Below are 72,089 nucleotides of genomic sequence, written 5' to 3'. Positions count from 1 at the left end.
ATAGAAAGCTGTTGTATAGACATTCTTCCTGAGTTGCTCTTCTTGTTTGAACTCTAGAAGACACATCACCAATGATAAGCTCAAAGGGGTGATCTTTCATCCATTTCCTTTGCTGAGGTAGATTAGCTCTAGATGAAGAGGCCTTATAATTGTCTTGATGTGTGATTGAGTTTTGATTGCTAGAAACTCCCCCTGAGTTTATGGATCTTTGATTTGAGAAGGGAGAATTTTCTGTAGGTGATCTGTCTTGACCTCCTGCTCCTTTTGATAACCCGACGGATGGTGAATTTTGATTATCGACGGATGAGGTAGGTTGTCTTCCGATGGATAACACAGATTGCCTTCCGACGGATGAAGCATTATGCAACTCGACGGATGTTGAGTTTTGTGCTTCATTGGTGGTAGATTTGTCTGCATTATCCTTAGACATTGTTTCTTGATCACTCTCATCATCACTTTCATCACTAACCATCTCAACATTGTCGAATTTGAGGCTCTCATGGAGATCTCCATCTTCCAGTCCTTCAATCTTTTTATCATCAAACACAACATGTATAGATTCCACAACAATGTTGGTTCTTAGATTGTAGACTCTATATGCTTTACCAACAGCATATCCAACAAAAATTCCTTCATCTGCTTTAGCATCAAACTTCCCATTTTGATTAGTTTGATTTCTCAGGATATAGCATTTGCAGCCAAAGACATGAAAAAAGTTTAGAGTTGGCTTCTTGTTCTTGAAAAATTGATAGGGAGTCATGCATCTTGCTTGATTAATCAGAGAAATGTTCTGAGTGTAGCATGCAGTATTTACAGCTTCAGCCCAGAAATGTGTTGGTAATTTTGATTCTTCAAGCATTGTCCTTGCAGCTTCAATAAGTGATTTGTTCTTCCTTTCCACTACTCCATTCTGTTGTGGAGTCCTTGCTGCTGAGAACTCATGCAGAATCCCATTTTCCTCACAAATTGCTCTCATGACAGAATTCTTGAACTCAGTTCCATTGTCACTCCTGATTCTTCTAACTTTGAAATCAGGATTATTGTTGACTTGCCTTATGTGATTGATGATGGTTTCACTAGCCTCGTCTTTAGATTTTAAGAAATATGTCCAAGAGAAATTTGAGAAATCATCTACAATTACTAGGCAAAATCTTTTCCTTGATATTGACAATACATTGACTAGTCCAAACAAATCCATGTGAAGCAGTTGCAAAGGCTCTTCAATTGCTGAATCAAGTTTCTTCCTGAATGATGCTTTAATCTGCTTCCCTTTTTGGCAGGCATCACACAGTTCATCCTTTATAAACTCCACTAGAGGAATGCCTCTTACTAGTTCTTTCTTTACCAGCTCATTCATGGTCTTGAAGTTCAAATGGGATAGCTTCTTGTGCCATAGCCAACTTTCATCCTGACTTGCTTTACTGAGAAGACAAGTTACAGATTCTGCTTTAGTTGAGTTGAAATCAGCTAGGTACACATTTCCTCTTCTCACACCAGTGAGAACCACTTTGTTGCTTTGATTATTAGTCACAACACAGGCTTTTTTGTTGAAAGTTACTGAATTGCCTTTATCACAAAGCTGGCTGATACTCAACAGATTGTGTTTAAGACCATCCACTAAGGCAACCTCCTCTATGATGACTTTGTCCTTTGAAATCAAGCCATATCCAATAGTATAACCCTTGCTGTCATCTCCAAAAGTAATACTTGGGCCAGCTCTCTCCTTAAACTCTGTGAGCAGGGTAGAATCACCAGTCATGTGTCTTGAACAACCACTATCCAAGTACCAAAGATTCCTTCTGTTTCTCTGCACACATCAAAATCAAATCAAGTTGATTTTGGTACCCAAGTTTCCTTGGGTCCTGCCTTGTTAGCTTTCTTCTTCTATTTCTTAGGTCTTAGCTCATTTGACTTAGGAATTTCAGATTCTTCCTTAGTCATTTGGGTTGGACCTTTGAAACCATTTAATGCAACAGAATTATCATGCATATAATGGCTACCAAGAAATGGCATGCTTGTTGTAAACATGTTATTCCAGTAGGGCATGCTAAATGGCATTTGAGGCATACTGTATGCAGCATAATATGGATTAGGTGCAAATGTCATATTAGCAAACTGTGCATTCATATTCTGTGTAGGCATAGCATTAACAGGCATGAGAGGCATGGCATTTATGTTAGGAAATTGAGACTGAACAGACATGGGAGTAGGCATGGCAGATTTGCAATTAACAGACAGATAATTTACACTACCACACTTGACACAGATTTTTCTAGGAGCATATTTATCAGGTGTGTAGTTATTGTGCTTGTTAACCCCTACTTTACCATTCCTATTGTTTTTCCTTTTAGTCTCTGTTTTTACCTCAATTTTCTCAAGTCTGTCACTCAAATGTTTGACAGTCATGTGACCAACATTAGCCTTTCTCCCTTTCTTAACTTGGCTTGACTCTCCTGAAACAAAGTTCTTGGAAACAGACCCATACTTCTCATTTAGCCTGATTAGTTTGGTTTTGCTAATGGGCTTGCTCACAGCCGACAGATGAGGATTTTCATCTTTTGACGGATAACACTTTTTGTTATCCGACGGATAGTCCTCATCATCCATCGAGTCTACATCTGTCAGCAAACCATCTACCAAATTGGGTTCTAGTTTCTCTTTATTCTTTTTTCAGGCTTCATCACAAAAAAGACTCAATTCCTTGAACTTTGGTGATTTGAGCATGGACATCCCTGGATATTTTCCATGCTTTAATCACCTCTTGTTCATGCTCGAGCTGCTTCTTTAAAATCTCTTCCTTTTTCAAGGACTCAGTTAATTCCTCCTTGGCAATCTTACACTCAATCCTTAGTTTCTCAAAATCAACAAACTGAGACTCAAGCACATTATTCCTCTCACTTAAAAACAAGTTGTTTTCTTTGATTTTAGCATTTTCTTTAGTAAGAGACTTAAGTGTAACACGCAAATGATACAATTCTGTAGACAGGTCATTTATGGCATCATTACACTCAGCTTTATATAAATGTGCAAGGTTTGTAGTGATTACCTGATTGCTTGAGGAACTTGTCTCTGTTTCATCAAACTTGGCCATTAGGGCTAGATTGACATAGCTGACATCTTCATCTTCATCCAAACCATCTGCTGCCCAGTCATTCTCTTGTGTAATAAAAGCCCTTTCCTTTTGTTTGAGTAAATCAAAGTATTTTTGCTTATAATCCACAGACTCAAACCTTTTCTTACTGGAATCTAACTTTCTACACTCATTTGCAAAATGCCCTGCCAAGCCACATTTGAAACATTTGAATTTTGACTTATCCACCATGTTTCTATTTGGCTTGGCTGCTCCAAAGTTCTTTTTGAACTTGAGCTTGGCAAATCTCCTGGAAAGAAAAGCTAGGTGCTCATCAATGTCCTCCATGTCATCTTGGCTCAATGAATCTTCACTTTCTGCTACAAGCCCCTTGCCCTTATTCTCACAGACCTTTGAAGTTGATTCTACAGCTTCCACCTTCACTTCCTTCTCCTTTTCCAAATCAGCAACTAGTGCAATGGATTCTCCTTTCTTCTATCCTCTCTCCATCCTTTCATCCTGCTCTATCTCAAGCTCATAGGTCTTCAGGATGCCATACAGTCTCTCCAAAGTAAACTCCTTATAATCTTGTGAGTTTCTCAATGAGACTGTCATTGGTTTCCATTCCTTTGGAAGAGATCTGAGAAATTTCATATTAGAGTCTTTAGTCTGATAGACTCTTCCATGCAACTTAAGAGCATTCAGTAGTTTTTGAAATCTGCTAAAAATGTCAGTGAGTGACTCACTTTCCTCATTGTGAAAATGCTCATATTGCTGAATCAAGAGCTGCATTTTATTTTCTCTAACTTGCTCAGTGCCATCACAGATTATCTGTATAGTATCCCAGACTTCCTTGGCAGTTTTGCAGTTTATAATGTTGTCAAACATGTCTGCATCAACTCCAATGAACAGAATGTTCATGGCCTTTTATCCTTCCTGACTTGTTCAATGTCAGGATCAGACCATTCATGCCTTGGTTTGGGAACAGATGGCTCGTTTCCTGTTGCAACTCTCATTGGAACATGAGGACCTCTTTTTATGCAGTCCACATAGGCCTCATCTTGAGAAAGCATATGAAGATGCATCTTTACCTTCCAATGATGGTAATTATCTTTATCTAGAAAAGGAATCTTGACTCCAACATCTTTCTTGTTCATCTTGCTGAATTCTTTTGATCTTTAAACTCTTTGTAGATTAAGAGCTTGCTCTGATACCAATTGTTAGTCCCTTAACAATATAACAAGAATTACAGAAGGGGGGTTGAATGGAATTCTTGAACCTTTTTCTTCAAAATAAAAATGTTCAACTCGAATATAGATATAATATTTTAATTAGCACAATGCGGAATAGAAACTTAATTGAACCAAAACATAAGTAATTAAAAACAAGAGTCTTTAAAAACTTTTTGGTGGATTTAAACAATTCCACCAGAGATATATATTATATATCGAGAGGACTCTGTGTGCATGAATGCTCACAGCTGCTTACAAATTGAATTGCTGAGAATACTGGGAAATGCTAATAATTCTGCTTACAAAGATTTCTCTATTTGTGTTTCTCAACTTGTTTTTATTTGCTACGTTCTTGGTTTATATATTACCAAAATTACAAAGTCAAAAAGACTGAATAAATATAAAAACTGTCAGTCTTAAGCTTTGCTGCTTTTCGTCCTCTATTACCCAGTTAAAGGGCTTCCACAGTAGATTTGTATACATCTCGACGGTTGTGCTCAGCTTTCACTATCCAGCTGCTGTTTGAATTCTTTATGTGATCATCCGTTGGATTTTATGAACATCTGTTGGATATATGATCATCCGTCGACTTTCTGAACATCCGTTGATGGCTTCATTGATCATCCGTCGACTGCTATGCTAAACATCCGTTGATAGTCATTTGATCATCCGTCGATGGCTTTGCTAATCATCAGTCGGTAGCTATTTTGGCACTTGACTTCATTTCACTTATGCAGAATTACAAGACATCATTTATATACAATTAATCAACCTACTCTGCATATCTAGTTAAAGTCAACATGACTTATAGGCTACTACAGAATCTATATAAAGATGTATACAGGACTGTGCTGCAGACTTATTATTACATAAGCTACTCACTCGATGGATAATAAGTTAACATCGGTCGGGACTATAATGAGTTATCCGTCGGGACTATAATTCTTATCCGTCGAGTGCTACATTATTTCACTAAGTAAAATTTACTTAGATATTTTGTTTATGAAATCATCAAGTACACAACATATGCACAACACTCTCTAAGTGCCTGGACCAAAGTCTGTGCCAAGCGGAATATCCGGTAGAACTCTGCGAAAGAAGGTGGTCCCTCATGGGTCAAATCATCAAGCTCCCAAGTGGCGCTCATCAACACCGACTACAATCTCTGTCTCATATAGTAATCCGGCTGTAGGGCCGCTAACGATCCTCTATCCCTCTGATTAAACAGATGCATGATCTCTCGACACTGTGCCCGCCAATACTCCCCATCATCCCTCATAACTCTATACTCATGGTATGGTACCATATACGGCTGAGCAACCTGACCTACTGACTCCTGTGAAGGAACCCTCAGAATACATGCACCCTGCTGTGGTAAACCTAACTGTAGATCCATATTATGCTCTCCCATCCCCTCGACTAGAATCATCTGAACTATGTCCGGCTCTGGGGCATGCACTGGTATAGGAGGTAACAATGGTGGTGGTGGTAACTCCTGCTCAATACCCGGTATAAACTGATGCTCAACAGATAAAGAAACCATCAGCTCAAAGAACTCATATGGATCAAACATCTCTATGGGGTCATGAACTATCCCCTGTATTGGTGGTACCGGCTCCTGTGGTAATGGTGGTGGAGGTGGTAGAGGAGGAAATATATACTCAGATACTGGAGGTATAACTGGTACTGCTGGCCCGGTGACTGTCCTCTCGGAAGATGCAGAATAACCAGAAGATGCCATCTGATAATATACCAAAGAAAAGAAAAGGTCACTAAACAATCCTAAGATTTATACTTCCTAATCTAATCTGACCTAAATCCTAACATTGATCTCCCTATTTACTATTCCTATCCTATGTGATCTCCCTATCTTATCTTAACCCTAATGTTCTTGTTTTCAGGGATGAAACCTACAGCTCTGATGCCAAACCTGTAACGCCCTCCAGACCCGGGGTATAAGTCTGGGGGTTACTAGCTAATTACCAAACCTGTATAATCTGATTAACAAATAATAAAGAAATGACACTAAACCCCTTTAACACTAACCAGGATCTTTTTAGGTTGAAGTATGAAAATAAGAACTGCTAACTACTTTTATTATAAACCAACATTCAAAATCTCACAAACTCTTTTTATTACAAACCATTGTCTAATTCATTTTTAAACTAAGTTCATCTTTTATTCAAACACACACACTATTTATCAACACTCCACCTGCTCGGGCAACTTAAAGCTTTCTTCCTGAATTGGGATCAACACCTTGGGTATGAGAGGATCCCGAGGCTTGACCCGCTTTCTTACCACTCGAGTCCTGATGGGTTTAATATTCCTTCTTAACTGAAAATAATAAGGTGAATAACAACAAAGGGGTGAGCCAAAAATTGCTCAACAAGTCCACAAAATATATATAGTGTTAAAGCAATGTAATTGCATCCGTAACCCGGGTATATCTGCAAAGATATAACCCCACGAGAATAGAAAGAAGGCCATTACTGGCAAATATAAATGAACTAAACTGGACTCAAGTTCGCAGTTATACCCTGCTGATCAGCCAGGATACAGTGCAGATCTATATCTCACTATATAGATCCTGTGAGGCACCCAGGCACTACGGCCCATCTCAAGGATCCGGTTATGTCCCGGTCTTTAGGATTAAGTAGACTTAATCCCAAAAGTAGTATTATACAGTCCCTGGAATAGCAACCGGAATAATCGATATACATTGATATATTCTAATCACCAGAATATATCAATAATTGTGAGTAACAATTGGAATATGAATAATGAATTCAAATAAAGAGAATAATTCAAGAATTGAACTGAAATATGAACAAAAGAATTAAAGGAGTACAAGCGTAATAAGAATTTGAAATAAATATTACTATTCTGAAAGTAGAATAGGGGAGAAACTTGCCTTCTGCGCGACTCACTGCTATTAAATCACTTTCGTCTATCACCTACTCGACCTGCCTTGCTGGCTTAGCTTCTGTTAGCAAAATAGACTGGTTAAGTCATTTTGTACTTCAATTGCATCTTGAATCGACTTCATTTCGTTCCTATTATCTACCCATACGCTTATTACTGACTCTTATATTACATATAAGCAAGTAAGACTCGATTAACTACATAATACACATAAGCACATAGGCACATAATCATTTTTATAGTTAAAATAATTTTTAGAATCAAAATCGACTCGCTGATTGCTCCACTGATCACCTTGTACCTCATTTCTCATTTTCCCAGAATTTTTCGGACTCGTCTCGGCACGCATTTCGACTGATAATCAAGCAATTAATAAGGTCAACTAATTTCTAGAAGAAATTAGGTCTTCTTATTATTTTTAATGAAAAGAATTCATTTTCCTGAGTAAAATGGCTTTCGTTTCACTCGAATCGGTTGAATTATTATTAATTAAATACTGTTAATTCAATTTATTATTCAATATAAATAATTATTACTAATTTTTAAATCCTAAAATAATTATTTAAGAAAAATCAAAGTCAAAAATAATTTTTCTATAATTTTTTGAAGTTAAAATGAATAAGTTATGATTTATTGAAAGTTATTTGATTAATTATCGGAATAATTAATCACTTTTAACGATTTAATAAATATATAACTAATAAATAATTAATAAGTCATTATTTAATAATTTAAAATAATTAATCCCTAATTATTAGGATTAATCATAATTTATTGCAAATATTTATAATTTATTATAATTTATTTGATTAGATCGATTATTTACAAATAAATAATCGATACAATCAACTGATACGATAACTATCGAATAAATAAACTATTATCAGCATCAGAATTCAACTCAACGATCCACTACTCGTATTTTTACGAGTTATCCGCATTTCTCGCATAATCATCAAAACATTACAGTTATTATTACAATTTTTGTGACTTAAATTAACTATCTGTATTTAATTACCCGCTACGAGTAATTATTATGATATTTTACGAATAATTAACTATCGTCTGAATAATAATAATACTAATAATACTAATAATAATAATAATAATAATAATAATCGAACTTATCGTTCAATCATCCGTATAATTACGAGTTATTCGTTTTATTCCCGTAATTATCGAATCTTTAATCATAATATTCGATTAATTTCTTTAATCCTTATTTATTAAGTAATTACTTAGTTACTAAATAATAAATAGATAAATGATTAAATACATAATTAAATACTTAATTAAATCACTAAATTCGAATTTATAAATTAAGAAAATAATTTAGGAATTATTAATAATATTTTACAGAATTTAAAACTAATTTTTAATTGAATTTTGAAATTAATAAAACTAATTTTATTTTATAAAAATATAATTAAATAATTAAAAATCCAGAAACATTTGTCAGAAACCAACCATCTGACAAAACAGATCAAAACCAGGTTAACCAAATGGGTCAACCGGGTTGGAATCCGGGTCAGTGAAGAACACCACCGGAATCTGGGTTTAAACCCAAAATCTGGCGACTTCACCAGACTCCGGCGAGTTTGATTCGGGGTCAAAAACACATTGTCTGAAATCATCCCAAATCACTGAAAATCACTTCCCCAACCTAATTCAGGCCAAAGTCAATCAGAAACATCCCTGGATATCATTCTCCGATCAAAACCGACTTCAACTCCGGCCAAAAACCTATCTTTTGATTCTGTAAACCAAACTCAACGTTCTATAGTGCAAATCAAAGCTAAGAACATATACAATCAAAGCCCTAACCTTTCAAGAACCAAAGATTCACAGAAAACATCGAGTTGTAATTTGAAAATTCAGTATAAACCCTAAAAATCGTGAATCACTATACAGACATCGTTTAATCAATTAAACACCATGAATCGACTGTAAATCATCTAACAAAGCTATATCAATCATCAAAACATCAAAATAACCCTGAAATCAAAAAGTCCTAATTCGAACATAAACCCTAGAAATCGAAAATCAAAAACTACGAATTAAAACGTGAAATTGATGCTAGAAATGGAAAGAACAGATCAAAACCTTTGATTTGGTTATTGGAATCACACGATTTGATGAAGAAACCAGCTGGAAATCACGGTTTGATTCTCGACCCGATTCAAGTTCTTCCCGACCCGAATTTCAGAGAAAATTCTGATTTTTAATAATTTATTAATTATAATTAATTAATAATTAGGCTATTTATAGTAGTAAAATTAATACTCCTAAATAAAATTAAGGGGCTAATTATACATCTAATAAAAATATTTGGCCCTAATTTTTATAATTTTTGAGTATTAAAATTTAATTTATAAATATTTTATATATGCAATATATATGCCAAAATTTCCCAAAAATTGTGAATAATGCAAAAATACAAAGAAATGGTATAAATAAAAGTCCTATAATTTTATAAAAATAAAAATGTGATTTTTGTGGGGTTTTTAACACCTGATGGGGCCCGGAAAAGTCATTTTTCGCAAAACGAGAAAATTTATAAAATATCTAGATGTTCAGAATAAGGCGATGGTAAAAGCCGTTTGATGAAAAATAAGGCCCATTATTTTATTTGAAATACTGGCTTTAAAACGTGGTTTGGGTCGTAAAACGTTTGAAATGAAAGCGATGAATACGAAATAAAATATCTGAAAAATACCTTAAAAATATAGAAATGACACGGAATGGACGTAACACGTAACAGTTAGGGTTTAACAGATAATCACACATAATTGACATATTAATACCCATAATTTTATTATAAATATGATATGATACAACGTAAATTTCCCAGTCGTTACAAATGCACTTGGGTCTTCCCTTCCACATTTTTACTCTAGATCTCAAAGGAGTACTTGACTTTTATTCTTTTCTTTTCTTTTCTTTTCTTTTGATAAGTGAGGCTTATCAGCACTTAGTTCATTCTTAAGATTTACTGACATCAGAATTTGACAGATAAGAAACAAGAATCTAGTTTGTGACTTAGTAAAAACATACACAAAGTAAATTGACTAAGCTCAGTATGAGAATCTGCTTGTGTTAACGAGTTTCTAGATAAACAACTAATTCAAACATGGGATTTCTAGTATGTTAAAGACTACTGGGTCAGCATCTAGCACAGTTATCCTCATTGGATTGAATAGCCACGAAACATTCAAAACACTTATCAGAGTATATAAATCCACATCAGATAACAATCAGCATTTAATGAATTTTCAAATTAAGCACAGATTACATATAGATAATACAATCTGTAAATACTGATCATAAAGTCTGATGCATGAGAACAAAAACTAAGCAGATTTAGAGAAAGAACCTGAAACCATTCTGTTATTCCCAGTGGACTAACAATGAGATTTACAGAAGGGGGGTTGAATGTAAATCTCAAAACTTTTTCAAGTTTTGAGCAGTTTCTAAGGCTAAGTGTTTGAGTGATCAAATGTGTGTGAATTGCTTGAAGCTGATGCAGATAGATATATATTCAAACACAAATGTAATGAGCACAAAGAACTTAAAAACTTTTCTGGTGGATTTGTTGTTCCACCAGAGATGTGTTATTTCAGAAAATCTGTGATTCAAAGAATTAAATCACAGCTGCTTCCTAGTACAAACTAGATGATTTTCTCTTTTGATATTTCTAAACAGCTCAGGAAAATTCATATCTAATTACTAGCTGCTACTTGGTTTATATATCACCAAGTTTACAAGTGAAGACAAACTGTAAAATATAATTGAAAAGATTCTTCACATGTTTCTTCTTCATTTCTCTATCCAATGCAATCTAGGATAATCTGTAAATCTTTGAATACTTCCTTGTTTGCATCAGAATGGAAATGCTGCATTTTCTCGATTCCTCCTAGAGGCTTCCACATTCCAGTATGTCTCTGTCAACCCATGTGCCTCTGTCAGCTTGTGAATTATCACTATCAACTGCTAATGAACTAAGCATCCGTTGAAGCTTTCATTCGTTGATGCCTTATCCGCTGAGGCTTTATCCGTTGAAGCTTTATCCGTTGATGCATTATCAGTTGAAGTCTTTATCCATTGAAGCACTTATCCGTTGATGGATATTATCCGTTGAAGCAATAGAGACATCCGTTGAAGCTTTGTTTCTTATCCGTTGAAGGTCTTCAATATCCGTTGACACTTCTTCACTTATACAAAATTACAAGGCATGAAATATTTACAATTAGCCCTCCTATTTGTACATCCATTAGTAGTCAACATGACTGATTATTTCCTAACAACATCTAAGAATTACAGCTTGAAACCAGAGAGTGAAATGTGCTACAATACTAAACTTATTGCTAAGTACAGCTACTCCTTCAACGGATAGCCAAGATGGTCTTATCCGTTGAGGCTACAAACACTAGATTTCTACTTAAGTGTTTTGCTTAAATCATCATCAAACTAATACACATATTCCTAACAATCTCCCCCTATTTATGTCTACTAGAACTGTAGGCATAAATTTGGGTTTAGCTTGATGATAACAAAACACTTAACAAATATATAAACTGTAATAAAGCAGAAATTCAAAAGTGCTACAAAAATGTATATGCTGAGATGGAATTGAGGAATTACATTGTTTCCAAGGGTGCTCCTTTAGCCTGAGCAAATTACTTTCTTTTCCTTTGATCCCTGGTTTTCTTTCCTAGCCTCCTGTCATTTTCCTCTATTTGAAGTTGAAGTTGTCTGTAGAATTCAGCTTCATCTTCTTCATTGATATCTAACTTAGATTGCATATCCTTGAGAGTTTCATTACTGGCAATCTTTAGCTGATCTTCAATTCTGAAAAATCTTCTGACTCCTTTGTTGTCTCTGAACTCCATCAACCAATGAGGTGATTTGTGAATTGTAATTCCTCTTTCTTGAATGAGTAAAGTTCTAGGCAAAGCATTGGGCTCCCTCCAAGTTTTCCTTATGTTGGCAATCTTGTTGAGAATCTCAGTCTTGGCAGTCCTGGTAAAGCCAGAATCCTTTTGTATGACTGAGTAGACTCTAATCAAGGTAGAGTAGCCTTCATTCAGTATTCTGTGAAGAGGCCATGTTCTTTCCCCAGCTCCTTTGTATTTGAACACTAGTCTTTCTGGTAGCTGTCTGTAGGCAGCTATTCCCCTTACTTCCTCCAGCTCATCCAGATAGAGTTCAATATCTGAAAATTCTTTTATGTCACAGATGTGAACATAATCATCTTTAGAGGTTTGAGGTTTAGGCTTAGGCTTCTGTGTGAATTTGATTGAGGCTTTAGAGGGTGTTGATTTGATTCTTCTTTTCTGCTTCTTTGATGCTGGAGAAGAGGTTAGGAAGGTGGGCAATTTGATGATGTCCCAATCAATTGGTTCCTCCTTGGGAATGATTGTTTCACCATGAATGTTCATGAAGGGGTCAGGTACAATTGGTTCAGGAATAGAGGGTAGTGGTTTGGATATTGATTGGGTTTCTTCAGTCTTATCTACCTTCTTTCTCTTTGCATTGACCTTCTTTCTTTTCCCTTCTGCCATTCTTCCTTACTTCTTTCCTCCATCTCAGTACCAACCATGTCCCCCTTAGCTTCATCTTCACCTTTGTCTTCAATTTCTTTCTGTTCTTCAGCCTGACTTGACTTTAGCTATTTTTCAAGCTTTGCTTGTGCTCTTTTGTCAGCCTTTAGCTGTTTGGCTTCTTCCTTCAACCTTTTGGTTTCTTCCCTCTTGGCTATTGAGAATTTGGGATGTCCTTGCATCACACATATACTCTTTCCCTCTCTGAAGATAATAGCCATGTTTCTCCTTACAGCCTCATCCATGGTCTCTTTGAGATATGCAATACTTCTACTGTAATAACCCCAATTTTTGGAAATTTTTGAAACCCTTGTGAATAGTGTTTTTGCTGAATGAGAAAACTTTTCATGCCACACTATGTAGGGGTTCTGTTATGGATATTCTGAGATTTTATTAGTACTCTATATGGTATATAAGTGTATGTAAAGATCGTCAGAATCCAATTCCGAACACTTTGATTTTTCCCGGAAATCCACTAGATACGGAAAGAATTGAGAAAAAGGTAACAGGATAAAAAGGATTTAAATTAAAGGATTATAGGAGAGGATCATAAAAGGAATATAATATATTGAGAAAGGTTAAGGGAACCTAAGTAATAAGATCCCGGGTATGATCCCTCAAACGATAAACGCGAACGAAAGATAAGCGAACCGTAAAACAAATAAGTGACCAAGAGACAAGCTTGTACAAGAAGCTAGGGGTTGTGACATCATCAAACCACAGGGTGTGGACAAGTGGGAGCATTATGACATGTGCAAGGTGACATAGGCATGACAAAAAAGGAAGGAGGTGTGGTGGCTTTGTAACCACACAAATTCAAGGGCAACAAGGTAATTAACTAAATCAAACACAAAAACAAGCCAACCAAGCCAAGCAAAATCATTTTTCATCAAAATCAAAAAGCAACCAAGGCATGGTTCATCTTTGCTCTCGGCTTTTTACTATTCAAAAGAGCAAGAAATTCAAAATCAAAGATCCAAGCTTCCTAAATTGGTGAGTTAATTCCCTAATCATCTTCATGCTTAGTTAGGGCTATATCATGAGTTTAAGCCATCAATTCCTTCTCCATCTTCTTCATTTAATCAAAGAAGAAGACTATGAATAGTGTTTTCAAGTTTTTAACTTGAAGTTTTTCTTGTTTTCCTTGAAGATCCAAGCATTCCTAAGACTTCTCAAAGCTTCTTAAGGCTTCCTAGCTCCTCCCACCACTTCAAGGAAGGTATACCATCTCCAAACCCTAGATTCCTATATATTATAAGATGATTTTGATTAGTAGGGTGCTATTGTAGCTTGTTGTTGTGATTTAGAGTTTGGGATTTGAAATGGTAGTGAAATGGAATGGTGAATGTTGTGGTTTTGATTAAAAGGACTTAAGTATGATTAAAGTTAAGCTTAGGCATAAGTATGAATGATTAAATTGAATTGGTTGGGGTTGTTATGATGTGATAAGGATGGATGTTGGTTGTATGTTGGATTGGAGGTTGATTTGGGATGGTTTTGAATGGTTTAAAATATTGGAAATCGCGTAAACATAGCCGTCGTAACGTCCGATTTTCTTTAGACTGTTTTTGTGCATAACATTAGGACCCGAGAACCCCCTGCTAAATTATGACAATTGCCATGTCTAGATAGCTCATGTTACGAGCTTCGTTTTGATATGTAGTTCCTTCGATTCCGATGCACGGTTTAGGAGAAACGACCGTTTCAAGTAACGGCGTTTCGCGAACGAAACTTTTCCCCTCGCCTTACTTTGAAACATAGGTTAAAGACCAAAAAGGGTTAATTAATGTATGAAACATTATGGTAAGTGTGTTAGGCAGTTGGTAAGACACTCGCGAAGGAATCGCTTTAAAACTCGTAAAGGTTAAATTATTAAAAATGGTGGAGCCGAGGGTACTCGAGTGACTTAAGCGAGCCAGTAAGCGCAAAACAAGCGTTAGAGTCTAAGTTAGTTAAAGTATAGATTTACAAGTGACTTTGGTTTAATTCCAACTTACTTGTTGCTTATAGGTTACCAGACTCGTCCAGAGCCATTCGTAACCCCCAAGTCGCTCAGGCAAGTTTTCTACCAGTTATAACTGTTGTTGTGATGTATATAGGTATTTGCATTATCTTGCGATAGATGCATGTTGGTTAATTAGCAAATGTTGCAATATATTGAAGCATGCTGCTATGGTATATATATATGCATGCCTGTTTCGTATTCTTTCCATATATAATTGTTGATTCAGTTGATAATACCTATGCTAGAGGATAGCGGTAATTTGCATATACCCTTAGTATAGGGACCCAAAGGTGAAAATATTTTCTAAAACCGGGAGTCGAGGATCCCGAGTAGATTTTGTATATATGGATATAAATATATATAAATATATATATATACTTATATATATATATATGGTTATAGTTTTCAAAACTATTAATCGAATAAGGTATTCGATAACTTTATTTTATTAATGAATATTATTCGAAGGCGTATGACTCATTTATATTAAATGAATATTATTTTGAATATTCATTCGAGGACTTATGACTCCTTTTATTTTATTATCTGAATATTATTGGAATATTCATTCGAGGGATTATGACTCAGTTTATATTATGTAATGAATATTTTTAAATATTCATTTGAGGATCTATGACTCCGATTATTTGCTGAGATATATTCTTTATTTTATTAAAGAATAAGGTGTCAATAATCAAACTTGTTTTCGATTATTCAAATAAAGATAGTACTTTCATATAAGTATATCTTTGGTTATTTAATACTCATTTCAAGTATAAGTTTTAAAACTTCTACTTCAATTATTTTTTTATAAAGATTATTCTTTATGGGAATATTATTTAAATAATAATATTCAGTCATTTTCTAAATATTCTGGGGACTGATTTACTTCATTAAATCAGCTTCACTCCAAACATTCTTAAAAATGTTTTGCGAGTCTTCTAAATGATTTTTAAAAGTTAGAGCGGATCCCAAAACTCATTTTTATATTTAAGAGCCTCCTTTCGAAGGGGATTTAAATACTCGCTCAAAACCTGAGGGATCCGGCTCTGTGGTGTGTTTTATATTCGCAACAAGGTTGCTGTCTTGATAAAAGAGTTTTTGATTACTTACCCAATATTCGGGAAGTAAAATTCTTGGAACAAGTTAATCCATTAACAGGCATCGCCTGGGAAATATCGGTGAGTTTTCCTTTCCAACTAGATACGACTTCTTGGTGGAGCCGTATCAACAAGTTCTACTTGGGGAAAGGGGGAACGAGCTTTACGTTTCAGAGTCATGGATTTCATCTGAACTAGGAGTGGCGTAAGTGGCCGAGTAGCGCCGGCCCAGCCTTATTATATTGGCCCAAATGGCCTGGAAGTTCCGCTAAGGCGGTCCATTCCTTAGGAGTTCAGTGTTCGGTTGACAAGTAAATCCGACAGGTTCTCCTCTACATGTAGAAAATGGTGGGGTTGTACTACTACGACTGATCATCATAAGTGGTCTTCCTGGCGCGGCAAACTCCCGTAATGAGTTCATCATCCAATTGGATAATTTCTGCAACACTACCCAGAGCACTTCGATAGAAAGGCTACGGTTGGGCGATTGTTGGGTGTTGGCAGGGTCAAGTTTTCAAAATGATGTTTACATCAAATGAAGTATCTCGTAACTTCATTTTATTTTGATAATATTTTAAAGATTGAATCTATTCAAATCTTGTCTTGTAGTCTCATCTATGTGATGAACCTTTGAAACTGATTATAACTTGAACGGGGGTAGTTCAAGTAGTATTTGGGAAAGATATAAGTATTCTGGGGTATCTTGTAACTTCATCTTTTAAACTTATATCTAGTTAATGATTGTCTTATGAATGACAAAGATTTTCGGAAAAACGTTGAGACAAGGTTAGATATATGAGATCACCTTGCAACGATATTTTTTTATATACAGTTATACACTGGAACTCTGTGTGTATTAGGAATGGAAGAGGACTTCCCATATTTTGAAAAGTATATATGTATATATATATATATATACTGAATATTTTGCGACTTCATCGCATTAAGATATCAACTTGGTTCATTTCTTTTGACCAAGACTTTCATGAGTACTATGAGAAGGCTCATATATTGTTAATCATTATACATATTATTTTGGTGGGCTTGCTGCTCACCCTTGCTTTATTTCTTCATCACACAACAACAGTTAGGAAAGATGGCCAGACTCCAGCAGACCCAGCGCAAGCGCGTGGGAAGCGTCCCGCGTCTTCCCGTTGATGTTGTAGCTGCTATAGCTGCAGAGGTAGATCTATTGTAGATCAGACCATCTACTTTTGAGAATCAATTATGTATAATTATAACTTGTGGCAGATAATGGCAATTAACTGTAAATTTATCAAGTAATCATTTTGGGTTGTAATAACTTTTAAATTGTGGATTCAAAGACTTGTACTTATTTAAATTTCATCTCTGAGACTATAACGGGTTGTGGTGTGTGTTAGTGTGGGGTCACAGCATAAGGTTATTTATTATTAATTAAGTGAAGTGATATTGTGGAAAGAAAGACCGTGACAACCCGGATCCCCGACCCCGGATCTGGGGGTGTTACAGAAATGGTATCAGAGCTAAGCGTTATAAACCTCAGAGATGATATGACGTTAAGATAATAAGTTCACTAAGATAATAAGAACTCTTGCCAAGTTCATAGTCAGGCTACTTAACGTAGCACTGACAGTTAAAACCCTTATGGGAACCCTTATAAATATCGTGATAGAAGCGTAGTTCGTTATCGTAGATGGTAGCGGGACTCCGAACCCTGAGGTTGAGGAGCAACAGCGCGATGATGTTTATTACTAATTGGAGATCGGATTGTGGATCCGATAGAGTGTCCTAATGCAGGACCGGATGATGTTGATATTGAGAATGTAGCGGTTGAGGATGTTGTCCTAGAAGGGATAGGTGCTGAGAAGGATCCCACGGAGGATCCTGACAAGAATGAATAAAGGACCACTGATGAATTGATGACCATGGTTAGGTCGACTACCAGAGGTAGGATTGGTCGGTCACTACCAAAGGTTCGTTCAAGTTTGTAAAGATAGTAGCCCTTTAACGCGGCTTACTCATAAGACTGAGAAGTTCGAATAGGCAGAGAAATGCGAGAACAGCTTTTAAGAACTGAAGCAAAGGTTGGTGACGGCCCCTATGTTGGCGTTGCCGGAGGGAAAAAGGAGATTTTGTGATTTGTAAGTGACGCTTCGCATAAGGAATTAGGGTGCTTCTTATATAGCACAGCAAGATAATCGCGTCTGCGTCAAGACAATTAAGGGAATTTAAAATTCGATATCCCCACCCATGAGCTTGGGCTCGTGGCAATAGTTTTGCCCTAAAGATTTGAGGCACTACCTGTATGGAGAGAAGTATGAGATTCACAAACCATAGGAGCTCTAGTACATTCTTACGTAGAAAGAGCTCAACATACGCCAGAGGAGGCGGTTAGAGCTAATCAAGAATTATGATTGGGAGATTCTTTATCATTCGGGGAAAGCCAATATGGTGGCTGATGCCCTTAGTAAAAAGGAGAGACTCAAGATGATAATGTCTTTTGGAAAGTTTATAAGAGATTTTGAGAAAATGGAAATAGTAGTGAAGGTAACCGGAGCCGGTACCGAAAAGCTGTTTGAGATAGCAATACAACCCGAATTATTGGAAAAGAACATATTGTGCCAGTAAAAGTGATGAATGAAGGCAGAGAGCCAACAAATAGATATGAGATTAATACCCAGAGAGATGATAAGGGAATAATGAGGTATTCCTATAGAATTTGGGTTCCAAATGTTTAAGAGCTTAAAGATGAAATCTTAGATGAAAGCTAGTTTGAGGAATAAGAGTTAGAGCAAACCCTGAACGTGATAGTCAGGGAGGTTGCCACCAAGACAAAAGGAACCCATAACATGATGAAGTGGAAAATGAGGATTTAAATTATGTAAGATGACCCCAATTATGGGGAGTAGGAAGAAATATTTAGACTGAGGAAACAAAAGTCGAGTAAGGAAAGGAGACCCGAGATGGTACCCCTATACGGCAATTCATGGACTTGTCTAAAGAGAACTTAGACTATTATCCCCAACCACCACCCTGAGGAGACAGTGCGGTGGGAAATTCTTTCATGACCTTTAAGTCGCTAAGCTCTCAGAGTTCCAAGGAACAAGCTGACCCAGTCGAGGCAAGAGCCTGGCTAAAGGAAATAGATGAATCATTTGAGATTCTAAATGATTGACGAACCACAAAAGACTGTTTTGTCACTTACCTTCCTAAGAGAGAGACCACCCGCTGGTGAAAGGCCAAGGAAGGCACGGAGCAAGAGACGCACGCTCTGGATCCTCTCCCCATCTCGAAAGGAATAAAATCCAGTTGGAAAAGGAAATCCAATTAGCATCCTGGCTCCCGAGACTCTTTCATAGAATTCCATAATAAACTGATTTAAGTTCAGTCAATTGTTTTCAGGAAAGTACTTCCCAAGGTTATGGAGATAGTGTAAAAGCTTAAGAGCCAGAACAAAGGCAGACGAGTATGATGAATTATGAATCTAAGTTGTAAAAGTTATCAAGATTCGTTCTGAAGACACGAATCCAGAATGACGAGATGTTTGAAATCAATGCTTATGTTGTGTTGGTTCCTGAAATAACGATAAGAGAAAGGAATATAAAGGCAAGGGAGTTTGAGGAATGATAAGGGAGTTGGGTATGAGGAAACCCTAAAGACTCGTAGAAATAGAAATAGAAGAGTATGTAATCATCAGGATGAGGGTGATTCACCATGAGTTAAAATTGATGGTTGAGGGCATAAGAGATACATATATTTTATCCCCTGTAAGTTGGGAAGATTTGAGGAAACCTTAAGATAGTTCGAAGGATAAATAATGAGACGCGGATAGACTGAGGAGGCAAGGAAGTAAGAAATTAGGAAAATTGGATGAAGGAAGTGACCTTTAAGAATGTAAAGTGTAAAACCGGTGGCTCGATACCCAGAAAGGGGGACGCCAGGTATGAAAGATATCCCAACATTGAGGTGACTGTTGAGATAAACAACAAAAGTAAATAAGGAATTATTAAGAAGAAGTTCATGTTGAACATGACCAATATCTTCCAAAACATCCATGTTATCATTACCAAATCAGGAAAGAAAAGCGGATGACCATTGTTATCTTTTGGAAGCCATATGGATTGACCCCAATTTGAATAAGGATGCTATTATGAAGTTAGGCATAGACTATCGAGGTGGGAATGATGAATAAAATAATCTATCAAGGATATATGACTTGGTTTATCCATGGATGGATGCATGTACCTTTTCAAAGGTGGAATTAAGGATAGGACATCGGTAACTTAAAATGAATCCTAGGGGAATGCATAAAGGTTGGCATTTCACCCTTAATAGGGATAGTGTGAGTTTTGACAATATGAATTGAAAAGGATTAAGGTAATAACAACCTTTAAGAATCAATGGAGAAATTTTTCAGAAGTATATAGACAATGATTCTGGTATTAAAAAAATGGTATCTTGATATGCCCTGTATCTAGGGAATACAGGAGGAACGATTCAAGGATAACCTTAGAGGTTTTACAAGGAGAAAGGTAATATTCAAAATTCTCAAGAATAGAAATGTTGATAAAGGAAATATGATGTAATTATAATATTGCCAAGTGGGGCACGTGTTGAACCACGAGAAAGTATGAATCGAACCAGTAAAGGTCGAAATTGTTCAGGGCAATTAGGGCCCAGGATAAAAGATGTTCTAAGTATGATTAAGAGTCAGTCATGACAGTGATTAACCTCTAAAGACTGAGGGGATAACTTATGGAAAAAGGGTGATTTTTTTTTACTCATCTGATTTTAAGGAAAACATCTTCACATAAGCTGTGATTGAAATAAGGTAGAAAATTTATTTGGAGGTGGTTAAAATGACATTGACTGTAAGGAAATTTTACTATCAGGAAAGGCCAAAGAGGTGGCCGACACTTTAAAGGTAAAAGGATAATTATAGGCGCGTGTGCCAAAAGAATACAGTGATGATGGTTAAAACTGTGAAGGTTGTATAATGGTTTGGAAGATTGACATTCCTTCTGATGACTGTGCAATACCCAACCGTAATAGTAGTTGGTAAAGGTTTAATTCGTGTAATCGCCATGAACGGGCTATCTATCTTAGAAGGTCCTATCTTGAGATAAGCCAGGACCATGTTTCAAAAAGGACTAGACGAACCTTTGAGTTAAGTCTTCTATTTAAGGCATATGATTAAGAATGGTATTAACCTGCTATCGTTGCTTTGATTGAAACTCTTCTGTAATTTTATCTGCTTCATGTCATGAGAGTACGTCAGAGTTTGGAGTGTTCTTCATGAATTGTGATTGGTGGTTATGTTAACTCCTTAGGAGAATTAGATACGAGATGTATGGACTCTGTATGGTTAGCTATTAAGACTTCATGGAAAATGAATGACTACAGTAGGTCAGTGGTGGACCATAGTAAGGCAGCAATGATTCTGCGAGTAATGAGCTGATTACAACCGTGAGAGTTGTATTGGAATGGGTGTTGAGATTGAGTACCACTAATCGGGTAGTGGTAGTGTATAAGTTATCATTGATAGACTAATTAAGTAATCTACCTATTGAATATTTATTCTTTCTTATCAATAGAGAGTCGTATTATTATACGAGGAAGGTTGCGGTGCAAGCATAGAATTCTAGTAACGATGATGTATAGAATGAGATCCCAGATTCGATTTTCGATGTCGAGGGAGTTTCAAAGGTGATTGTGTATAAGCTAGAGGAAGTGCATGGGTCCATAGAATGATGGGCGGAATAGCAAATATTTAAGCATGTGAAATGCGATGCGATAATACTCGATGTTGATATAAATACATATATGTTTTGTTCTCCTATGACAAACCTCTATAGTTCAGAGGTAGATTCCAAGCCAGATATTTTATGGCAATATTTTTTACATATATATACAATTCTCTTCAGTTCGCTCTTTTCTCTTCTTTTCATTTCATGTAAGCTGAGAAGAACAACCCTTCCAGAAGGGGAGGTATTGCCGAATGACTATCTATCTTTGTGATAGAAGCCTAGTAGGATACCACATGTTATTTAATTGCTTGTCAAGTACTAAAGGCTGGCCACCTTCTGTACTAACTATGCGATATAACAAGTGTTCATGATCATAGTGATCTTTCAACAAATTCCTTTACTTCTATTTGATTGATCAAATTTTGGAAAATAGAAACAACTGAAAAAGGAGTAATAAAGTGGTGGTAGTATGCGGAATGGAAACACATTCGTGATACTAAGGTTGACGTGGTTATTAAAAGGTTATAGAACGCTAGCGAGCAAAAGTATAACCCGTATAATATTAGGAACGGAAGGTAGTAGTGACTACGAACTGGGAAAAAGGATGGGTAGTGAGAAGCAAAAGTTATAATGATTAGAAGCTATGATGAGAGTCTGTGTAATAGACTTGAAAGAATTTGGAATGATCACTTAACGCGGATTAAGTTATCTTACGACAATAGATCATATGTCAGTATTGAGGTATCGCCTTATGAGATCCTTGAGGGAAGACAATGTCGATCTCCCTTATGTTAGGATGAAGTTGTAGAGCGCAAGATGCTCGGACCCGCAGTAGTCCAAAGGACCAGGGATATAATAGATCTAATCAGAGGACGACTGGTAGTAGCCAGGAAGGACATAAGAAGTATGTCGATTTGACCCGAAAGGACAAAGAATAGGAAGGAGGCAACCTTGTATTGTTAAAAGTATTCCCTTGAAAAGAATTAATGAGATTCGGAAAGAAAGGAAAGCTAAGTCCACCAATTGTTGGACCTTTGGATATATTAAGGAGTATTGGGAAGTTAGCATATGAGCTAGCCTTACCCCAGAACATGTAGCGAGTCATAACGCGTTTCACGTATCAATGTTAAGAAAGGGTAATTCGGATACCAGATAAATAGGGGCATAGGAGCGCATAGACATGCAACCAGACGTAACCTATATGGAGCAACCAGGAAGGGTTATAGATTGAAAAAGGAACAAGTGCTTAGGTGAAGGATTATCAAACTAGGCAGAGTTGGTGGTAGGACCACAATGTGGAAAATTGACTAGAGAGTTAGAAGGCACAATGCTAAGAAAGTATCCCCATTTGTTTTCTATTTGATTCCGGGACGGAATCCTTTTAAGGAGGGGAGACTGTAATAACCCCAATTTTTGGAAATTTTTGAAACCCTTGTGAATAGTGTTTTTGCTGAATGAGAAAACTTTTCATGCCACACTATGTAGGGGTTCTGTTATGGATATTCTGAGATTTTATTAGTACTCTATATGGTATATAAGTGTATGTAAAGATCGTCAGAATCCAATTCCGAACACTTTGATTTTTCCCGGAAATCCACTAGATACGGAAAGAATTGAGAAAAAGGTAACAGGATAAAAAGGATTTAAATTAAAGGATTATAGGAGAGGATCATAAAAGGAATATAATATATTGAGAAAGGTTAAGGGAACCTAAGTAATAAGATCCCGGGTATGATCCCTCAAACGATAAACGCGAACGAAAGATAAGCGAACCGTAAAACAAATAAGTGACCAAGAGACAAGCTTGTACAAGAAGCCAGGGGTTGTGACATCATCAAACCACAGGGTGTGGACAAGTGGGAGCATTATGACATGTGCAAGGTGACATAGGCATGACAAAAAAGGAAGGAGGTGTGGTGGCTTTGTAACCACACAAATTCAAGGGCAACAAGGTAATTAACTAAATCAAACACAAAAACAAGCCAACCAAGCCAAGCAAAATCATTTTTCATCAAAATCAAAAAGCAACCAAGGCATGGTTCATCTTTGCTCTCGGCTTTTTACTATTCAAAAGAGCAAGAAATTCAAAATCAAAGATCCAAGCTTCCTAAATTGGTGAGTTAATTCCCTAATCATCTTCATGCTTAGTTAGGGCTATATCATGAGTTTAAGCCATCAATTCCTTCTCCATCTTCTTCATTTAATCAAAGAATAAGACCATGAATTGTGTTTTCAAGTTTTTAACTTGAAGTTTTTCTTGTTTTCCTTGAAGATCCAAGCATTCCTAAGACTTCTCAAAGCTTCTTAAGGCTTCCTAGCTCCTCCCACCACTTCAAGGAAGGTATACCATCTCCAAACCCTAGATTCCTATATATTATAAGATGATTTTGATTAGTAGGGTGCTATTGTAGCTTGTTGTTGTGATTTAGAGTTTGGGATTTGAAATGGTAGTGAAATGGAATGGTGAATGTTGTGGTTTTGATTAAAAGGACTTAAGTATGATTAAAGTTAAGCTTAGGCATAAGTATGAATGATTAAATTGAATTGGTTGGGGTTGTTATGATGTGATAAGGATGGATGTTGGTTGTATGTTGGATTGGAGGTTGATTTGGGATGGTTTTGAATGGTTTAAAATATTGGAAATCGCGTAAACATAGCCGTCGTAACGTCCGATTTTCTTTAGACTGTTTTTGTGCATAACATTAGGACCCGAGAACCCCCTGCTAAATTATGACAATTGCCATTTCTAGATAGCTCATGTTACGAGCTTCGTTTTGATATGTAGTTCGTTCGATTCCGATGCACGGTTTAGGAGAAACGACCGTTTCAAGTAACGGCGTTTCGCGAACGAAACTTTTCCCCTCGCCTTACTTTGAAACATAGGTTAAAGACCAAAAAGGGTTAATTAATGTATGAAACATTATGGTAAGTGTGTTAGGCAGTTGGTAAGACACTCGCGAAGGAATCGCTTTAAAACTCGTAAAGGTTAAATTATTAAAAATGGTGGAGCCGAGGGTACTCGAGTGACTTAAGCGAGCCAGTAAGCGCAAAACAAGCGTTAGAGTCTAAGTTAGTTAAAGTATAGATTTACAAGTGACTTTGGTTTAATTCCAACTTACTTGTTGCTTATAGGTTACCAGACTCGTCCAGAGCCATTCGTAACCCCCAAGTCGCTCAGGCAAGTTTTCTACCAGTTATAACTGTTGTTGTGATGTATATAGGTATTTGCATTATCTTGCGATAGATGCATGTTGGTTAATTAGCAAATGTTGCAATATATTGAAGCATGCTGCTATGGTATATATATATGCATGCCTGTTTCGTATTCTTTCCATATATAATTGTTGATTCAGTTGATAATACCTATGCTAGGGGATAGCGGTAATTTGCATATACCCTTAGTATAGGGACCCAAAGGTGAAAATATTTTCTAAAACCGGGAGTCGAGGATCCCGAGTAGATTTTGTATATATGGATATAAATATATATAAATATATATATACTTATATATATATATATATGGTTATAGTTTTCAAAACTATTAATCGAATAAGGTATTCGATAACTTTATTTTATTAATGAATATTATTCGAAGGCGTATGACTCCTTTATATTAAATGAATATTATTTTGAATATTCATTCGAGGACTTATGACTCCTTTTATTTTATTATCTGAATATTATTGGAATATTCATTCGAGGGATTATGACTCAGTTTATATTATGTAATGAATATTTTTAAATATTCATTTGAGGATCTATGACTCCGATTATTTGCTGAGATATATTCTTTATTTTATTAAAGAATAAGGTGTCAATAATCAAACTTATTTTCGATTATTCAAATAAAGATAGTACTTTCATATAAGTATATCTTTGGTTATTTAATACTCATTTCAAGTATAAGTTTTAAAACTTCTACTTCAATTATTTTTTTATAAAGATTATTCTTTATGGGAATATTATTTAAATAATAATATTCAGTCATTTTCTAAATATTCTGGGGACTGATTTACTTCATTAAATCAGCTTCACTCCAAACATTCTTAAAAATGTTTTACGAGTCTTCTAAATGATTTTTAAAAGTTAGAGCGGATCCCAAAACTCATTTTTATATTTAAGAGCCTCCTTTCGAAGGGGATTTAAATACTCGCTCAAAACCTGAGGGATCCGGCTCTGTGGTGTGTTTTATATTCGCAACAAGGTTGCTGTCTTGATAAAAGAGTTTTTGATTACTTACCCAATATTCGGGAAGTAAAATTCTTGGAACAAGTTAATCCATTAACAGGCATCGCCTGGGAAATATCGGTGAGTTTTCCTTTCCAACTAGATACGACTTCTTGGTGGAGCCGTATCAACAAGTTCTACTTGGGGAAAGGGGGAACGAGCTTTACGTTTCAGAGTCATGGATTTCATCTGAACTAGGAGTGGCGTAATTGGCCGAGTAGCGCCGGCCCAACTTTATTATATTGGCCCAAATGGCCTGGAAGTTCCGCTAAAGCGGTCCATTCCTTAGGAGTTCAGTGTTCGGTTGACAAGTAAATCCGACAGGTTCTCCTCTACATGTAGAAAATGGTGGGGTTGTACTACTACGACTGATCATCGTAAGTGGTCTTCCTGGCGCGGCAAACTCCCGTAATGAGTTCATCATCCAATTGGATAATTTCTGCAACACTACCCAGAGCACTTCGATAGAAAGGCTACGGTTGGGCGATTGTTGGGTGTTGGCAGGGTCAAGTTTTCAAAATGATGTTTACATCAAATGAAGTATCTCATAACTTCATTTTATTTTGATAATATTTTAAAGATTGAATCTATTCAAATCTTGTCTTGTAGTCTCATCTATGTGATGAACCTTTGAAACTGATTATAACTTGAACGGGGGTAGTTCAAGTAGTATTTGGGAAAGATATAAGTATTCTGGGGTATCTTGTAACTTCATCTTTTAAACTTATATCTAGTTAATGATTGTCTTATGAATGACAAAGATTTTCGGAAAAACGTTGAGACAAGGTTAGATATATGAGATCACCTTGCAACGATATTTTTTTATATACAGTTATACACTGGAACTCTGTGTGTATTAGGCATGGAAGAGGACTTCCCATATTTTGAAAAGTATATATGTATATATATATATTGAATATTTTGCGACTTCATCGCATTAAGATATCAACTTGGTTCATTTCTTTTGACCAAGACTTTCATGAGTACTATGAGAAGGCTCATATATTGTTAATCATTATACATATTATTTTGGTGGTCTTGCTGCTCACCCTTGCTTTATTTCTTCATCACACAACAACAGTTAGGAAAGATGGCCAGACTCCAGCAGACCCAGCGCAAGCGCGTGGGAAGCGTCCCGCGTCTTCCCGTTGATGTTGTAGCTGCTATAGCTGCAGAGGTAGATCTATTGTAGATCAGACCATCTACTTTTGAGAATCAATTATGTATAATTATAACTTGTGGCAGATAATGGCAATTAACTGTAAATTTATCAAGTAATCATTTTGGGTTGTAATAACTTTTAAATTGTGGATTCAAAGACTTGTACTTATTTAAATTTCATCTCTGAGACTATAACGGGTTGTGGTGTGTGTTAGTGTGGGGTCACAGCATAAGGTTATTTATTATTAATTAAGTGAAGTGATATTGTGGAAAGAAAGACCGTGACAACCCGGATCCCCGACCCCGGATCTGGGGGTGTTACATCTACCTAAAAGCTTGTCCTCATCAGCTTTTGGAAGAGGAAAATCCACCTCTTTTAGAGGATTCTTTGTAGAGTCCTTATTGGATCTGTTGTTGGGCTTGAGAACCATAGGTTGCAGATCTTTGGAAGAAGTTTCTCCATCCTTATGCCTCCCTACTGGCTTGAGTTCCATAATAATTGATTCCACTTTTGTGCTATGCTTCACAGATTGTGATTGAGAAGTTGTAGAACCAAATATTAGTTGCATCTTTTCATCAATCTTCTTCCTTTGCTCTTTGACTTGCAATTCAGCTGCTGCTATCTGGATTAGATCAATTCCATCTAGCTTTTCTTTGACTTGAATAGTTGGAGAAGTTGTGATGATAGGAACTAGCACTTGAGAAATCTGAACTGTTGTAGATGGCTCTCCTTCCCCTTCCCCTTTATTCTCCCCCTTTTTGTTATCATCAAGGGTAGGGGTCAAGCCTTGTGCTTGTGCCAGCTGCATGAGTAGATTTGTTTGAGTTTGTTGATTCTGAAGAATGGTGACCATAGAGTCTACAATGATTTGAACCCTATCTTCCAGTCTGGCCAGCCTCTTGTCAGCATCAGATGCTTTCCTCAGTCTCCCCAACAAATCTTGTATAGTACCATAGGGTATAACTGAATCCAATTTCTCAGCATTGTAGGATTTCAGGTCAGCAATGTCCAGCTTGAGCTCATCCACACTTAGATTTTGCTGGTAATGCTGCAACTGCAAGAGATGCAGAGATTCCAGATGAGCTTGAAGAATTGCCTTGGTACCAGCATCCTGAGTCTCCTGAAGGGCCTGCTGAATTGTCATGACTTGTCTGACCAAGGTGACACCAAATTCTCCTGGTGTTGATGGTTTTGCCCATGCCCATGCAGGAAGATCAGGAACAGAACTTGGGCCTGCTACTCCCCCTAAGTTCATGCTCTCATTCAAAGAATTAGAGTCATCATCATTATAATTTACTCCAAATTCTTCAGATGGCTCACCAGCTTGAGAAGGCAGCCTGTTGACAGCAGCTTTATCTCTGAGAAGAGATTCTGAAGTGTGTACAATGTGTAGTGTCTGTTCTGCCTCCACATTGCCCTGTGCAGCCAATAATTGATAGGCTGAAACAGGGTGAGTAAAAGTGTCAGCATCCAAGGAAATGTTATCAATGACAGCTTTGTAATGTTGATGAAATTGTCTTTCCTTATCTGCATCATCCACTTTCATTAACTCACTAGCAATGGCTGGATCCACCCTTATAGCTTCTGTACCTGCCTTTCTCTCAATTTCTCTCTGTTCTTGCATCAGGGGCTCCCCCTGGCTCACACACACCCTCACACCCTCACCTTCTAAGGTGGCACTCCTCTCACTCACTTTTGCCATGCTGGAAGAAATAGCATGCATTTGGTGACTCTCAACCTCTCCTTTTGCCTGGGAGCAACCTAGCCTCTCACTCAAAAGATCACTCCCTTCCCTCAAACCTAAAAGTGATTGTACAGTTGCCATGTCCTCTACAGTTGGAATTGTTTCTGTTAAGTGTGTAGAGGCCATCAACGGATAGGGAGTATCCGTTGAAGTAGAAACTGATGGTATCAACGGATAACTGCTGTTAAGCTTATCCGTTGAAGAACAACCACTTGTCAACGGATGAGAGATATCCGTTGAAGAAGGAAAAGATGTAGATATAGAAAGTGACATAATTGTTGAATCTGTGTGGATTGATTTTAAGTGAGGTAACACAGAATCTTCAACTACATCTGAAAGAATTGGCTGATGATCCAACAAATCATCTAAAAGATGATGATCATCAGGTTTTGAGTGGGGCTCCTCCCTGAGTTTTAATGAGGGAGAATCAGGAATTGATGTGAATATCATATCCACATCCAGAGAGGGTATTGGAGAGTTTGATGAATGGTGTGTTTCTATATTGAGAGAATGGGGCTGTGATTCCACATTTGCTGGAATCACATCAAGCTGAATTTGAGAAGGCACAGATACTGGTGGATGTATCTGTGCTGTGTGTGTCCCTTGTGTGGAAACTAGGGTTTTGGCCTTCTTTTTCCTTGAAAAGGCTTTAAATGGTGAATGTGTGGCTTCAGTGTCCCTCCCTCTTTTGTTCTGTGTCCCTGGTTGGGGACTATTTTCAATAGTTACATCCTTTTGGGAGGATGCAACTAGGGATGTGCTGGACTCCTTTTGAACCACCACAGTCTTTTGAGAGACTGTGGCTTGGCTGGTTTGGGTACCACTCACCTCTCCCACCTTATCCTGGGGGCTTTTTGATGTTCACCCCTCCCCTCACCACTCACACCCTGTTCACTCCCTTCAGGGTTTATGGTAGTTGTTACAACTGTTGTCTTTTGAGAAACAACAGAGGTAGGTTTCTTTGACTTGACTTTGGAAACTTTAGATTTGGTGGCTTTGGTAGGAGCCTGTTTGGACAAAGACACAGGTTCCATAGCCACACTAGAAGGCAAAGAAACATTGGGGTTAGAAATAGTAGGAGTTATAGAAATATTTACCTCACTTACCTGTGGTGCATTCATGATTGGCAAGTATACCAATGGCACCTGGCTGTTGAGGTTCATTCTCAAAAGGTCTGCAAGGACCCTTTTCTCTTGTGCCCAGCATTTGAGTTTATTATTCTCATTGGATATAACCAAACCTTCAGCAACATGGTTAGCCAATAACATAAAGAATCTAGCATAGTAGATGTTATGTGGTCTATTAGCTTTGTTACCTAATCTGGAACCTAATTCTAGCATAACACAATTGATAAAATTAAAGTACCTATCAGAAACTAGCATATAGAGCATATTAACAAGAGATGAAGTGATAGCATCAAAATTGCTAATCTTCCCAGAGAAAACCTTAATAAAGGCATCTCCAAGAAAACTCCATTCTTTCCTAAGGCCTTTCCTTCTAATACTACCTAAACTAGCAGAATCAAAAGCATAGCCTATGGAATCTAGCATAGCAGAGACATCTTGATCAGTGTGTGGTGTCATGGCATTATTCTCAGGCAACTTAAAGCAAGATTGTATATCATCACAATTAATGCAATAGTCCTTACCTTTGAGAGAGAAGGCAATAGTCATATCTGTGGAGTTGAACTCTGCAGTTGTCCAAATCTCCTCAATCACCTCACAGTAGATGGTTGGGGCTTCCAGCATTGCATAGCTTAGTTTGCAGTTTTTGATGAAGTCCATCATCTTGTGATAATCAGAATGGGCTTCATTCTTTTCAACCAAGGCTATGAAATTATTCTTTTCATAAACAAATCCTGTTTGAGACATAATTTTGACTACTGGTGCCATTGTTGTGAGTAGAGGTTGCAGAGAAAAACTTGAGAATTTAGAGAGAAAGAGAATAAGAATTGCAAGAAAGCGTAAAGGGAGAATAAGAGTTCAATTGGGATTTTATACTTTCTTGAATTAAAACGTAAATAAAATGATTGAATGATAATTTTAAGTAAGTTACAGCCGTTCAAGAATAAATAAAACTGTAGAAATTCTGAAAACTACCTTAAATACAATTACATACAACACTGTATATCTGTATCAACGGTTGAGTAAAAGAATCAACGGCTGAGACTCACTTATAGTAACTGACGTGACACTTCAACGGATAAGGGAAATAGTTATCCGTTGATGAACAACACCATTTTATCCGTTGAAGGATAAAATTACCAGAAATGTATTTGTCTTTCAACGGATAATAAACATCCGTTGATAGAACAATTTTGGCTTTCAACGGATAGAGAATATCCGTTGATAGGATAAGTCTTAATTAAAGCCAACTTTGTTCTTGTAGCAAATTTCATTTCAGGCTTCAAGACAGATTATATAGATGACATAGATTATGAATAATTAAGCATACCTAACTCACTTACTAATCTTGTGAATGTTGATTCATCAAGTGGCTTGGTAAATATGTCTGCAGTCTGCTTTTCACTTGGAACAAAATGAAGTTCCACTGTACTTTTCATCACATGTTCCCTAATGAAGTGGTACTTGATATCAATGTGCTTGGTTCTTGAGTGCTGCACTGGATTTTCAGTAATGGCAATGGCACTTGTGTTGTCACAGAATATTGGAATTTTGTCAACAGTCAGACCATAGTCAAATAGTTGATTCCTCATCCATAGTATCTGTGCACAGCAACTACCAGCAGCAATGTACTCAGCTTCAGCTGTTGATGTGGAAACAGAATTCTGCTTCTTGCTGAACCATGATACAGGCTTGTTCCCTAGAAATTGACAGGTGCCTGTTGTGCTTTTCCTTTCTATTTTGCAACCTGCATAATCTGCATCTGAGTAGCCAATTAGATCAAAACCAGACTCTCTAGGGTACCAAATTCCTAGATTTGGAGTCCCCTTGAGATATCTGAAAATTCTTTTAATAGCCACTAAGTGAGATTCTTTAGGGTCAGCTTGAAATCTAGCACAGAGACATGTAGAAAACATTATATCAGGTCTACTAGCAGTTAAATATAAAAGTGAGCCAACCATGCCTCTATAACTTGTAATATCCACAGACTTTTCAGCCTTGTTTAATTCAAGCTTAGTGGCAGTGGCCATGGGAGTTTTTACAGGTGAACAATCCATTACGTCAAACTTGTTTAAAAGATCATAAATATATTTAGTTTGACTAATGAAAATTCCACCACTAACTTGTTTAACTTGTAAACCAAGAAAGTAAGTTAGCTCTCCCATCATGCTCATTTCATATTTACTTTGCATTAATTTAGCAAACTTTTTACAAAGCTTATCATCTGTAGATCCAAATATAATATCATCTACATAAATTTGTACAAGTATCTTAGAGCCATTAACATTTCTAAAGAAGAGAGTTTTGTCAACAGTACCTCTTGTGAAGTGATTATCTAGAAGGAACTTTGACAAAGTCTCATACCAGGCTCTAGGTGCTTGCTTTAGTCCATAGAGTGCTTTCAACAGATAATACACATGGTCTGGAAAATTTGGATCTTCAAAACCTGGAAGTTGGCTTACATAAACTTCTTCCTCCAATTCCCCATTTAGAAATGCATTCTTGACATCCATCTGATAGACTTTGAAATTGGCATTAGCTGCATAGGCTAGAAAGATTCTGATGGCTTCAAGTCTGGCAACTGGAGCAAATATTTCATCAAAATCTATTCCCTCTTGTTGAGAATAGCCTTTAGCAACCAATCTGGCTTTATTCCTTATGACAATGCCATTTTCATCCTTCTTGTTTCTGAATACCCATTTTGTGTCAATAGAATTCTTGTTCTTTGGCTTGGGTACCAGCTTCCATACTTTATTCCTCTCAAATTGGTTTAGCTCCTCTTGCATTGCTAAAATCCAATCTGGATCCAATATAGCTTCTTCCACTCGCTTAGGTTCCTCCTGTGATAGAAAGCTACTATACAGACATTCATCTTGAGTATCCCTTCTAGTTTGCACTTTTGATGTAGCATCACCAATGATCAGTTCAAAAGGGTGATTCTTGGTCCATTTCCTTTGAGGTGGTAGATTAGCCCTAAATGAGGTTGCCTCAGTATTATCATGATGTGAGATAGAATGTTGATTTGTTGAAACTCCCCCTGAGTTGCTGATCCTTTGAAAGGAATTGGGAGCTCTATCAACTGATGAAGTGAATTGATTATCCGTTGACAGACTGTGATCAACGGATGCTTCATTATGAACTTCAACGGATGATGCACTTTGTCTTTCGACGGATGCTGCATTGCTTCTTTCAACGGAAGCTGAATTATGACTTTCAACGGATGCAGCATTCTGTGCATTATCCAAAGGCAGATTCTGAATTCTTCTTGAGATGCCTTCTTTATCATTCTCATCTTCACTATCATCATAGTATATCTCAATGTTGTCAAATTTGAGTCCTTCATGATGTCCCTCATCTGTTAGTCCATCAATCTTTTTATCATCAAACACAACATGTACAGATTCCATGACAATGTTGGTTCTTAGATTGTAGACCCTATATGATTTTCCAGCAGAATAACCAACAAATATTCCTTCATCATCCTTTGCATCAAACTTCCCTTTGTGATCAGATTGATTCCTTAAGATGTAGCATTTACAACCAAAGACATGTAGAAAGTTTAAAGTTGGTTTTCTTCTCTTGAATAATTGATAGGGAGTCATGCATTTTGCCTGATTGATTAGAGAAATATTCTGAGTGTAACATGCACAGTTAACAGCCTCAGCCCAAAAATAAGTTGGGAGTTTTGACTCTTCAAGCATTGTCCTTGCAGCTTCAATTAGTGATCTGTTCTTCCTTTCCACCACACCATTTTGTTGTGGAGTTCTTGGAGCTGAGAACTCATGCATGATCCCACTTTCTTCACAGAACAACTTCATGGTTGAATTCTTGAACTCAGTTCCATTGTCACTCCTAATATTCCTTACTTTAAAATCAGGATGATTGTTGACTTGCTTGATATGATTGATGATGATTTCACTAGCTTCATCCTTTGATCTAAGAAAATAAACCCATGAAAACTTTGAGAAATCATCTACAATCACTAGGCAGTATCTTTTCCTTGAAATCGACAATTCATTGACTGGTCCAAAAAGATCCATGTGTAGAAGTTGTAGTGGTTCATCAATTGCAGATTCAAGCTTCTTACTGAATGATACTTTCTTTTGCTTTCCTTTCTGACAAGCATCACACAGTCCATCCCTTGTGAATTCCACTAGAGGCATTCCTCTAATTAAGTCCTTTTTGACTAGATCATTCATTGTCTTGAAATTCAAATAGGACAGCTTCTTGTGCCATAGCCAACTTTCAACTGGACTTGCTTTGCTGAGAAGACAAGTAATGGATTCTGCATCTGTAGAGTTGAAATCAGCTAAGTACACATTCCCTTTTCTAACTCCAGTTAGAACCACTTTATTGTCCTTTTTACTTGTGACAATACAGGCTTCAGAATTGAAGGAAACAGTATTCCCTCTATCACATAGTTGACTGATGCTCAATAAATTGTGTTTGAGACCATCAACCAATGCAACTTCATCAATGATGACATTTTCTTTTGAAATCAAGCCATATCCCATAGTGAATCCTTTGCTGTCATCTCCAAAGGTTATGCTAGGGCCAGCTCTCTCCTTAAACTCTGTGAGCAGGGTGAAATCTCCTGTCATGTGTCTTGAACAACCACTGTCCAAGTACCATAGATTCCTTCTTTGTCCCTGCACACAACAAAATCAATCAAGTTGATTTTGGTACCCAAGTTTCCTTGGGTCCAGCCTTGTTAGTCTTTTTCCTAGACTTCATTCCTCCTGCATCTTTTGACTTAGGTAACTTTGGGTCAACCTTGGTCTCAGATGTGGTTGGTTGAAGTGTAGGGTTAGTCACAGAATCATTTAACACATTTGATTGAATTTGATAAGGCATAGGTTGTGCAAACATGTTATTCCACATAGGCATATTGTATGGCATTTGAGGCATACTAAATGCAGTAAAATAAGGATTGTTAATATATGGCATGTTTGCAAAATGTGCATGGGGATTCTGGTGAGACATAACAGGCATAGCATGCAGAGGTGACATAGACATGTTAGGCATGGAGGGATTTGAAGGCATGGGAGCATTTTTAATAGATTTGCAATTATCAGATAGGTGATTAACACTTTTACAATACACACAGCTTTTTCTAGGAGCATACCTATCAGGTGTGTAATTGTTATGTTTATTAATCCCTACCTTCCCATTTCTTTTAGATTTTCTTTTAGTTTCCTTCTTATCCTCAACCAACTTAAGCCTATCTTTTAGCTGATCTAAAGTCATGTGTCCTATATTCACCTTACTGACATCTCTGGATGTGCTAGCTCCTTCTTTGACAAAGTTCTTGAGAGTTGAATCATTCTTTTTATTGAGACTTTTATTTTTAAAAGAACTTGCCTGTTTTAATTGATGAGCCTTCAACGGATGCTCCTTTTCTTCCTTCAACAGATAACTTTCATCATCCGTTGATTCCACATCCGTTGACAATCCATCAATTAATTCTAACTCCTTTTTGTTTTTCTTCCAGGCATCCTCACAGAATGATTCAATTCCCTGAACCTTTGCAATCTGAACACTAACATCCCTAGATGTTTTCCAAGCCTTGATTACCTCTTGCTCACTTTCTAACTGTGTAGAAAGAATTTCTACTTTCTTAACAGCTTCTGCTAGTTCACTCTCAACAGTCAAGCATTTAAGTTTTATCTTTTCAAGCTCAATTACCTGATCCTCTAACACAACATTCCTATCACTTAAAAACACATTATTCTCCTTGATCCTAATGTTTTCTTTTGCTAGTGATTTAAGGGAAACACGCAAATGATATAATTCATTGGTCATATCATTTATGGCTTCATTGCATTCATGTTTAGAAAGCTGAGAGAGATCAGTAGTAATTACCTGGTTGCTTGATGAACTAGTTTCATTTTCATCAAAATTAGCCATCAGGGCTAGGTTGACATATTCCACATCATCATCTTCATTTACCCCATCTGCTGCCCAATCATCTTGAGTGAGAAAAGCTCTTTCCTTTTGTTTGAGCAAAACAAAATACTTCTTTTTGTAATCAACTTGCTCAAATTTCTTTTTCTCAGAATTTGGCTTCCTACACTCACTTGCAAAGTGTCCACTAATGCCACAGTTGTAACATTTGAACTTTGATTTGTCCACTATGTTTTTGTTTGGCTTAGTGAACTTTATGTTTTTCCTGAACTTCATTTTTGCAAACCTCCTGGACAGAAAGGCCAAATGTTCTTCAATATCATCAGATTCATCCTGACTGGAATTGTCTTCATCCTCAGCAACTTGCTCTTTACCCTTGCTTGATTCTGATTTGCTTGTGCCAATTTTGAGACTTGGCATTGTCTTCTCCTCATTCCTGGCTTCCATCTTCTCACTGTCAGCTACAAGAGCAATTGTTCCTCCTTTTCTCTTTCCCTTTTCCAACAGCTCATCCTGCTCCATTTCAAGTTCATAAGTCTTCAGAATTCCATATAGTCTTTCAAGTGTGAAGTTCTTATAATCTTGAGAATTTCTCAAAGAGACAGTCATGGGCTTCCATTCCTTTGGCAGAGACCTAAGAAATTTTAAGTTGGAATCCTTGACTTGGTACACTCTACCATACAGCTTCAATCCATTCAACAGTTTCTGAAACCTGTTGAAGGTATCATTTAATGATTCACCTTCTTCACAGTGAAAATATTCATACTATTGAATAAGAAGCTGCATCTTGTTCTCTCTGACCTGCTCAGTACCTTCACAGATGATTTGTACAGTATCCCAAACTTCCTTTGCAGTTTGGCTATTGATGACATTGTCAAACATATCTTGATCTAAGCCATTAAACAAAATGTTCATAGCTCTCTTATCCTTGCGGATTTCTTCCATGTCTTCAATAGTCCATTCTGCTTTTGGCTTGGGAATGGACTGTCCAACAGCAACTGTTGCAGTAGCAGCTGTGGCTACTTTGTGAGGGATGTGAGGACCATTTTCAATACAGTTGATGTAGCTTTCATCTTGAGAAAGAAGATGTAAATGCATCTTTACTTTCTAGTGATGATAATTATCTTTTTCCAGGACTGGGATCTTTACACCAATATCCTTCCTACTCATGATGGTAGCAGGAGGATTCTTCTGTGCACTCATGATGTTAGAAGAATAGATCTTTAAACTCTTTATATGTTAAGAGCTCGCTCTGATACCAATTGTTATTCCCAGTGGACTAACAATGAGATTTACAGAAGGGGGGTTGAATGTAAATCTCAAAACTTTTTCAAGTTTTGAGCAGTTTCTAAGGCTAAGTGTTTGAGTGATCAAATGTGTGTGAATTGCTTGAAGCTGATACAGATAGATATATATTCAAACACAAATATAATGAGCACAAAGAACTTAAAAACTTTTCTGGTGGATTTGTTGTTCCACCAGAGATGTGTTATTTCAGAAAATCTGTGATTCAAAGAATTAAATCACAGCTGCTTCCTAGTACAAACTAGATGATTTTCTCTTTTGATATTTCTAAAAAGCTCAGGAAAATTCATATCTAATTACTAGCTGCTACTTGGTTTATATATCACCAAGTTTACAAGTGAAGACAAACTGTAAAATACAATTGAAAAGATTCTTCACATGTTTCTTTTTCATTTCTCTATCCAATGCAATCTAGGATAATCTGTAAATCTTTGAATACTTCCTTGTTTGCATCAGAATGGAAATGCTGCATTTTCTTGATTCCTCCTAGAGGCTTCCACATTCCAGTATGTCTCTGTCAACCCATGTGCCTCTGTCAGCTTGTGAATTGTCACTATCAACTGCTAATGAACTAAGCATCCGTTGAAGCTTTCATCCGTTGATGCCTTATCCGTTGAGGCTTTATCCGTTGAAGCTTTATCCGTTGATGCATTATCAGTTGAAGTCTTTATCCGTTGAAGCACTTATCCGTTGATGGATATTATCCGTTGAAGCAATAGAGACATCCGTTGAAGCTTTGTTTCTTATCCGTTGAAGGTCTTCAATATTCGTTGACACTTCTTCACTTATACAAAATTACAAGGCATGAAATATTTACAATTAGCCCTCCTATTTGTACATCCATTAGTAGTCAACATGACTGATTATTTCCTAACAACATCTAAGAATTACAGCTTGAAACCAGAGAGTGAAATGTGCTACAATACTAAACTTATTGCTAAGTACAGCTACTCCTTCAACGGATAGCCAAGATGATCTTATCCGTTGAGGCTACAAACACTAGATTTCTACTTAAGTATTTTACTTAACTCATCATCAAACTAATACACATATTCCTAACACATTCCAAGTTCATTTACCAATCTTATAAAAGTAGCTTCACATAGTAGTTTTGTGAAGATATCTGCTAGCTGTTGATCTGTTGGAACAAAATGCAATTCCACTGTACCTTCATCCACATGTTCCCTTATGAAATGGTACCTAATGCTGATGTGCTTTGTCATTGAGTGTTGAACTGGATTACCTGTCATAGCAATAGCACTTTAATTATCACAGTAAATAGGGATTTTAGAAAATTCTAACCCATAATCCACTAACTGATTCTTCATCCAAAGAATCTGTGCACAGCAGCTTCCTGCAGCAATATATTCTGCTTCTACAGTTGATGTGGAAATTGACTTTTGTTTCTTGCTAAACCAAGAAACCAATCTGCCTCCAAGAAATTGGCAGCTTCCACTAGTGCTTTTCCTGTCTATTTTGCATCCTGCAAAATCTGCATCTGAGTAACCAATTAGCTTAAAATCTGATTCCCTAGGATACCACAATCCCAGATCAGCTGTACCCTTAAGGTACTTGAAAATTCTTTTCATAGCTATTAAATGAGGTTCTCTTGGATCATCCTGAAATCTGGCACAAAGACAGGTAGCATACATGATATCAAGTCCACTTGCAGTTAGATAGAGTAGTGATCCAATCATACCTCTGTAGTTAGTAATATCTACTGATGTACCAGTATCCTTATCTAACTTGGTTGCAGTGGCTATGGGAGTGGATGCAGTTGAACAATCTTGCATTCCAAATTTCTTCAATAAATTTCTGGTGTACTTGGATTGACAGATAAAAGTGCCTTCTTCAATTTGCTTGACTTGAAGGCCCAGAAAATAGCTGAGTTCTCCGATCATACTCATTTGATATCTTGACTGCATTAGCTTTGCAAACTTCTCACACAGTTTGGAATTAGTAGAACCAAATATGATATCATCAACATATATCTGTACCAGAAGTAAGTCCTTTCCATGGTTGAGATAGAATAAAGTCTTGTCAATTGTGCCTCTGTGAAATCCACTTTCCAGAAGGAATTGAGCTAATGTTTCATACCATGCTCTTGGAGTTTGCTTAAGGCCATAAAGTGCTTTGTCAAGCCTATAGACATGATTGGGAATTTTAGTATCTACAAAGCCTGGTGGTTGTTCAACATATACCTCTTCTTCCAATTCTCCATTGAGAAAAGCACTTTTCACATCCATTTGAAAGACTTTAAACTTCTTGTGAGCAGCATAAGCCAAAGAGATCCTTATGGCTTCTAATCTAGCAACTAGTGCAAATGTTTCATCATAATCAATACCCTCATATTGAGAGTAGCATTTAGCAACCAGTCTTGCTTTATTCCTTGTAATTATGCCATCACTGTCAGTTTTATTTCTGAAGATCCATTTGTACCAACAACTGATCTGTTCTTTGGTCTTGACACTAGGGTCCAGACTTTATTTCTTTCAAATTCATTTAACTCTTCCTGCATTGCTTGCACCCAATCAGCATCTTGAAGAGCTTCTTCCACTTTCTTTGGTTCAGTCTGAGATAGAAAGGAATGATAGAGACATTCATTTAAAGTTGCAGTTCTAGTTCTAACACCTGCTTCAGGATCTCCAATGATTAAATCTGGTGTGTGTGCTTTAGTCCACTTCCTTGCATATGGAAGTTGATATCTAGAACTAGATCCTCCCCCATGATCCATGTTATCTCCATCAGCATTTTCTGATGCTCCCCCTGTAGTTATGCTCTCTGAGACTTCAGAATTTGAGTTTGATTTTTCAGGAGTTGAAGAATCAGAGCTTCCAGAATTATCAGAATTTGGCTCATCAGTACTAGACGAATCAGAACTTGAAGAGCCAGAGACAGGTTCTGATGCTTCTCGAGAGTCTTGAGATGTGGTAGATTCTTCAGCTTGCTCCCCTTGGACAGGTGCATTTTCCTTTGGAGTTGTTACCACAGATTCAATGACATCAGAACTTAATCCATTAGAGCTTACAGGATCAGGATTTAAGTCATCAAAATTTCCTGAATCAGAATTTAAATCTTCATTCTCAAATCTCAGCTGATCATGATCATCGAAATCTTCAAGTCCAGTAATTTTCTTAACATCAAAAAAGACATTGATAGATTCCATAACAACTCTTGTTCTTAAATTGTAGACTCTGAAGGCTTTTATGGAAAGTGGATATCCAACAAAAATTCCTTCATCAGCTTTTAGATCAAATTTTGACAGCTGTTCAGGATGAGTCTTAAGAACAAAACACTTGCAACCAAATACATGAAAGTATTTCAGATTTGGCTTCTTTTTCTTCACCATCTCATATGGTGTTTTTCCATGCTTGTTTATAAGTGCAGCATTTTGTGTAAAACGAGCAGTCTGCACAGCTTCAGCCCAAAAATAGGTTGGTAGTTTTGCTTTATCAAGCATTGTTCGTGCAGCTTCAATGAGAGTCATGTTCTTTTTTTCTACAACTCCATTTTGCTGTGGAGTTCCAGGTGCAGAAAATTCCTGTTTGATTCCATGATCTTTGCAGAACTCTTCCATGATTGAATTCTTGAACTTAGTGTCATTATCACTCCTTATTATTTTAACAGAATCTTTGATCAATTTATCCAGCTGTCTGACATGATCAGTTAGAGTAGATGTAGTTTAAGTCTTATTGTGCAAGAAGTACACCCAAATGTACCTTGTCAACTCATCCATTATAACCATAGCATATTTCTTCTTTGCAATAGACATGACATTGACTGGACCAAATAGATCAACATGCAGTAGGTGATAAAGCTCAAGAATTGATGACTCGGCTTTGCTCTTGAAAGAAGATTTTCTTTGTTTTGCCTTCTGACATGAATCACAAAGGCCATCAGGAGCAAATACTGTTTTTGGCAATCCTCTCACAAGATCTTTCTTTACAAGTTCATTTATATTTTTGAAATTTAAATGAGAGAGTTTCTTGTGCCAATTCCAACTTTCTTCAATTGATGCTCTACTCAGCAGACAGATTGCAGAACCATCAGTACTTGTTGAAAGTCTGGCTTCATAAATGTTACCATGCCTATATCCTTCAGAACTACTTTGCCTGTTGAATTACTTATAACTTCACAGTGTTCTTCAAAGAAATCCACATGATAACCTCTATCACAGATTTGACTAATACTCAACAGATTGTGTTTAAGTCCTGAGACAAGAGCTACTGTTTCAATGATGACATTCCCAAGATTGAGCTTGCCATATCCCAGAGTTTTTCCAATATTGCCATCTCCATAAGAAACTCTTGGGCCAGCTTTCTCCAAAAAATATGATAGCAGGGCTTTATTTCCAGTCATATGTCCTGAACATCCACTTTCCATAACTAGGATGTTCTTCCTATTGCCCTGCAATCACAAAGACCGCTAATGATTAGTTTTAAGGACCCAGACTTGCTTAGATCCTTTGGCCTTTTTAAGTTTGTTAACATTTGCAGCGGATTTAATATCAGAGTTTATGCTAACATTTTTCTTATCAGTATTAACAGTATCAGACTTTGCATCATACTTTACACTAGAAGGAATTAAAGCAACTTTCTTCAAGGAAGGTTTTATCTGATAATAATCATAGTACAAACTATGATATTCCTTACAAGTATAAATGGAATGCCATATACTACCACAATGAAAACAAGGATTTTGTGTCTTAAACCTAACATACTGACTCTTAACTCCTGACTTAGAAGGTAAGGAGTTTATATTTTTATTCTTCCTGCAAAAAGAAGCCAGATGGTTAGAGTTTCCACAGTTATAGCATTTCTTTCTAGGAGCATTAGGAACATGCATATAATTGTTGCTTTTATTCACACCTTCCTTTCCATTCCTATTTTTCCTAGCTACCTTTACCTTGTTTACACTGGTAATCTCTTTCAGGTTGTGTTTAAGCTGCTTTTTGGTCATTAAGCCTATGTTAACTTCAGTTGGTTTATCCTGTTCTAATTTGTCAGAAGTTGACTCTGCTATCACTTCTGTCTCAATATCTTTCATCTTTTCAGAATCATACTTTACAGTTTTAGCTACAAATTTAATAGGATTTACCTTTGGCTTAGTAGTCTGTTTAACAATAGGCTTAACTTGTTCAGTTCCTTTTTTCACTTTTCTCATCTCCATAACCTAAGCCCTCTTTCCAGTTCCCACTACTTAGTATATCCTGAGTTGCTCTTCCAGAGTTAGTCCAAGTCCTGATAATCTCTCTCTCCTTTTCTAACTCGGTTTTTAGATATTTATTCATTTTTAGCACTTCATCTCTAACATAGAAAGCATCATCTCTATCCTTCTGAGTTTGATGGAACATAACTAACTCTTTTTCTAAATAATCATTCTTTTTTTTAAAAGCAAGATTTTCAGAAGTTATCTTTCACATGTTAAAGTTTGATCTATATAGCTAATAAACATGGTTTTAAGATATAATCTCAACTCAGTAATATCATCAGTATGAAAGGCATAAGTTATTTGAGGTACCTTTAACTCAGCAGCATCAGAATTGCTATCAGCATTTGCCATCAAGGCATAGTTCTCCTTATCTTTAGAATCTGAGGTGTATGTCCAGTTTTTCTTCTTTGTGACAAGAGCCTTGCCTTTGTCACTCTTTCCTTTCTTGTAGTCAGGAGATATGTGGCCTTTCTCACCACAGTTGTAGCATTTGACATTTGACATTTGAGTAATCTCCTCTGTCAGACTTTTTTCCCTTGCCTTCAGATTTTCTGAAGCCCTTCTTATCAGAACTTCTACCTTTCTTGGAAAACTTCTTTCCCCTTCTGAATTTCCTGTAGGCTATCTTTCTGATACCCTTCACCATAAGAGCACACAGCTTCATCATCTCTTCATCAGCATCTACTTTAGGTAGACTTTCAGTTTCTGAATCATCATCATCAGAACTTGATGATTCTGAATCAGACTTTATGATGAGAGCCTTTCCTTTTCCTTTCTTTGAGACCGCCACTTTGGGGGATTCCTCCTCAGCATTAAGAGCAATTGTCCTTGACTTTCTCCCATATCTCTTGCTTCTTTGATCCATCTCAAGTTCATAAGTCTTGAGCATTCCATAAATTTCATCAAGGTTAGTTTCATCAAGAGCATAGTTGTCTCTTATAATAGTAGCTTTAAAATCCCAACTTTCAAGAAGAGATAAAAGGAATTTTAGATTCGAATCTTCAATGGCATAATCCTTGTCCACCAGTGACAGATCATTCAAGAGTTTGAAAAATCTGTCATATAAGTCAGTTAATGACTCATCACTTTTTGAGTCAAAATGCTCATACTCTTGAGTGAGTATAGTCCTCCTGTTTTTCTTGATTGCATCAGTTCCCTGACACCTTGTCTCCAAAGCATCCCATATCTCCTTTGCAGTCTTGCATTGAATTACCCTATTTGACATGACATTATCAATGGCACTATGCACCAAATGCCTTACCTTTGCATCCTTGGCAATAGATGAGATATCTTCAGTTGTGTATTCACTTTTCTCCTTTGGTATGGTCTTTGCTGGCTGATCTGCAACTACAACAGAGAGCATGGTTGGCTTATGCGGTCCTTCATTAATTCTGTCAAGGTATCCTGGATTTGTAGCTTCCAGAAACATAGCCATCTTCACTTTCCATATGGGATACTCGGAAGGTCTCAGCATGGGAACCCTGATAGTCTCATATCGAGTGTGGGTTTGAGTCTTTGGAGTTTCTTCAGTTTTGGCGGGCTTGGTTGGATTTTTTGCTTCTTCAGACATGATTGTTTTGGATCTTTACTGTATGTGTGTTAACAGATAGTCTCTGATACCACTTTTTAGGTCACACAACACTGTAGAAGGGGGTTGAATACAGTGTAAAATACAATCAAATCGATTTAAAACACAAGTAACACAAAATAGATGTATTCGATATAATAAACTCTGTTACAATGGAACTGTTCTCTCTCAGTGATGAACAAATATAACGAGAGCTGCTAGGTTACAATATATGATCTTCTCGATGATCGTAACTCTTATAGAGTAAACCTATGTATGTGTTTATATAGACACACAGTTACAAGATAACTTCTAATTGATATGGAATATAATTCTGTCTCCTAAAATATATCAATCAGATATCTTATATAATTCTTCTAGTCCTCTAACTCTTTCCATGCATATTTTATTCTTGTATTAGTCTCGATCTTCTTTCCTGTAAATCAGCTTCTTTCCTTAACTGTTAGTCCTCCAGTACTTAAGTTCTGATATCCATCTTCTGATATTATCTTCTGATAATCTTAGTCCTGATATCCTTAAGTCCTGACTTCCAGTAAGTCCTGATTCCAGTAAGAACTGATATTTCCTGTTAGTTAAGATCTGAAAACTAAACATGAAACATATTAGACATGACATCTCAAATATATCCAACAACATAATATTGTTAAGTGACTCTATCATTATTAGTTGCAGGCCACTATCCAAAAAAACCTTTTCTTTTTTAGGCTCTGTGTATTTTGAGGGGTGTTTGGGGGGGGGAAATGAGCTGGTATGACCATGTCTCCATTAGTAGACTCATCAACTCTTTCCATGGGAATAAAAGGTCCATTTTTGAGAATCTGAATGTACATAGGGTTGGCCATCCTTATGAACAACATCAACCTTTTCTTCCATAGTGTATAGTTGATTTTATCAAAGGCTGGTATCTTCATACTGCTTAACTTTTATGCACTCATTCTTCCAAGATCTTTATCTGTTTACTTTCAGATTTTGCTCTGATACCACTTGTTAGATATTGAATGCAACATAGGGGGTGAATGTGTTTCTGGGATTTAGCCCTTTTAAAATTGTTTGGATTGTAGGTGAACAAAACAGTTAATATATTGTAGAGATATTATGTTTACATAATTAATCAACAAGCACAATATTTTCAAAATTCACTTCATTTGTATTAATTAAGATTATCTTGCTACAAATTTGTGTTCTTAAGAAAATAATAACTCAGCTTCTATCTTGAGAGAATACAAGAAAATCTAGATTTTTTTGTTACATGTGAACTAAGGACCCATGCATGCTTTATAGACTAGCATCACAGGTTTACAAGACTAGCACTAAAATGTACTAAACTACTTTCTAAAGCAAGCTTTTTCTATTTCCATTTACATCTTAGCAAATATGTGCAGAATCTTGCAGGTCTGTGACCACCTTTTGTCCAATTAATCTTGGCCCTTGATCTTGTATTCTTCCACCTACTTTGTAGACTTTTCAATCTAGTGAATAGATCGTTTGTTGACTGATAATCTTGAATCTTGAACTTGTCTGCATTCTGAATTTGAGAAGTATATCGAGATCTCCAGTTTGTTCTATAGAGAAGTGACATCTCGATAAGTATAATGACTTATCGAGATCTCTGAGTTCTCTATAGTTATACTTAACTTGTCGAGGTCTCTAGATCCTTGCATGTGTAATTACTTGTCATTATGTCTGAGATCTCTACATGTAGAAATGACTTTTCAATATCTCTGAGATCTCTATATACACAATTTGACTTATCGTTATCTATGAGATCTCTATATGAGAAATTAACTTGTCGATATCTCCAATTCTTCACATCTTCATTTGACTTGTTGATATCTCTGAGTTCTCTACATGCAGAAATGACTTGTCGATATCTCTAGTTTTCTACATCTTCATTTGACTTGTTGATATCTCTGAGACTTCTCTATATGCCATTTTGGACTTATCTAAAAGTCATTTTGGACTTCTCGAATGACTTCTCGATATAACTTGATTTGTGACTTGTTGATATCTTGACTTAGAGAATTTTTCATAGAACATCTTTATTCAACTCCAAGCTTCTACACTTTTCTCTAAGGCATGATCATGGCTTGATCTTCTTCTATAGTTTATTCCTTAGCTTGAATTTTTTCACAGAAAAATCCCCTAGTTTGATCTTCTAACCATTTTACAGACTCAAGAAATATAATTACGTAATATAGAATTGATTATCGTACAACTTAATCTTAGGGTTGTCAATGTGACTTAGTCTTGTTATTGTACATGCATGTCTTGCACAACAATTACGTTATAAAATTTTACTAAATTATGGCAATCAGTTCGGATAGGGCCGGGTATGACATAATCCATATCCAAATCCGAAAAATTTATCCATACCTGAACCCGACCTGTACCTAGAAGATACCTGAACCCGATCTATCGAATTTCGGATTGGATTTGGGTATACCTGAAACCCGATTATTTGGGATTGGATATTTATTTATACCCGAGACCCGAACACAAAACCTGAAAACCAAACCCGAAATCTGAAAATTTGTTTAACTATTAGTATTGCAAGTGTTTGGTATTGAACACGTGATTTACAGAGGAAGAGTTTTTGAAAGGAATATGTCCTAAGTCCAATCATGTATGAGGATTTAGGAATAACTTTTATGTAATCTGTTTTGATTTCATTGATATTAATAAAAGATATGTTTTTTTTAATACGGGCTTTATCTATTTAAGTGTTTAAAAAAGATATACCATAGTTTAGAGTAAAGCTTTTTATGGATTATGATGAGATTATAATAGTGAGACCTAAAAGATGATAACTCTAAACTTAAATAGTTCCTGGTCGTAGGATTACTAACTGGTAATTAATAATCCGCAAAGATCGGTACATACTATGTTTGCTTCATTATGAAGGATGTTTGTTCTCATAGACATTTGTGTGGTGATACTATAGCTAGTATGTAGGTGCTTATTATAGAATAAGTTCACTGAACATGACTCGCCCAGCTGAACAACTGATGGAGTTCACTCACGTGTCAGCAGTTGTTCACATAGTGATAGTTGTACAAGTATCCTTAGACTTGAGGTCATCATAGTCATCTTGTGTACACTAAACTATGCTTTGGTTTAGTTCTTAGTCTCCAGGGACAATTATTAGGGCTCTACTGGGTAAAGGAATTTGTACATGAAGATAGTGTATGATCAATAAAGGATCTACCCCTTCCAGTGAAGGAAGCGAATGTTCAAGGCTGATCCACTTATGCTAGTTCAGGAATCTCTGGCCAGAGTGAATGAAATTAGAAAAGAGTTTCTAATTTACATAGAACTATGCATAGTAAATGGTAAGCAAGTGATTAAATTAGATAGGCTTGACACGAGATCCATGCCTTGTATTTAATCGGGATATTGTAGGGTAGAAGGAGTTTATTGTACGGTAACTATTCACTGAATAGGTTCTTGGTATTCTAAGCAGTGAATTCTTATTATCCGGATAGTCGCGATATGCTGAGAAGTATCCCTCACGATGTAGAATAAATGTGATTAATTAATTAATCATATTTAATAAATTAGAGAATTTATATAAATAATGATAAAATAGTTTTATTATTATTTATTTCTACTACCGGCTTAATATTGAACCTACAGGGTCACACCATAAAAAGAGAATGATTTTATGGTGGAGGAATTAATTAATAATGGCTAATAATTATTTATTTGTGAAATAAATAATTAATTGGCAAATTTAATAATTGATTAAATAAGATTTAATTGATTATAAATTAATTAAGAAAAGTTCTTAATATTATTAATTAAGGATTTAATTTTTGGAAATTAAATCAAGAGAGAGAATTATTTCTAAAGTGTTTAGAAAAAGGATTAATAATTAAAAGGTGTTTTAATTATTAATGAGAATAATAAATGGGATAATAATAATAATATTTATGGGAAAATTTCAGCTGAAAATTTTGCCTATAAATATACTATTATAGACCCTATTTTTATTTGAACCCCAAAAACTCAAAAGTTTTAGAAAACCAAATTCTCTCCACCTCCTCCTCCTCCTCCTTAACGTCGTTTTCTTGGTGGATACCGGTGGAGTGCTTCACATTTGAGGAGGAGCTGCTAAGGATCTCCGAACGTTGTTTTTGGATCGCATATTAAAGGTTAATAATCGATCCCCTCGTTTTTACCACGATTTATATGCTTTTATTTGGATTTTGTATGTGTAAAAGTGTTTTACCATGCCTCCGTTGCGATTAAATTCCAACAATGGTATCAGAGCATAGGTTGTATGCATATAGATCTGTGGTAAAAATTTCAGAATTTTATGTGCTTGTATGAATTAATTATGATTTTTACAAGTTATATCATGGATTAATTTTGTCTGATGAGAAATCGTTTCTCAGAATAATTTTGAATGTTGATCTGGGTTTTACAAGTGTTGTAGATCGTCTGGGTATTTTTTTCATAATTTTATGATGTATAGATTTTTTATTATGAATTTTTGAAGTTCTTGTAATTAAATTCGTAATTAAATAAGTATATATATGTATATTAAGTTGTATATATATATATATATATCTGCAATATATCTGTTTGTACTGTTGTTTGTCTGCTGTTATTATCTGTGATGCACGGAAGAAGACAGAGAAGGACGGCTGCGCGGCGATCGAGAACAGTTGTCGGCTGCTGCAAAAGAAAAAAAAAAGGGGTGTCGCGCATTCCGGGAATGCGTTACACCCTGTGGCGCATTCACGGAATGCGTTACACCTTTTAACGGCTTAAAAGGGTTGTAACACATCACCAGAATGCGTTACAGGGCTTGTAACGCGTTCCTGTAATGCGTTACAACCCGACTGTCCAAATTAAATTTGTTTTTCTGGGAGTTTCGTAACTCCGTTTTGGGCGTGCAATATACCGTTGGATTCGTTTTTCCGAGACGGATCTAATGGAGTGATGAATTTTAGTTTATATAAAGTTTTGAACTGTTTATATTTCCATGAAGTGTTTTAAAGCTGTTTTTGACTGTTTTAATTGCTTTTAAATGCTTCATGTGATACATAGAGATGTATAATGCTTAGACCAATATGCTAGATGATGTAACATGCCTACCTTGATGTTTATTCATGTTTATATATGTGATATATGCTTAGTTTATCATGCGATGATAGATTTAGGTGAACTTAAATGAACATAAGGCGCTTGTTAGACAACCTAGTATAGTGAAATTGTTTCATAACCTTAATAACAATATTACGAATACAATCAGGAGATTCTTGTGTTTATGAAACACGTAATTGAATATGAATTTTCGATATGAGAGAAAGGATGATTCTGTCAACAACATATTTCTATCTGTAAGAAAGGGTTATTAAGTGACGCCTCTTGACAATGCTCCACCCGATCTGGGAATCATCTGATTATTGATTATTGATTTGAAATTTTTAATTTAAAAAGGAAGAATCTCTTTATAATATGATTATGATTGTAACATAATATAATCCCTCTAAAATTAAATAATATCAAGTAGTAATTGGCCAATGACACAACGGGCTTGTGTCGGTCATAGCCTTCCAACATGATAGAAAAGTAGTTCTTATTTTTGAATCATTGTCGGTTCGTGCTATAGCCGAGGGCTTTGATTTCGAAATAAGAAATACTTGTCTATTACATAGAGATGTGTACATTGAATAAGAATCTAAAGGTCGGTACGTGCCACAGCCGTGGGCCTTTGGGGACTGATTCAACTGTACGGAATGTTGGGTTAGACTTGACTTAGAATATTGAGTTTGTCGTGCCACAGCCGAGACTCAATTATTCAAGAGGCTAAAGTTTGATTAGGGAATAACATAAGATGTAATTGACAAGAGTTGTCTGCCTATTGAACATTACATGGCGGTTCGTGCTACAGCCGGGGTTGTGTAATGGAATGTAGGATCCCTATTCCCACTAGCATTATGAATGCTTAATTTTTCACGTAGGGGGTTGAATAAATTAGATAAACTAGTGGGAGCTACTTATGAATAAAGACCCGATTCATATAGTGTTTTTAAAATGAAATTGAATATTTGCTAAGTGTTGTTATGTGTTTATCATTTACAGATTTACTTTGTACGTTATGTCTTCTGCACTATCACTCAGGGGCATACTAGATGCTCACAAATTGACTGGTCCTAATTATGCTGACTGGCTTCGAAACTTGAGAATTGTTCTCAGGATTGAGAAGCTGGAATACGTGATTGACTCACCTAAGCCTACTGAACCTGCTAGTGATGCACATAATGATGAACATGTTGTGTATCGTAGGTGGATAGATGATGCAAATGTTGCTAAATGCATCATGCTAGCTTCCATGAACATTGAGCTACAGAAGCAACATGAGCATATGGATGCTCACACTATCCTCATGCATCTACAAGAGTTGTATGCTGTGGCGGGGAGGACAGCTCGATATGAGATATCGAAAGAGTTGTTCGGTTGTAGGATGTCTGAGGGATCATCTGTGAATGACCATGTACTTAAGATAATCAATTTGATTGAATGTCTTGGACAACTTGGTTTTGCCATGGATGGGGAGCTGAGCCAAGACTTGGTATTGCAATCGCTTCCGAGTTCGTTCTCGCAGTTTGTTGTGAACTTTCACATGAATAAGTTGGATGTCAGCCTGCCTGAACTCCACAACATGTTGAAGACTACGGAATCGAATTTTCCCCTAAGAAGAGTTCTGTTCTTCTAATTGGTGAAGGTTCCAATCCTAAGAAAAGGAAGAGAAACCCTTCCAAGAAGAAGAAAGTAGGTGAGAAAACGCCGGTTCCACCAAAAGCTGAAGACCCCAAGAGCAAAGTTGTTTGCTTTCACTGTAACAAGGTGGGGCACTGGAAGAGGAACTGCAAGGTTTACCTTGCAGAATTGAAGAAGAAGAAGGGTAGTGAGACTACCGCTTCTGATTCAGGTATGTTCATGATAGAAGTGAATATGTCATTAAATCAAATTTCTACTTGGGTATTAGATACCGCCTGTGGTTCTCATATCTGCAATTTGTTGCAGGGACCAAGGAGAAGTAGGACTCTCGAGGAAGAGGAGGTGATTCTACTGATGGGAAATGGAGCAAGAGTTGCTGCTGTAGATGTAGAATCATTTCATTTACATAGGCCTATGGGCAAGACTATTGTTTGAAATAATTGTTATTTTGTTCCCTCATTTGTGAGGAATATTATTCCCATGTTAGACTTGGCTGGATTTTCATTTATTATTGAGAATAATGAATGTTCTATTCTTAGAGATAATATTCTTTATGGACGTGGTACTTTAAATAATGGTCTGTATAAATGTGACATAATTTACTTCAGATTGAACAAACTAATAAAAGAAAAGGGATGATGAAAATCTCACTTTATAGTGGCACTGCAGTCTCCATTTAGTAGACATGGAGAGAGGACTGCAAATTTGCTAGGAATGGTACACACAGATGTATGTGGACCAATGTCTAAGCAAGCCATGGGTGGATTTTCATACTTCATTACTTTCATAGATGATAGATCTGGATTCGGATATGTGTTTGATGAAACACAAGTCTGAGGCCTTTGAAAAGTTCAAAGAATATAAGTATGAAGTGGAGAAACAACCAAACATAGTATTATAACTCTTCGATCAGATCGAGGTGGTGAATACTTTAATGGAGTGTTTCTAGATTATCTCAGAGTAAATGGTATAGTCTCCCAGTGGACTCCTCCAGATTGGTATCTGAAAGGAGTAATCGAACTTTGTTAGACATAGTTCGGTCCATGATGAGCTATGCAAATCTTCCAGTATTCCTATGGGGTTATGCATTGGAAACCTCAGCATATTTACTGAATATGGTGCCTTCCAAAATCTGTTCCTCAAACTTCGTATGAGATATGGAAAGAAAGGAAACCGAGTCTTAAACACGTTAAGATTTGGGGATGTCCAGCTTATGTCAAGAAAGTTGACCCAGATAAGCTGGAATATCGATCCGTAAAATGTAGTTTTGTGGGATATCCTAAAGAGACTTTAGGGTATTACTTTTGCACCGATCATCGGGTGTTTGTCTCCAGACATGCTACCTTCTTGGAAAAGGAGTTTATCCTTGAAGGAAACAGTGGGAGCAAAATTGAACTTGATGAAGTTCAAGAAGCACAAACTACTACGGATCAAGTGGAAACACCTGTTCTGACTGAACAGCCTTTTGTGGAACAGCCCATTCATAGATCAGGGAGAGTGTCTCGCCAACCTGAGAGGTAATATGGCCTTGTCATTGAGAATGATAATGAGTTGTCGATCATTGATGATGACGACCCTGTAACCTATAATGAGGCTATGAGTAGTGTTGACTCGGAAAAATGGCATAGTGCCATGAAATCCGAAAAAGAATCTATGTATACGGTATACGAAAGAATGATTAGAGCAGATGGCCAGGTAGAGACCTATAAGGCCAGGCTTGTGGCAAAAGAATTCAAACAAAGGTAATGGATTGACTTTGATGAAGCCTTTTACCTGTAGCCCTGTTATAATCAGTTCGGATTTTGCTTGCGATTGCTGCGTACTACTACTATGAGATCTGGCAAATAGCCAGATGGTTTTCTTTCCAAGGGAAATGAAAACCTAGTGTGTAAGCTGCTGCGAACCATATGTGGTTTAAAGCAAGCTTCTCGAAAGATGGAACATTCGTTTTGATGAGACAATCAAAGAGTTTGATTTTATCAAAAATGAAGATGAACCATGCGTCTACAAAAGGGTTAGTGGGAGCGCGATAACATTTCTTGTATTGTATTGAATTAGAGTTGACACACATAACAACATAGCAGACCCACTCACAAAGCTACTTTATGAAAGTCACTTTGATCGTCATAAAGACAAGATGGGCATTAGATACCAGAGTGATTGGCTTTAGTACAATTGGGAGATTGAAAGGAATATGTCCTAAGTCCAATCATGTATGAGGATTTAGGAATAACTTTTATGTATTCTGTTTTAATTTCATTGATATTAATAAAAGATATGTTTTTTTAATACGGGCTTTATCTATTTAAGTGTTTAAATAAGATATACCATAGTTTAGAGTAAAGCTTTTTATGGATTATGATGAGATCATAATAATGAGACCTAAAAGATGATAACTCTAAACTTAAATAGTTTCTGGTCGTAGGATTACTAACTGGTAATTAATAATCCGCAAAGATCGGTACATACTATGCTTGCTTCATTATGAAGGATGTCTGTTCTCATAGACATTTGTGTGGTGACACTATAGCTAGTATGTAGGTGCTTATTATAGAATAAGTTCACTGAACATGACTCGCCCAGCTGAACAACTGATGGAGTTCACTCACGTTTCAGCAGTTGTTCACATAGTGATAGTTGTACAAGTATCCTTAGACTTGAGGTCATCATAGTCATCTTGTGTACACTGAACTATGCTTTGGTTTAGTTCTTAGTCTCCAGGGACAATTATTAGGGCTCTACTGGGTATAGGAATTTGTACATGAAGATAGTGTATGATCAATAAAGGATCTACCCCTTCCAGTGAAGGAAGTGAATGTTCAAGGTTGATCCACTTATGCTAGTTCAGGAATCTCTGGCCAGAGTGAATGAAATTAGAAAGGAGTTTCAAATTTGCATAGAATTACGCATAGTAAATGGTAAGCAAGTGATTAAATTAGATAGGCTTGACACGAGATCCATGCCTTGTATTTAATCGGGACATTGTAGGGTAGAAGGAGTTTATTGTACGGTAACTATTCACTGAATAGGTTCTTGGTATTCTAAGCAGTGAATTTATATTATCCGGATAGTCGCGATATGTTGAGAAGTATCCCTCATGATGTAGAATAAATATGATTAATTAATTAATCATATTTAATAAATTAGAGAATTTATATAAATAATGATAAAATAGTTTTATTATTATTTATTTCTACTACCGGCTTAATATTGAACCTACAGGGTCACACCATAAAAAGAGAATGATTTTATGGTGGAGGAATTAATTAATAATGGCTAATAATTATTTATTTGTGAAATAAATAATTAATTGGAAAATTTAATAATTGATTAAATGAGATTTAATTGATTATAAATTAATTAAGAAAAGTTCTTAATATTATTAATTAAGGATTTAATTTTTGGAAATTAAATCAAGAGAGAGAATTATTTCTAAAGTGTTTAGAAAAAGGATTAATAATTAAAAGGTGTTTTAATTATTAATGAGAATAATAAATGGGATAATAATAATAATATTTATGGAAAAATTTCAGCTGAAAATTTTGCCTATAAATATACTATTATAGACCCTATTTTTATTTGAACCCCAAAAACCTAAAAGTTTTAGAAAACCAAATTCTCTCCACCTCCTCCTCCTCCTTAACGTCATTTTCTTGGTGGATACCGGTGGAGTGCTTCACGTTTGAGGAGCAGCTGCTAAGGATCTCCGAACGTTGCTTTTGGATCGCATATTAAAGGTTAGTAATCGATCCCCTCGTTTTTACCACGATTTATATGCTTTTATTTGGATTTTGTATGTGTAAAAGTGTTTTAACATGCCTCCGCTGCGATTAAATTCCAACAGTTTTAACGTATCATCTTTAACTATTACACCACATCATTAATTGTGCTCGTATTTGTATAGCTAATATTTAAAAAATTAACTCAACTGATACTCAATTAATTAGATTTATCTTATAAGATATTTTATTCATCTTATCACCCGTTTAAATGATTCAATAGTTATATTTTATTGATTTTCATTATTAGTTAATTTTCAATGTAAATATAAAAATATATGTTTTTAAAATTATACAATACTATGTATGATGTATAGTATATAAAATAATATATATGTATATTATTTATATTTTGAGTTCGGATGGGTTCGAATAGAGTTTCAGATTTCGGATCGGGTTTCAGATAGGTATACCTTATTCCAAATTCAAATCAAAACAATTTCGGGTTTAAAAATTAAATCCATATCCAAATCCAAAAAATCGGGTTCGGTAAATCTAAAATTTCGAGTTTCGGATCGAGTATTCTTTGAATTGAATTATTTGGCCATCCCAATATATATTGAATAAATTATTTGAAAATCAAATTTTATATATCAACATGTACATTTTTATAAATTATAATATAAAAATTAAGAAATAAGTATAAAATAATTAGTGTCTAATAAAATATAATGAATATTATGAATTTATTTGAGTAAATGTTCAAGTGGAGGATTCAAAGATACTACGAGTCATGATATAAAATGGGGAGTAATTTAGTCAAGTGAATAAATAAACTTTTTTCCGTGTTATGCCCATGGGTACACACTAAACACTAAATTTCATATGTTTAACTTCATTTGACTGTCTCCTACTCTTTAATAATGGTGGACCTCTGAATACACAAATTTTTCACCAATCAAAATGAGTCAATTTTATAATTTTTAATGTTTAGGATGTGCCCATGACTCTATACTAGAAAAACCAATAAAAAATGACTTAATTGTAGTTTGATAACCTCAACTATTATTATCTTGCACAAAAATGACTCTTTTATAATTGTTGTCATTTTAGTGACTAAAATATTATTTTTTTTAAAAGATGATTGCATTTTGTGCAAAAAAAAATTGGGCGTTAGTGAGTTCACTTATAATTTTTATTATTGCACTTTGATGACTTAACTATTATTAATTTTGCATAAAAATGCCTTATATATATATTCAACACATTATTGTTTTTAAATAATCAAACTTGATTATATTTTAAAAACTCCTAATTGTCTTTGAGATTTTTATTAATATTTGAAGAACAAGATATCTTATGCATGGATTTTAAGTAATAATATTTGAAGAACAAGATATCTTGAGAATTATAAGAAACAATGTTAGGAACTATTATGTCAGGAATCATGATTTATCAAGGGATCGGGATCTTACAGAGGAATCAGGATATGACTAACTATTAGGATATGATTATCTGTTAAAAGCTTCATTATCATCTGTTGACAATCTTTTTAGTCATCTGTTGATGTCTACATATGAATATTCGTTGAAGCTAAACTATATATCCGTTGATCAGGTTATCCGTTGAGAATGACTTGGATGACAAGTCAGAACTGCGAGATAAATCAGAAGGTGCTGATTTATAGGATCGTAGTTGATATGTATAGAAAGTTATAGAATTATACTATAACATATCTTATGATTGATAATGACTGATTGTAGCTGTGTAGTATAAAAGCACAGAATAGGTTATCACAATGTAAAGGAAAGTGCTTAACTCAAGTATTCGCATAAACCTAGAAGCTCTTAAGAATATTATTCTTGAGAGAGTTTTGTAACAGTTTATTAAAGATCAATATAAACTGTTATTTGATTTAAATATTCTTACTTTACTTTATTAATACATCAATTTTTTTAGTAAGTGTATCCAACCCCCCCTTAAATAATTACTTTACTGGGCAACAAGTGGTATCAGAGCGATCAAATTAACTGTTAATTTGGAAAGGTCAAGATGTTTGGAAGTAAGTGTAAAAGCATGAAAATTCCCATCCTGAAGAAAGTTGATTACTCTACATAGAGAGTAAAGATGTTGATGTTCCTAGAAGCCATTGGTGATACATATATTGATATTATCAAAACAGGACCTCCATACCCTATGGAAACTGTGGCTATGACCGCAGATGCTCCTGAACACTATGTCAGGAAAGAAAGATCAATGTGGTCAGATCAGGATAAGGCTTCAATGCTGAAGGATGCAAAAGTCAGGAATATTCTGCACAATAGTTTGGACAATGTGATGTCAAACAGAGTGATTGCATGCAAGACGACAAAGGAGATATGGGATGCCTTGGAGACACAGTGTCAAGGTACAATGGCAATCAAGAAGAATAGAAGAGCTGTTCTTATGCAAGAATATGAGCAATTTGATGCCAAGGATGATGAGTCAATTACTGATATCTATGATAGATTTCTAGCACTGTTGAATGATCTATCATTGGTTTTAAAAGAATATGAAAGAGAAGACTCAAACACCAATTTTTTGAGAGCTCTTCCAGAAGATTGAGATACTCAAGCCTCAATAATCAGGCATCAATATGACCTTGATTCACTGGCTTTGGATGAAGTGTATGGGATGCTGAAAACTCATGACTTGGAGATCCAGCAAAGGAAGAATAGAAAGGGTCAGAGGATGAAGGTTGTGGCTCTCAATTCTGAGACTCATAAAGGCAAGGAAAAGATGAGCGAGAGGTCAAGAAGAAGGAACATGGTTGAAGAGTCAGATACTGATAATTTATCAGATCTTGACATAGAAACTGATGAGGATTCTGAGATTGATATGGATGATCACTACACCATAAAATGCCTATTGTAACACCAAAAAAATGTTGTATTAGGGGGTAAATATGTTGCTTTTGCCCCCAGTTTTAAGCTAAGGTAACATTTTATTAAAGATAGGTTTTTCCATGTTGCCTTAGGGGTCTAAGGTAACATCTTTGGTGTCTAAGGCAACATCGTGTTTTAACTTGTTTATATGTTGCCTTAGCTTGCTAATGCAACAGAAAGAGAGATCATTTGTAACTTATTTTTTATGTTACCTTAGAGTTTTAAAATGTTCTTAAAAAGTGGGCCCCACGGTGGGACCCACTAGCTGACATGGCAATTGTAGGGCCCACAGTGCTCAGATGTCTTGATGACGTGGCAAGTGGGCCCGTAGAACCTAATGTAACACTTTGAGAAGTTGTTGTAACATTATAACTAGCCTAATAAAACATTTTAAACATAATATGGTAACAGTTTAGGAGGCTATTGTAACACTTTAGCACAAACAAATTGAAATGTTTATTCTGTAAACTGAAGAATCCCAATTATACAATTTCATAACTGCAAAATAATGCATCCAACCTAAACATTAAATATTCAAATATACAACCAAATTAAACGTCCAAACTAACTATAATCACTACTGGTATGTCTCTGAAAGATGACTCTTTTATTTTCTTGAGCAGATCATAGCTTGTCATTCCAGGCATACAGTAGTCTGTTATAATAAGATTTACTGCCATTTCCTGAAATCAAGAAGACCAAGTTTTAACAATCCAGAAGTGCATATCACTCAGCCCTTTTGAAGTTGCAGCTTTAAACAAATGAAATGAGTACCTGTTGATTTATTGGAGATGTAAATGCTTTGTTGGGACTGATTTGTTCATCATCTTCATGCAATCCAAGAAATTCTAAAGCTTTACTGCCAGAATCAACTGCTGTAACTGCCATAAAAAATAATCAAAACCAAAAAAATCTAAAAATCTAAATTGTTTACTAAATTGTTTGATGCTCTATTTGCCGTAACAAATAAAAGGGCCTGAATTATATGGGAACTTGATTTTTAAGAAAACAGCAGTATATGCAAAACCTAAAATTAGAATGTCATCGGAATAATGGGTCAAATGAAATTGAAATTGAAATTCTTAAAAATTGTTTGGCTAACTTTTGACACGATTACAGTTTGTTCGTTTTTGAAATATTTGCAGCTCAAGTCTGTTCCCAGGCCTGCATCCAAGTAACGAAACCTCAACCAAAGTTCCAACTTTCAGGGTTCCATGGTAATGCTTTACATAATTGATTTATAGCCTTCCTACTAACCTCTCATCTTGTTACGGGAACCCCTGTTTCATTAGAGTCCCGCTTCATCATATCACCCTGTACAACTAGCGATCAACCCTTTCACTATCTTCTTGTTTACAGGTAACCAAATAACTATATACCGTAGATGATTCAGGTAACTAAATAGCTTGTTAATATCAGCCCTTTGATTTTTTAACTTACCCATTCTTTATCTAAAAATCTATGGCCTGTTTTTAGCTACTTATTATTATCGGTATAATTCGAGTATCCATTCGAAGTTCTTCTATTGTAATTCAACCTTTCTCATCTATGGAATGATAGAAAATTACCATAACTTTAGCATTATCTTATCTACCAGTATTTATCGGAATTTTGTGCCTGTAATGCACTACAGTCTACAGGGTGTTTAGTTTGCTAATACTCCATAGCTTATTAGCAGTTTTACCTTCGACGATGAAAGCATTCTTCCGACAGGTTTACCGGAGAACGTTCAAGTACAAATTTGAGAAATTCTACATCATGTTTCTTGGACACCTCCGGCAATTTTACTATTTTAAGGTGCTTGAATGTGAAATCAGAAGGGCACTGGTAGATACCGGGAACCTTAGCAGAATGGATACCACTGTATTAATTAATGAGTAGATATGTGAACACAAATCAGTCAAGAAACATAGAGTAAAAACATTTACTACAATCTAGGAAACCTAATTGCCCACTATAATACAGATAAGTGCAGTAAAATTATTTCCAAGGGAAGTCCCCCAAATACTATTTATACTTCTAAGTTTTAATTATAATAAACTAGGAAACCTAATTGACCTAATTGATATGTTATATAACTTGAACTACCAAACTTGAAGGTAAAAATATACTACAATCAAGTATAAACAACTATAAATGCCAATCATGAATCTCTTCACATATACACAATAAAGGTAAACAAAGTACAACAAAAACTAGTAAATTTCAGTTCATACTCACCTTCAGCCAGCGAGCAGCCGCAACCATTCCACCATGTATTTGTCGTATAATCTGGTAGTATTATAAAAGATGGTTTAAGAATTAGCAAAATTTAAGTAACAATATAAAAGAAACTAAGTTTCGATATAGGATTGAAATTATATAATATCATAATCCAAGCAGACTATATAGCTCTATATAGTCTTGACCTCTTTCATGATTATTGTGCTGCCATTATGTAACCACCTACTTGAACCTTTGTTTCAATATATTTTCTTGTACATTCATAACAAAAAGAGTGAGAGCATGTACTATTTATGAACATCTCAGGTTTCTCTGTATTCCATGCAAATTTCAGATGGTTTGATAGCTTCGCTTATAGCCTTTCCTGACTTTGTTGAGGATGATGCACTGATCTCATTTTTCGGATCAAGTTCAGAGGCACATGGAGCTTTTTGGACATGCATATCTTCTGCTCCATATTACAAAAACTCCAAAACAATACACATATTACAAAAATGACCAGCTGATAAAATTTTTGTGATAAAATACAAAATTAACAGGCCTCATCTCCCCCATTGCGGGATTTATAGAGATTAAACAACATACCTTCATCCACAGTGTTGAGTTACTGTGACTTAAAAACTATATGAGTGCACAAATTCGTAAAACTACCTTAGAACAATATTTTGGGGATGAGTGGTTATCGAAAACAAAATGAAAAGAAAAATTGTCAGTGCTAAGTAATTATCAAAACAGGGATTTACCGTCTTATTGAACGTCGCCACACTTTTACCAGGTCATACAAGGGGGATTGAGGCACCCTGACGCTTTAATTGATCAGGGACTATGTGAATTCGTGGGGTGAAATTCCAAGAGGCTTACCCCTGAAAGTGCCTCCGTTTCTTGACAGAAGCATACTCAAAGCTAGAGAAATACCAACAATTGAATTTCCTCATCCTGCTTCACTTTTCTTTAATTTGAGTGGCCCTAATTTTCACTCGCACACACATGCCCCTGATTCTACACACACATGGCCATAATTCATATGGATAATATTTTACTCTAGTAAATTGCAAATATAATGGATTAGTACCTAGAGTAGTGGATATATAATCTACCTGCTGGTAGAGGACATTTGTAAACTGCCTGAGCAGTTGAAAACAAAAAGACTGTAAACCAACAAGTAAATACTTTTTACTGCCAACTTAAAATTGAAAGGCTCATTTCCACAACAATAAACAAGAACTAATTATAGTTGTTTATCAAGAGGCCAGGACAGAACAAACTGCTAATAGTTATCTTGGTAATGTACTTCATAGTTCATCCACATATAAGATCATATTGAAACTAGTAAATGGATAATTGAGTAAGGCCGGAGTTCACATAAAAGGATAATCATGTATACTCATAATCCCCAGACTACCCCTACTGCATGCTTTCCCCACTTCTTGAACAGAGGTTTATCAAATTAGAACTTAATTATCTCATCCATCATATTTGTACTCGACAAGCATAAAGAAATGGAACATCATTGCAACATACTATGGAATTGTACATAGTCCAACTCTCTGAAAAGAATCTAACAGAACAAGCAATTATAATTAGGAAACCACATTTCAATAAACATATAATATAGCTAAAATGTCATTCTAACAAACCTCTTCCGCCTGATACCTAAGCTCCTCCATCTCCTTTCGACTTTCATCAGCAAATTTCGCCACTTCTACTTTATAACCCTCCATTTTCTTCATTTCGGAAGCAAAATACCTCTCCTTCTCTCTTTCGAACTCCTCCAGCTCATGCACCTCACACTTCAATCAGTACATCTCAACTAACAACTTTAACAATATAATATAATCCTTGCCCAAAACAACTAAAACGATGTATACGAAACAACAACAAAAACCTGAATTATTGCGAAACGTTTGTATACTCGGCTAATTGAATTGAACGAGATTTTGAAAGCTAACAATTGAGATATGAGAGAGAGTGTATTGGAAATTTGTGCGGCCGGATATGAGACGAGTGTCTGGGAGAGGAGAGCAGTGTGTGAATTTTTAGGGTTATTGAAAATTGAAAATTTGGGCGGTCTTTACCCAAAATTTGGGCGGTCCTTGTTAAAATTTTGCCCAGTTTTAGTAAAATTTTATGTTCAAAAAGTTTCATAAATTTTTTATTGTTTTATTTTTTAATAAATAAAAATTTAGTTATTATTTTAGAAAAAAAATCAATTACTTATTTCTATTTATTTATTTTGAAAAAATTGTATATATATATATACTTTTTATTTTAAAAACTTTTATATTAGTCCTCATCTTAAAAATGAGAAATGTAAACTATTTTTAATTTTTATTACTTTTAAAATTCAATTCTTAAGTTTTTTAAATTTAATACTTTTAAAAGTTCCTATTTAAAATTATAATAAATAATTCTTATATCCACGAGTATCTTATTTATTAAATTTGTATATCACCTTAAATATTCTTATAATATTAATTGTTAATTTTCAAAAATATTATATTTATGTTTTAATACTCTAAGGTAACCCTTTGAGGAGAATGTTACAAGCTGGAACACTTTTTACCTAGTACAACATCACGATTTTGGCTAAGGTAACACAAATAATACAATGTTAAATTAGCTTATGAGTAACATATCTAGGGTAACATATTAGGTAACATTCTTGAAGAGGGGCGTTGCGATAGGCCATATATGGTGTAGTGGATCCTCAATTTGTTGAAATGGCATAAATGCTGGTTTAAGGCTTTAGAAGGATGAGGTTTGAAAAAACACAAAGAAGAGGTGGTTTCAACAGAAGATTCTCTAGTGATGGCAAAGGCAAGTTCAGAAAGACTGATGTACAGAACAACAAGGGAAGTAAGTTTGACAAAACCAATGTGACTTGTTACAACTGCAATGAAAGGGGACATCTGGCTTCTGAGTGCCCCAAGTCAACTGGAAAGGATTTGGTCATAAAAAACTCCAACAAATACTGGATGGACTCATCAAGAACTGACAATGATGATGAATGATATGCACTCATGGCAACTCATGGAGAGGATGCTTCAGGAACAGGTACCTTCTGTTATATTCCCTGTTGATATTAATAACATATCTGAACTAAAAATTTTCTTATACTCTTTGCATGTTACGTTTAAAAATAAGACTATTGAATGTGATAATTTAACTGCTAATAATAAGAAGCTTGGAGAAAGAAATGATTTTTAGAAGCTGAGTTAGTATGCATACATGAGATTAAAAAAGCATGTAAGAAGGCCCAACATAATGAAACTCAGATAAACATCAAGTATGCCAGACTAGAGAAAGTTCTTGAGAATGAAAGAGAGGTGTTTAAAACATGGATGACTTCAGGAAATAAAGTTCATAGTTTCATCAGTGACAAAAATTAGAAAGAATGTCAAGGTTATAATAAATTTATTGATAGGAATATCAATAAGGCTATTAATAACACTACTCATGTTAAGTTTGTTAAAACTGATGAAAATGGAGTGGAGTCTGTCTATGACGTTTGTTCTACCTCTGAGAATTCTGATGAGAAGAAAGCTGAACCTAGAGTCTCTGATAAAAGGAAAGAAGAGCCTAAAATTCAAGAAAAGAAAAGCAAAAATATAGGACTAATAAAGAGGTAGAAATGGAAAACAAGGGATAAATCAGGCAAGCAACTATAAGTACATTCCTGATGCTCCTAGGAAAGTTTGTTTTAACTATGGTAATACTAATTATATTGCTATTGATTGCAGGAAGCCAAAAAAGAAAATTTCTTAAATTCCTGAGTCTGATATTAGTGGTAGATTAGTACTTTACAAACCCCAGAACCCTTGTTCTCATTATGGTAGCAGTTGGCATTCTATTTACACTTGTAAAGATTATCATAGTTTGTATCACAACAATTATAATTCTTTTCTGAAATTCAATAAAATTGTTATTTTAAATAGAACTGCTAAACTGAATGCGCATACATCTTACAGAGTTAAAGCTATCAAGACAAATCCTGATGGAGTAATTCCCGGTGGATTAAATCCTGACAAGAAATCTTCTAATGCAAAAATACATAAGATGTCAAAAAGGACCCAACAATTGTGGGTTCTTAAAAATTCTAACTAGTTTCCATATCTCTGATTACAGGGAAACAAAAAGAATGTGCTTGTCTTGGACAATGGTTGTTCAGCACATATGACTGGAACTAAATCCCTGTTGTTAGAATATGAGGAGAAGGTTGGCCCAATGGTTTTCTATGGTGATGGAAATGTAGGAAAAACACTGGGATATGGAAATATAATCATTGGAAATTTCATCATCTCAAATGTAGCTCTGGTAGATGGACTGAAGCACAATCTGTTGAGCATCAGTCAAACTACTAACGGAGGTTTTTATGTTGTGTTCTATGACACTCACTGTGAAGTAGTTCATAAGATCACAAATAAGACTGTTTTCAAAGCCTATAGACATGGAAACATTTATAAAGCCAAACTTTATGCAAAAGCTGATGATCCTGAAACTTGCTTGGTAACCAAAGCATCAGTAGATAAAAGTTGGAAAAGAATGAACTCATGAGAAGGTTACACTTGTGGTCAAAAATCTTAAATCGGGAAAGAAGACAAATCCTGATGATATTAAGTCAAGACTGTGACAATGCATGAGTTAAGGGGGAGCAACGTAAATCTATCATAAATTGACCGCACGGTTACCAGGGGAGTTTCGCATGGAACTAATCCTGTAGCGTACATTACTAATGATTTATTAATTTCTGATAGATTGATCAGTGGAGAAGAGATTCTTAATTTTTCTATTAAATTCATTAATGCAAATGTTGAGGGGGAGAATCATGATTAAATTCTTGAAGATTACAAATTTTATCTCAGCGAGTGATAGACAAGACATGATTTTTCTTACAAAGAACGGTAACATTATTTCGTTCGTGATTTTAATTATTTCCAATTTGTTTTATTCTCCTTGAAGTAATCATGATAAACTTATCATTAGAGTTTATTTTATATTGGGAATAGGAGTATGTAAATAGACTTTGCTTTATTTGCCTAGATACGCGTAAGATCGTGCATGTTGTATTCATTATTACTCGTTATCAAAGGTGTCTCTCTTTAGATTCCCAGTAGTGTTTAGCTATAAAATCACTCTTCCTATCTCTTAGAAACCTAACACATCACTCAAACGTCCCACTCTCTCTAAACTCAACTTTCTAAATCTTCTCTCATCATAATATATGGCTCAAAATCAATTTTTCAGCAGAAATAATGGAGTATATCTTTCTATTTTCAACCTAGTGGAAGACAGAATGTACTTCGACCCTTTTGGACTTCAAGTCCGGATCAGTGGTCAAGTCTTTCATCCCGCTGCAGTTCCTGATTCAATTTATGATCATCTCTCGTGGGATGATCAACTCGAGTTGCAGTTCTTCATGATGGAATTTCTTCTTGAAGAAGAACGGAGAGCTGAGTTGGGAGAGCAACAATTCCTGGCAGCTGTAGAGTTGTAAGAGAATATCATTTCTCTTGTAGTTTTTATGTCTCGCATCTTCCATCGCCGAGTGATGAAGAGAGAGCAGGATGCAAAGAAGGCGAAGAAGGAATAGTTTTAGCTTTTAGGAGTTAGGATAAATTTTTTTGCACCTTTTGTATTTCCATTCTTGTATTTCAATATTATTATTAACGGAAATCCTCTGTTGTTTATTCTCCTATTTAACTGATATGACTGTTCTTTATCTTGATGTTGTTGCATGTGTAAATGTTATGTGATTTCATATTTATATGCTTAATATTCCATATTTTACATGTGCACAACTAAGTATTCTCGAGATATTTTTTAACGAACTGATCAAGAACACATGTTTTGAGAAGGAATTTGATAATTTTACACAGTGTATACTGATAAGAAAAATGGTGTTGATTACATAGTGTTAATTTTTCTTCACTTAAATCGAAACACTCTATCAACTCTGGTTCTTCTAAAAAAGAATCGGTTGCAAAATCAAAGACAACAGCTAGGACTGATGTGTCTCGGAGACAATTAGGTTCCAAGATTGTTTCACATTCACCTAAATCATTGGAGAAACAAGATGGATTAAGGAAGAAAAGTGTTTCCTTATTCACAAGCATCAAGGAGAATGTAGGAAGAAAGAGAAGGAAGACCACATCTTGTGTTCAGTTGGTAGACGAGCCATCAGACACTGAGAGTGACAGTGTTGGTCCAATTGAGTTGAAGAAGCCTGCTAGTCCAATTGAGGATATTGGTGATATTTTAGGAGCAGACTAAATTTCTGTTACAGTTGCTGAACCTAGGAAAAGGAGACTGATAAAGTTAGAAGAAAGAGTTTCAACGCAAACAGATGGTCTTCATGTATTGGATGATATTGCTCTGGATCAGGAATCACCAACTCATGATAAATCATCGTCAAATCCTGGCAGGTCTCAAGCAATTCCTGACAAGATAGTGACAAATCCTGATCAGACAATTACTGATTTTCCAACAGCCAAAATTGAAGAAATTTCTAAGGAAGTTGGTCTACAGAAGTCTGTCAAGAGAAAAGCAAATACTTCAACAGTATATATCAGTAAAAAGACCAAGCTTCAATCACCACAAAAGGGGTATAGTCCACAAGAACTATCTTCTCAAAGTGAAGATGCACCTATTAATGCCCCAGCTACACAAGAATCACCTGCTCAAAGTGTAGGTGCAAGCCCCAAGATTCGTTTGACTATTCCTGACATTGCTCAAGGAAGTCATATTTTTGTGGCTAATGATATTCAGAAGACAGTATAAGACATGAAAGCTCATCAGCATCATATTGCTACTTTGGATGTTGTTATCAACGATCCTATCTTTGAGGGAAGCACACAAGAAACTTTAGTTCAAAGGATTGAAGAAGCTTCTACACCTCAAGTCATACAAGAACCAACAGTTCAAAGTTCTATTGCAGACTTCTTTACAAATCCTGATATAGGGTCACCTCCTGACAAGCAGTATATTCCTTATTCAAGGATAATTCCTGATGCAGCTGTTCCTGACACAACATATCCTGATATACTGGTAACTTCTACAGATGTCATCTTGGTACAACCACTCAAGGCCATACCAATGGTTTGTACTCCTCAAGGTACAAATCCTTTACACTTTATTTTATATGCTAACATGACTATAATTAGCCCTTTACAAAGGAATACCTCTAGTCATATGATCACATACAACTCTTCTCATCCACCTCTGATTTCTGTAGGACAAACTTATCTGAGCCTTTCATGTGAGAATGAGAGAAAAGATTTAGAGAAAACAGAATTAAAGAGAGGAAAGATCCTTACCTGGAAAAAGAAGAGGTAGTTGAGTGTCTGGATTTAGTTAATCCTTGTGAGGAAACTCTGACTTTTAAAAGTCATTTGATGAGTGGTGTGAGAATGATGAGATCACTTTAAAAGAACAGAGAGATTTAAGTACTTATGGTTTTTTTCTTTCAGGATCTTTACAGGTAACTAAGACTTTTTAGTCAAGTTCTGATTTAAAGCTCAAAGGCATAGTTCTTGATACTAAATCTGATGATCCTGAGAAATATTCTGGTGATGATGATGAGACTGGTGATTTTGATGATGATAATCCTGATGATGCTGCTCTAAAACTGGAATAGAAGCATCTAAACTGTCTAATTTTAGTTCATCATCTAGTCATGCTCCTACCATTACTCATCATAGAGCCCATGAATGGAATCACTCCTGGAGATTATCAAGTGAAAAGATCTTTTTGTAATCTTCTTGGATTTTAGCTGACCATGCTGTTTAGTTGGTTTCTAATTCTGATATGAAAGCAACTATCAAGACTACAATAGTTTTAGTCAAAGGGTTGCATTCTTCTGTCTCTGCACTCAAACAAAATAATGTTGATCTTAGAGAAGAGATTGTTGATCTTTCTGTGACTATTAAAGGATCAAACAAACATAATGGCTTGATCAAAAGGATATTCAGCATGGAGGCTAAGCAAGATTACATGTCTGAGAAGCTGACAGCTCTGAAGGCTGGTCGGATTGCAATAAATTCTAAGTTGAATGTTATTTTTTCTCTTATACAGAGTCTAGATGCCAAAAAGGGGGAGATATTACCAAAGACAAAGTGTCGACCTGAATCAATTTGAGGAGAAATACCAATTCCGATGATAATGGTGATAAGCAAGCAAAGAAGACCTTTGATGCTGTGTTAGTTCAAACTGGAACTGGAATTCAAAATCAAACTACACAATTAACTCAAGTCTTTGAAGGTAGATCACATAGATCTAATCTAAAAGTTGCTCTTGTTACTCCAAGTTCAATTCCTGATAACAATGATGCAAGTTCTGATTCTTTTACTGACATTGAGAGAGAGATAGTAATTCATGATTCTGTTAAAACTGAAGAAGAAGAAGAAGAAGAAGAAGAAGAAGAAGAAATTCTATTTCAGATGGATTTATAGATTCTCTCTGCTTACGTTGAAGCCTTTAATGCTGGAAATTTCAAGGAAGAAAAAATGGCTTTTGAAAAAGTAGAAAGGGCACAGGAAGGAAAAATTAGAATTGCTATTGACAAAGCAAATCAAGCATACAAAAATATGCTTGGAACATCTGAAGGGAATAGATGGAGGAGTACAGATATGAAGGTGTTACACGAAAGAGCAGAAAGGAAAGCTCAAGTATATCCAAGGATCAAGATTAAGTACAAATGGAGGAATATTGTTGATCTTTTTTGTAATGACAAACTGAGCTTTACCTCTGGAGGAATAAAGATGGATGGTTTACCTGATTCTAAGATCATGGGAGATAAGCAGTCTTGGTTAGTACAAGCTAAGAATCTCAAATTGATTGAATCATTAACAAGAGCTGGAATAGGATATAATGAAGTTAAACTTGTCAACTTAAAGTTGATGATTGAAAGAACTTCTATTAAAAACTTGAGCTGTTATCTATCAACTGTCAGATAAATCTGGATATGAGAAGAACTTGAAGATCATATTAGAAGAGATATTTTTGAAGAAGATTGATGACGGAGTTAAAACTTTTGTTCAGAGATACTGCAGAGTTTATCAAGAAATATGAAGATTCAAGTCTGAAACAAAGTATGCTTTGTACTCTACAATTTGTCTCTTTGGTTTTTGGCGCTAGAGATTAACTTGGAATTTATGCTTATTCTACAAAGCATAAATCGAGGGAGATTTTTAGGAACTGTATATGTCAGGAATCAGGATTTATCAAGGGATCAGGATCTGACAGAGGAATCAGGATATGATCAACTATTAGGATATGATTATCCGTTGAAAGCTTCATTATCATCCGTTGACAATCTATTTAGTCATCCATTGATATCTACATATGAATATTTGTTGAAGCTAGAGTATATATCTGTTGATCAGGTTATCCGTTGAGAATGACTTGGATGACAAGTCAGAACTGCGAGATAAATCAGAAGGTGCTGATTTATAGGGTCGTAGTTGATATGTATAGAAAGTTGTAGAATTATACTATAACATATCTTGTGATTGATAATGACTGATTGTAGCTGTGTAGTATATAAACACAGAATAGGTTATCACAATGTAAAGGAAAGTGCTTAACTCGGGTATTCGCATAAACCTAAAAGCTCTTAAAAATACTGTTCTTGAGAGAGTTTTGTAACATTTTATTAAAGATCAATATAAACAGTTATTTGATTCATCTGTTCTTACTTTACTTTCATAATACATCGATTTGTTTAATAATTGTATCCAACCCCCCTTAAAAAATTAGTTTACCGAGCAACAAACAAATTCTTAAGTAGGTTCGACATATGTCCGATATATAAAAGACGAAATATTTACGGTAACATACAATATTTATAATCAATAAAACAAATTCAAAATCAAGAAAAATATAACAAGGCTTCGTATTGTATATTAGTATCACTTATGTCTAGCACCTTTAAAAACTGTTACATTAAAAATTTAGATTATGTTTTTTCAAACAACTTAAAAGTTCAATTTCATTTTATATTATTTTTTAACAAAAAGAATATTGATATGAGTTTTAAAAAAAATATTAAAACTTCAGTTCGGTATGTGATCATTATTAAGAGTATGGAAAAATATGAGTTTATTATATGAAAGTATAATTTTTAAAATTTTTAAATTTCGAATGGCGAACTGAGTCAAATTTTTATTTTACTCTTTTTTTAGTTTCCATTGTACTTTTAGTGGAAGTGCTTAATTTGAAATCATGTACAATAGTTTTACACTAAATAATCTAGAAGTAATTGGTATACTAAAAGTATAATTTAGTTAAATTATTTTTAAATAATTATTTAATAAAAAAATGTTAATATAAACAAAAGAGTCACTTTCTTGCAAAATAATTAAATTTTAAGCCATCAAAGTGCGGTAATAAAAAGTTAAAAGTGAATTTATTAACGTCCGTTAAAATTTAACGAAATGCAATCATTTGTTAAAAAATAATAATTAAGTCACTCAAATGGCAATGATTATAAAAGAATTATTTTTGTGCGAATTAATAAAGAGGCTTTTGGTTCGTTCACTAGAAGCAAAAAGAAAACCAAAAACAGAATTGAGGAGAAATGAAAGAAATGATATTTTTTCCTTGTTTGGTTATAACCCAGAAACGAAATGGACGAAAATAAAAATTTAATATTTGATATTTAATTTTTTTAAAAAATAAAATTTATTAGTTTTTTAATTATAAAAATAATTTTTAATATAAAACGAAGGGGAAGTGGGTTATTAGTAAAATAAAAAATAATAAAGGAAAGGAAATTTTAATACCTAGGGAATAGGAAGGAATGTGAATAGAGGGATCTTGGATAAATTCAAAACTAGGAAAAGGGAACATCATAAACCGTAGAAAATCAATTTTTGTAATTACTCTCTCTCTCATCTTTTTCAATTCAATTAACTTAGTTAAATCTCATGGATGTCAAAATCTTCGCCATCATCATCTCCCTCATCGGATCCACAATCGCCGATGAGTTACCTGCTCCCGCTCCCTCTCCGATGTCCTCCGTCGGATCTCTCTCGCCGTCGCTTGCCGCCGTTGGCTTCGCCGTTTCCGCCTTCCTCTTCGGCTCTTCTTTCAAGATCTAGACGCTGAAACTATATCACGGAGATTATCAGTATGCACGTGAGATAGTAGAATTTATATATAAATATATATCATATTATGTCTAACCCTAACTTAATCTTTGGTTCGTATTTAATATTTCAAACATGGTTTTGTTGTTTTATTGTCCCAGTCTTGTAGATCTGTATGCGTTATATGACATATGTCAAAAACCATTTGTTTTTAAATTTTTTACGAACCCTTATTGCGGCTTGTGATGTTTAGCATAGTATGTTCTGATATGTTTTGAGTTAAAGTTCATGCTCTGTAAATCTAGACTTATCTCTGCATGCTCAGTGTCCTCTTTAATTGATTGACATGATTTTATTGCGATTAATAAAGTCTTCTATGCTTAGAGTATTGTTAAGGAACGTTTTTTATGATTTAAACTTGTTATTCTCTATTACTGTTTTGGTTATGACATTAATTTGAGTCTATTTGAGTGGTGTTCTTAATTGAAAAGCATGTTGTTATTTTAACTGATTGCATTATAATATTTTTTGAGTTTACTGTATAAGATGATTTAGCAGCAGATAATAGTTTGTTCATGTCTAGGCATAACTTTTATGTTGCACTTGTTAGTTACGGATAGAATTTCGCTTCTCCAACTATTAGATACCATTGAAAGGTACCAATGAATTCCATGCGGATTTTTTGAATGATTTATGGGTGTATTTGTTTGGATTGATATATTTTGTAACTGTTGCATTAATGGTTGATTTGTGATTTATAAACGCCCTTTTACATTTTAAATGTAAATTTATTGTGTCACCTTTAGATAAGTATTTTAAAATTTTCATGTCATTATTTGACTGTGAATTGATTATGATTAGCACTTTTTTAGGCTCTATTTAGCCAGTGATTTAGTTTAAAAATATACGTAGTATGCTTTATAATCAATATCTGATATAATTATTTTATTCTCTAATCATATTAGGATTTTAGGTTTTTCAATTTTAATAAATGATCCTAATTATGTTCCAGTAATATGTTACCTTTTATATAGATTTTAATTTTATTGGGTTACCTTTTATATAGATAAATATGTTACCTTTTATATAGATTAATATGTTACTTTTATGATTGGATCATCAGTGCCTTGATTGAAGACTTTATTTGTACCTTTATGGGTTCATTAGTGTCTTGTTGAAGGTTTTATAAGTACCTGCTATGGGTTCATTAGTGCCTTGATTGAAGGTTTTATTTGTACCTTTCATGGGTGGTCTTTTGCTGGCAAAATATTTGGCATTTTAGATAAAATTGAGTGCCAATTATTTTGGCTTATTTGTGTCTAACTAAAGATTTTCTTTGGTTAGATTTTATTTATTTTCTTTCTTTTTTGAATAATTTATTGAATATGATTTTAATATATTTATTTCTAGTTCACTTATTTTATTTTCAGGATACTGAATTTAATGGCTACTTCTCTTATCAAACGTTTAAAGCACAAGCATTT

Source organism: Apium graveolens, chromosome 6 (genome assembly GCF_009905375.1).
Source record: "Apium graveolens cultivar Ventura chromosome 6, ASM990537v1, whole genome shotgun sequence".
Classification (NCBI taxonomy): Eukaryota; Viridiplantae; Streptophyta; class Magnoliopsida; order Apiales; family Apiaceae; genus Apium; species Apium graveolens.
This window is presented reverse-complemented; position numbering follows the sequence as displayed.